At 41.8% G+C, this 72089-nt stretch overlaps 1 protein-coding gene and 1 pseudogene across 4 annotated transcripts; both read left to right on the top strand.

Moving 5' to 3' along the window:
* Positions 1-3007: 3007 nt before the first annotated feature.
* On the top strand, positions 3008-38572 carry SH3GLB1 (SH3 domain containing GRB2 like, endophilin B1). 4 transcript variants are annotated; one of them, XM_032779267.2, is made up of 11 exons: positions 3008-3186; positions 10713-10854; positions 16973-17101; positions 19814-19947; positions 20391-20483; positions 22172-22258; positions 24765-24788; positions 29338-29427; positions 29990-30090; positions 34336-34567; positions 38093-38572. In XM_032779267.2, exons 1-11 carry the CDS (start codon positions 3115-3117, stop codon positions 38198-38200), a joined length of 1212 nt encoding a protein of 403 aa, XP_032635158.1. In that variant the 5' UTR covers positions 3008-3114; the 3' UTR covers positions 38201-38572. The 4 variants fall into 4 exon arrangements, with proteins under 4 accessions (XP_032635158.1, XP_032635159.1, XP_032635160.1 ...); XM_032779268.2 differs by having other exon boundaries at positions 3009-3186; positions 22172-22210; XM_032779270.2 differs by lacking the exon at positions 10713-10854 and having other exon boundaries at positions 3014-3186.
* A 20226-nt stretch (positions 38573-58798) lies between these two features.
* LOC116824179 (U4 spliceosomal RNA) lies at positions 58799-58919 on the top strand (annotated as a pseudogene).
* Positions 58920-72089: the final 13170 nt, after the last annotated feature.

A 72089-nucleotide genomic window follows, 5' to 3' on the forward strand; every position in this document is an offset into this window, starting at 1 on the left:
GAAGGGACCTCAGGATGTCATCTAGTCCAACCCCCTACTCAAAGCAGGTCTAATCTCCAGACAGATTTTTACCCCAGATCCCTAAAAGGCCCCCTTAAGGACTGAACTTACAACTCTGGGTTGAACAGGCCAATGATCAAACCACTGAGCTATCCCTCCCACCAAAGATGCACTGTGGTTAACAGAAGGACTCTGGACACACCGCTGTAGACTTTAATGGATGATGACCTATACACTTAAAAACAACTCTTTATATATCTTTACACCCCTCATGCACCTCCCAAAACTAAAAGGCACCTCTCCTGACCAAAGCCAACAAAACAAATTTTGAGTTTATCAGCCAAGCCATTTTGCATGTGGACAAAAAAGTTTTGAAAAGTGAATGTAAGGGAAATTTTCAAAATACCATAGCTTTAAAACTCTTTGTCTGATTTTGTTTTAATCAAACTTCCCAGAAAAACTCTATTCTGGGATGAGACAAGGAATGCAAAATTTCAGGAAGGTCAATTTCTTTTTGGATAAGATAAGTGCAGGGAGTGAGGAAGAAGTTACTCAGTTACTTTCAACCCCCATTTGTCTGAGCATTTAAAGCCCAGTCTTCCAAATAGGGTTGCCAGGTGTCCGGTTTTCAATCAGAATGTCTGACTGACAAGGGAAACTGGCAGACACTAAAAGTCTGGTTACCTGCAGTAACTGGCCTGCACCAAGGGGTGGGAGTGTGGGAAGAACAGTCCCTGCTGCTGGTGCCTGGAGGAGCAGCCCTGCTTAGCAGCTGCCACTCTTCCCATCCCCCAGCCTGATGGACAGAACTGGCTGGCTCCCAGAGTCAAAGTAGGTACTGGCAGGGATGCTGGAACAATTTGAATAGTGGGAGTGCTGAGAGCCATTGAATCAAACTGTAAACCCTGGATATGATGGAAATCACTTCAAGCCCCCACACCCTTAGTTCCAGCACCTAAGGGTACCAGTGCTATCTGGGGGAGGGGGATGTAACCTGTCTGCCTCCCTCCACCCCACTGTGCCCTGATATCCTCAGCCCCTCACTGAAGGGATGGACCCTCCCCCCCCGCACTCCAGGGACTGACCCCTGCCATGTCCCGATGTGCCATGATGGGGCAGGCTCCTCCCAGCCCAGTTCTGCAGCAGCAGGTGAGTCCCGACACATAGGGGAGCAAGTAACAGGGGAGAGTGGGGATGAAGGACAGGTAGGAAAGTGGTAGGACCTCAGAGGAAGAGGCAGGGCCTTGGGGAAAGGGGTGGGGCAGGGGTGTTCAGATTTCAGGAATTAAGAAAGATGGCAACCCTACTTTTAAACACTGGTTGTTACTTAAAATTAGCTATTAAATCCATATTTAGAGACTTAGGTGGCATGATCTGTGGAGGCAATGAGCAACCACAACTCCCATTTGATCAATGACAGCTATAGGGACTCAACCCCTGAAAGTAGGTCCACTTTTATCTATGTACTCAAGTTTGAGAACTTTAACCTAACTGACTTTCAGAAAGTCTCAAAGGGACAGCACTAGGTACAGAACCCTGCTCCTCTCACTCTCCGTACACTATAGTCTCTGCAGGAACGTGCGGCCTCCTCTGAGGTTTGAAAAACAATGACACATTATATTACATAAAATAGTTTCAGCCAAATGGAGATAAATTAACAGTAGAAAAAGGGTTTGAAAGCAGCGTTCAATCAGCAAAGAGACATATATTTGCTAAAGTGAAAGGTGATGGTAAAATGCTCTCAAGCAGAGCAAGTGCATACATACTCAGCAGCTTTCAGGCTCTGTCTTTATCAAGAACTATTTTGCACAATGGCTACTTTGCTGAAGGTTTTTTTGGTGTTTTTTTTTTGTTTGTTTTGTTTTTGTTTTCTCCACCCCTTCCTAGAATCCCACTGTACAAGAATGTAAGCAAAACTGAGTTGATTGTTTTGGTTACTTCCTTTTCCCGGAATTTACTTCGTATTCTAGTATCCTATAATCTCCCTGTCCATAGACAAAACAGTTTAGCCAGTAATTACTGCTGCTGTGGTGTGGCTTAAGTGAAACATATTTACCAAATTATTCTCCAACTAAGAATAACAATTTGCTGTTTATGCAATATGTCACATCCTATAATGGTTAACAGCAAACTAATCTATATGAGCAAATCTCAGATTTGTTTTCCCAGCATGTATAAATTGTCAGAAAGTCGTGGGGGAAGGGATTTTAATAGGGAAATGATATAAATGAGAGAGTAATTTGAGCTTGTAATTTTTTGGTTTGTTGTTAGTTATATTGCCTGCAATTTAGTTATATTTGGATATTGATGTATTTTAACTTACATTAGTGTATGGAGATTTATATGTATGTAATTAAATAAAATGCATTATGTATACAAATGGAACTGTTCTCTGTAGTCTTTTTCTTGGCCTTTCTCAGTTTACCTTGTCATGAATTATCCTGACACTACTCTCTTGGAAGACAGACAAGAGGATATACAATAATATAAAACAGTAGATTTTGCAAAGTGGGGAGAGTTAATCTCTCCCATTCAGAGAGGATATGCTTTGTGGAGCTCAAAAGCTTGTCTCTTTCATCAACAGAAGTTGGTCCAATAAACAATATTAACTCACCCACTTTGCCTCCCACCTTAGGTATAGCACATTTTAGTGCACCATCTGAACGCGTGAAATCTGGGTGATCTCTGAGAGGTGATGGGGGTGAAACTGAAAGGAAGTCCACCTATGACCCTCCAAACAACCAGATTCTCCAATCAGGATTGCGTATAATCCTTATTCTCCGCGAATGCATCTTCCCGGCCCCAGTCCTGCTGAGTATGATCCCAGGGCGGATCCCCCACCACCCTCTGCCCCGATCGCCTCAGGTGGATCCCAGGACAGATGCCGCAGAGGCGGGGCGGGCTGTGCGGGCCCCTTTAAGGCCCGTGTGTCCCTGCGCCTCCGGGCAGGGGGTGGTAACGCGGATAGCGCCTAAGCCCTGACGCCGCGCGCTCCGCCCAATCGGCTGCCGGGTTCCTCACAGCGGGCCGGGGCAGGCGGCGCCCGACGCCTCCCCCCAGGAAAGGCAGCGGCAGCTGGTGTCGGGGCTGGCTCGGTCCCCCCCCCGCCCGGGGATGAACATCATGGACTTCAATGTGAAGAAGTTCGCTGCCGATGCGGGCACCTTCCTGAGCCGCGCCGTGCAGGTACCGGCGGGAGCTGAGTCCAGCGGCCGCGGCTCGGGCCCGGCCAGCGCCTGTGGCAGCATGACGGCGCTGGACGACTGCGACCTGGGCGCTGGTGGCCGCCGTGCCGTGGCGCCCGGCGGTTGGGGCGTTGGTCCGCGCTCGGTGGGAGCCGCGCCTAGGCCCGTCCTTGCCTGCCGGGGCGGCCGGATGTGTCACAGGCCGGCCTGGGCCACTGTCACCCGGGCTGGGCCCCCGTCCCAGCTGGGGGGTGGGCATGGCCCCGGGGCGGGGCGCTGGCGGCGTGTGAGCCGGGCTGGGAGCTCGGACCGGGGCGTCCAGAGCTGGGGCGGGAGAAGCGGGGTGTGAGGCGACGGCGCCTCTTGTCTCGCTTGCCCGGTCGTACAACAAGCCGCGGCTGATGCCAGTTCTCCAGCAGAGCCGGTGTAGTCTGCTCCGGTTACAGATCGAGGCGCCAGCTCTTTCGCCTCAGGTGTGAGCCCTTTCTTCTCCCCCGTGTTCACACGGCGCCTTTCGGCGCTGCCGGGGCTTGCGAAGGGGCGCTGGGAAACGCAGCCCCCAGGCATAGGAGGGGAGGAGGAGTTCGGATGCTATGGGCATGGGGCGGGGCATCTACAGTAAGTACTCTGCCTGGACAGAGCAGCTGGGGCTTACAGCGTGCAACACACTGTATCGACACAAGATCTGTTAACCCTGTGGGGGTCTGAAATGTGAAGATAGATTCCATCAGTAAGTAAGAAAATAAATAGTCAGTTGAAGCAAATGAACGTGGGTGCTGTACCTTAAGCAGCTGGCCTGGCACATGAACCTGGCTGTACATCTTTTTTAACCATTCAGTCTCTTGCTGAGGAGATGGTGCTGGATTTTGATATTAGGTAAACAATCCAGTCTCTTAGCAGGCTTCTGTCTCCAAACTACTCTTACACAGTGTCCTTAGCATTAAAAAAGTGAAACTAGCTCCTGTTCCTTAGTCTGGGGAAGGTGGGGGTATATGCCTCTGATCTTGACTCCCAAGGAGAATGCAGCAACTCGTTTTGGGGGTGTCAGAATATTTTTGGTGAGTCACAATCAGGTTTTGGACTTGCTTAAAATGTTATAATGCAAAAACGGACACTGTAATATCTGGCCAGAATCTAGCCATGAGCCTGAGAAAATAGTACTGTTCTAAATCTTCACATTATAGAAGGAACCATGTGGATCAGAGGGATGGTTTGTAGAGGTGAGAAAGAAACATAACAGAAGATGCAACTTAGAGAACAATCGGTGTCATTAAAACAATCTTAAAGCTGGTACAGCTGCTTTGTGAGCTGAATCTTTGTGGGCTCTTCTAGCCCATTTTTCTCTTTTTTTTTTTTTTTTTTTTTTTTTTTTTTTTTTTTTTTTTCTCCCTATCCTCTTCCAGGTCTTTGGGGTGTCTCCATACTTCCCAGACTTCTTTTTACATCCCCTTGATTATCTAGTAGTTTACTCTTTCCTTAGTGAATGGGGGAAAAAAGAGGCACAGTTTTCCTTGCATTATAGATCTTGTGATGTAAATCTTATGACCTTTTAGGCCAGGTCTACACGACGCGCGAAAATCGATTTTAGATACGCAATTTCAGCTACGAGAATAGCGTAGCTGAAATCGATTATCTAAAATCGATCTACTTACCCGTCTTCACCGCGCGGGATCGATGTGCGCGGCTCGCCATGTCGATTCCGGAACTCCGCTGGGTTTGGTGGAGTTCGGGAATCGATGTAAGCGCACTCAGGGATCGATATATCGCGTCTAGATGAGACGCGATATATCGATCCCCGAGCAATCGATTGTAACGTGCCGATACGGCGCGTCGTATAGACGTGGCCTTACTATCTCGATTCCTTGTTTGCATGTAAATCAGTTTAACACTTAAGCCTACTGTAGATCTTTTGCCATCTACCCTGGGTTAAAGTAGGGGTAAGCTGCACTGCTGAGAGTCATGGCTTACAACCAGTGCACTGCCATCTACATTGTTGGGTTTTCATCAGTATAAGCTACATCAAAGGTTAAAACATTAATGTAGACAAAGCCTCAGGGGAAATGTGCAAGTGTGTGTTGCTGCATCAACTGCTACCCAAAGAATACAATAAGCTTACTACAAAAAAGCAGGTTCTTGTTGCTTATGTCACACTGCTTGTATGTTGTATACCACTACTTCCCCTCACTCCATCTTTTCTCTCTAGATTTTAAATTCTGTAAGCCACACTCTATGTAGGGATTGCAAATACAGTGCTATACTCCCTCTGTGTGGCAGCAAATAACTAGCACTGATTTGTGTTTAAACTCTTCCTGTGCTCTAACATTCCGATGGCTTGGTAGTATGGAGTATAAGCAGCCATAGAAATTGTCTCTAAATGTAAAACATCTTTATTTCAAAACAAGTTTACAAACACAATGTGAAGCAATATAATATGGTTGTAGGAAAATAACTAAGTGCTTGCTCTAGCTTTGTGTTCCTGAGGAAGTTGCTGGAGGTGCATAACAAGAGGGTGCATAACATTTTCAAGAGTACCCAAGCCCTATTCAGTTGTGTGCTTTTGAAAATTGTACCTTGCATTTATATTCAGTGGAGGCTGTTTCATCTTAAGCAGATGTAGTTGACAGTGCTCATCTTCCCTGTCACTTCCCACTCCACTCCCCAGCTGTTGTTCTGTGGATTGACTTAGAGGTAAACTGTTGCCTCCATAGATGCTTAGAAGGAGGTTGTTTCTCTATGGATGGGGAGGACCCTTAAAGGGACAAATTCATAGAAGTGAAGCTTCCTAATTGTCATCACCCTTGTAAAAACAGGTTCTGCTTGCTGGAAACAAAAGGAAGTTTTTGTGGGGTGTAAGAGTTCTTTCTCATTCTCATCTTGATTGTCATTTATGGAGCAAGAAAGAAGGTGTCTAGCTGTTCCTGGTCTTTGGGGAAAATGGAATCTCAAACTAACCTGAGCAACAACGGTGGGGAAGATTCCAGATATCCTTCTCCCAACCAGCTCCCACAACTAATATGCCCTCTATCAAAAGCCAGCAAGAATGGGTCCGTCTTCCCCTCCTGCTGTGGCCATAGAGCAGAAGCTGTACCTCTTGTTGTGTGGCCTCTGTTGGAGTTGGGGGAGGTAGTAGTGGCTGTGTTTCAGGAGCTCACTAGCATGGCCTTTTGCCTCTGAACAACTCTAACATCAAGATATGCAGAAGGGTAGATTGAGTTGTTCCCATTTGGGAAAAGCCAATTTTTCCCTTAAATAAATTGTCCATATTAAAAACAAGCTGTATTTGTTACTTGGTTTAATAGTAGGCTACTGGACCAGATCCCACACTGATATGATCCAATATGGTAATACCTATGTTACTGTGTCCTAGAAAGCAGTCTAGTTTTCTACTCTGAACAGAGCTCTACAAAAATCTTATCTTTTATTAAAATGTAACAGCATCTGCCTTTTTTGGAGCAGCCATGTGCTAGCTATCTCTTAAAAGTTAAAGGCAAATCTTCAGGGTGCAGGACACTGCCTCCTTTACCTTTTTCAGTTTTGAATATTAAATACATAAAGCATGAAGAGGATATGAAACATAGCCATTTCCAATTTAGAGTTTAAGGTAGTTTTCACCACTTTGGGGAGAACTAGAGTGGCAGCAGTATGGCATTGACTTTGAGGAACATCAGTATGATAATCATTTCTGTCTAAAAATGTTACTACATTGCAAATAACATTCAAAATTAATGTACTTAAGTCTTTTCTCTCAGTTGAAACTGTACTTGATACCACTTTGTGTATATGCAAGGTGAATAGTAAAATTGTCCAATCAGCTTCTCTGTTACTTGGAAGGCTGATACAGACATCATTAGGACAATAGAAAAGCTGTTTGTTTGTTTGTGAGAGGAATGATTTAGAGGATGCTGTATCAAAAATGAAAGGTGTAACTTATTGAAATTAGTTAATCCTAAAAAGTAAACTGTGGTGAATATCACTTAGCACCATAACTCGTGTGATGACTTGTAAATGCACTTTCCCTACCTCAGGAGCTTTCAGTCTAACACAATGGAATTAGAAATGTCTTAATGTCTATAAAACCTCAGTTTCTGTACCCTAAACTTTACACTAACGGTTATGAACTAGAAAGAGAAACTAACCAATCTTATTCCAGTTTGAGTATGATGAAAAAATAAAAACAAATGATGAAAAGAAACTGAGTTTAATTATTTAAAACATGGCAGTATTGCATTTGTTTAAAACACTAATATATCCATATGTTTTATGCACTCTTGACCATAACTAAAAATACAGCAAAATGGGTAGCGAAACATAATTAATGTACAGCACCCACTTTGCAGCAATTAGAAACTCAAAAATCCTTTCTCCAGCAATTCCCCACTTTAAGTTCCCCTCTCTCAGATGCTGCTGTGGTGGTGGCAGGTTGACTTTGCAGGATGCCCTTCAGATATTTGGGTTCTTACAGATCAGAGAGAGGGAACTTCTATGTTGGGAAGTGTCCCTCATGGAGAATGCTTAGCGATCAATGTCTTCTTATGCTAATGGGCACTAAATCTTGAGCGGTTTTGATGCTCTGTGGTATGGCAGTCTCTCCCATTGGTTCTATGCCATTTTGGACTTTATTGGTCAAAACCAATATTGTAAACTGGAAACCCACAGACAGCCGCTGAGAATCATGGCAAGATATCCCAACTACCAAGCAGACAGCTGCATTCTTCACTAGCCTCAATTTCTGGAAACTTTTGAGATGTTGCCCCACAGAGTGCATTGGAGTAGTTTTATCTTGAGGTGACACAGGCATGGATGACAGTTGTGAGGTTGGCATACAAAATGAACGCTTGCAGCCTCCTAGCTTTATGTAAATAATAAAAGCTGAGCAAACCACATCTTCTGGTATCAGCTGGGAGTCTAAACGGACCCCTGTATTGTGAATCTGCCAAACAAATGGTGGAGATGCACACTCCCTTAAACAAGCCGATATTCTTGCAGTCTCTTTGGGTTGCTTCTTCCAGCCAGGTAATTTCACCTCAACCTTACTTGAATTAGTTTTAGCCAGTTAGCCCTGCACCAGTCTCACCCAGATACTAAGGTGAGTATAAACTGTACTTTTGATGGCATAGCTAATCTAGGCTAATAAACTCTATCAGCAGAAGCCTAGTTACCATACTATGGCTGCTTTGCCAGCACAGGTATGTTGGTCGCAAATCACACCCAGATCTTCATAGCTATACTGGCAACAGTTTGTAGTGTAGACTTGGCCTTGGTTATGAACTAAGACCTACATGTTTTATAAGCAAACCTTTAATGTTTTTATAAACTTCCATCTGATTGATAGATGAGGATCTGTGTTTGAACTGATTCAGTAAGGAACTGTCTTGATTGGCAAATTTGGGGTCTCTATCTATATGCCAGTTTTCATCATTAAAAGGAACAGTGCATGCTGTTACTCTTCCTATTAACTCCTTAATTCTTTTGCTATCTGCCTTACGTCATTTCCATTGTGGAAAACATGGTTTAATCAAACATTCACTTTAGCAAATGTAAAGCAACGTAACAGTTTTGAAATTTTGTATAAATATTGGAAAACAGAACAATATTAATATGCCTATAAAATAAGACCACAGACAACGTTTGTGCAGCTCCTTGCATTGATGTGGAGCTCAAGTGAAGCAAAACATGTCCAGTCTTGAAAAGGAGGCACTACCAAGTTACCTTTTTTCACTCTGCATAATGGAAACAGAAATGAGATTGTCCAAGCTGATTCCTTTTCCAGTTAGTTTTGCTTTTGGTTATCAGGTATAATTTACTGCAGAAAATGTTGAGGTTACTACAAATGAAGCTTTGCAGTCAGAATACAGTAATTCCTCGCTTAACGTTGATTGTTATGTTCTTGAAAAGTGTGACTTTAAGCGAAACAATGTTAAGTGAATCCAATTTCCCCATAAGAATGAATGTAAATAGTGGGAGTTAGGTTCCAGGGAAATTTTTTTCACCAGACAAAAAAAATATATATAATGTATATGTTTTAAACAATTTAATACTGTTCACAGCTATGATGATTGTGAAGCCTGGTTGAGGTGGTGAAGTTAGAGGGTGGAAGAGGGAGGGATATTTCCCAAGGAATGCCTTGCTGCTAAATGATGAATTAACACTGGGCTGAGCCCTTGAGGGTTAATACATTGTTGTTAATGTAGCCTCTAATCAAGGCAGCACGAACAGGAGGGAGTGGAGACAGCATAGCAGACAGACAGACACACCTTGTGTGTGGGAGAGAGAGATGCACACTGCCCCTTTAAGTAAGATGACCCACTCTTAAGTGCATTTTCTTTTTAAGTGGATCAGGAAGTTGAGACAGCAGCTGCTGCCCCAAGCTCTCTCTCCTTCCATGTCCTCTCCCTGCTCTATATGGAGAAGGGTTAAGTGGGGGGCAGGGGGGAAGGGGGACACCCTGACATTATCCCTCCCTTCCCCCGTACAGCAAGCAGGAGTCTCTGGGAGCAGGTCCAAGGCAGGGAGCAGGAGCAGCACATGGCAGTGGGGGGAGGAACAGCTGAACTGCCAATTGTTAGCCTGCTGGATGGCTGCAGCATGGGGAATTTAGGAGAACAGGGCGCTGATAGGGGGGCTGCTGGTCCACCTTGTTTCCAGGTTCCCACCAGCTAGCTGCAATGGGCTGCTTTTCCTGAAAGCAGTGGACAAAGCAGGCGGCTGCCAAACCATGACGTTGGAAGGGAGCATTGCACAACTTTAAACAACCATGTTTCCTAATTGATCAGCAACAAAACAATGTTAACCGGGATGACTTTAAGTGAGGAGTTACTGTACTTTTAGTCTGCTTATGTTAAATTGTAAACTTGCTAGGGGTTTAATTGTCTAGCCAGATTTCCTTCCCCAAAAATGCCCAACCTGAACGAGGTTGTCAGATGAGTACATAATCTAACATTGGAGATGGAGGTGACAAACACTAAATTAGTTCAGGGGTTAGAACAACACCCAGACCCACTAGTGTGCAATTTTCTTTAACTGGAAGACTAAAACTCAACTTAAAATGGCTGCTGGGACTTAAATATCTGCTTGTGATGGGGAGGGATCAGGTTTGCAAGTGAGGACAGAGGTGTAATAATAAAGCTGTTTAGGAAAGCATACCTGTCTCTGGATCCAGACAAAGGTGCTGTGTGCTCTTCTATGAGCATGAAATTTCCCCATGTTAATATTAAAATCTTATTATAGTGACTTAAACACCAATTGAAATGAATAGTATGTTTTAATTTATTTCAGTAAGAATTTGAAATCTCAAACTATGAATTTGCAAATTCAAATGCACATTGCTAGCTTTCAAAGGTATCTTCATTTCATTTCAGACTATTTTTCTGTGATATTATTAGGGCTTAGTTGCTGAAGACTGAGTAAAGTCAGTCTTCAAAAAGCTTATACATAAAATAAAACATAATTAGATCAAGGCTAACATTACACACGGCTGTTTGAGCTGACCAGACTAGTAATGCTAATCTAGCTCTCTTTAACCAATAGTTTACCGAAGAAAAACTTGGTCAAGCAGAGAAGACTGAACTGGATGCCCATTTGGAGAACCTCCTCAGCAAAGCAGAATGTACTAAACTGTGGACAGAAAAAATTATGAAACAGACAGAGGTTTTATTGCAGCCAAACCCAAGTAAGAAACATGTTGGGTTTTTCATCAATACTTTAGTGCTAACAATCTTGTCTATTTGCGTGTGTGTATGTGTTTGACAGAGTCACTGCTGCATGTTTATACACACTGCAATTCATTGTTCCTGTTTAAAACTTCTCTTACGTGTACAAGATGTACAATGCTTTTTTGATCTGCAACAAATTAGCTCTTAATTCCAGTTCAAAGACTTGACTACATAAAACGGCAACTGGGATCTATAGCAGAACAATGACTGCGTGTGGGTTGTCTCAAAAACATTTTGAGATCTGACAGGATCAGAGCCTATGAGAGAACTCCTCCTAGCCCAAAGGAAAACAAAATGCTAGGGAAGATATGTTGACTATTTAATAGGTGTCACTCTTCCCTCAGTCTGTATTGTGTTGCTTTTCCACCATTGTATTAGGGGCATGCTGCTGCTTGATATTTGTCTGTGAGAACAGGAACTGGGATTCTGATCACTTGTCATATTACCTTTAGTGACTCTTTACAAGAAAGAGTTTTGATTAGACTTTGGCAAATTATGCCAGCATAATTCTGAGCTTTGTAACAAATCTGATCTGGCCATGCAAATTGCCCTTCCGGTTTGTTTTTCACAAATATGAGTGGTGGTTTACTGGGGAAAGGTTCACAAAATGTCAACGTATTTGTGGAAACCAAAACTGCTTGTATTCTTATTCAGTTGGAAAATAAACAAGATCATGATCCTTAGCTGATAGGTCACACACAAGCAACAGTGCTCAAATGGCACATATTGGCAGTAAATCCTTAAAGTGAATAAATTCAAATAATCTGCTCACAGAATAAGGCTAAATTCATGAACTAAGCTTCTCATTGCAAACTATTGGCTTAACTCCAAGTTGTAAACCTAATATCCTGGCCAATTTCTAGCATGAATTATTTTCTTGAGTTATATTCTATCTCAATTCCGGCTACAGTGTCAGCTGGTTATAATCTTCATTTCCTCTTCTAGGTTTTTCATTAGTGGGTCATATGATTCTCATTTAATATGTATTAAAAATAGTTTATACATTTTAATGTCTTTTGGGTGGATTGATGTAAATCACCAGGGTTTTTTTATTAAATCTTCATTTAATCATCAAGCAGGAAACCTTGATTTAAATACTTTACATTTGTATTCTTAAGTAAGATAAAGATTTAGTTATTTTCCTAAAGACATTTACATTCTCATTGGTTGGTAACCATTAAAAGTTGGATTTTTTTTTAATCGAGTAAATATACCTTTACACTAAATTTGGTGCCCTTTCCTATTTTCTATAGACATTTAAGCAACTATATATCTTTGCATACATTTATTCATAATCTCAACATTTTACATTTTTAAGTTAAAATATTGACTAGTGCCTTAATTTGCTAGACTAATTTTTACTCATTTACGATGGGCTATATTTGGATAGAAATTGTGCATTTTTAATTGAATTCCAAACCAATTTTAAAACTGTTGTTATCTAACAAAAAAAAATCTTAAATGTGCTGGACAAAGTTTATCAAACATGTTTTCATTTGACGCTGTCCTAACAAACTAAGTTTTATCTATAGTTATTGAATTGATTGTGTACGGTCTCTTGTCTTCAAAACTTCAATACTACTAGATCTCATCTGCACACACCTCATTTTTATTTAGAGATTGGAGAGAAAACAAACTTTCCTTCCCCCACCCCCACTACCCCACAATTTTCAGTTGGCTTCTCAACTCTGAATTAACTAGTCATTGAATTGAACTAATTGAATAAATAGAAAAGAAAATATTCTCTATGCACCTACCAAAGTGGCTACTGCCATCAAAAGCTGGCTTAGCACTTTAACAGACTCTGGTTCCAGGTGCTCAGCCAGTGTCTACCACCAGTTCAGTGACTCTAAAAATTTCACAGCAGAAGTGGTATACTGCTTCAATATTTTTACTTACAATTGTTTAATAGATTATACTGAGTTTAGGCCTTAATATATTTGAAATTATGGCAACCTACACGGTTTCTTTCCCTTTTTTTTTTTTTTTAAAGCAAGTGCATTAAATAAACCAAATTTTCTTTTTTATTTAAAAGGTTGATTTTTATCCACCCTGCTCAGAGTTCTATCTTAATGCACAGTACCATGTACAATTATAGCAAGAACCCCGCAACTTTGATTCAGTCTGCAACTGCTGATCTTAAAGTACTAGAAAAGCTGTGTCAAAGTCTCTGTTCATCTGGAAGCTGTTCTACACGCTTGGGTTAACTCTTCAATGTGATAGGCATAACATAGACTTTATTCTCTTTAATTGCATGAGAAATATCCAGATCTGTACAAAAATACAGCTTGAATGCATTTCCCTGCCTTGCCACTCCAGAGCACTCTTCGGGCTAGAGTCAGAGTTCTCTCTGGGTTTCCATGTTCCTCCTGCAGTGCATGGCTTGTTTTCCTAACCATGGAGCACTTTAACCTTGATTGGTCCTGCAGCTGTACCTGCTACAAAAACATCCCAATCTTCTCCCTTTTCCTGCCGAAAACTTCCTGTGTGACTGAGAGTCTTCCCTGACCCCCTCAGCCTCAGAGGTTTCAAAGGTTAGGATCACCACATTGGTTTCTGTTTAGCTGTTCCAAATCCCAGCTCACTTTTGAGGAGTTAGGAGAACCAGTTTTCCCCAACTTCAGCCCACCTCCTTAACATACCAGCTGTGTGGTCAGAGTGCAGTCACTAAGGGTAACTGCTTTCCATTTTCCCTGGCGTGGTGGGTACACAAGCACTGTCAGCCTGTAGGGGATTCCGTTTTTACACAAAGGTATTCAGTGATACAGCAATTTTCACAACTTCATAGTACCTGCTAGAAATCATAAATTGTAGGCTGTTCACATCTTCACAGTATTCCATGGCAAGCTGGACCTAAACTCTATTGCAAGATACTTGGATTCTGTGATATTCTGCTGTGGCAAACTGGAAATCCTGTAAGATTCTCTTCAGTTAGAAGATGGGTGTTTTTGATTAATTCAGCATGAAATTGAGTGTTACAACTGGTACTGTTCAGATAAAAAAAAAAAATCAATTTTATAGTGTTCCACACTTAGTTTGATATGCCAGTTAGGTTCTAGAAAGCAACTATGCTTTAATACAAATCAGAGTTAAAGCTGAGTGTTTTGGCAGCTGTGTAAAGAGATGAGTGGGGCTCATGGTATCCAGGAGGGAGTAAGGCAGTTTAGGATTGTGGAACAAGCACATTAGCTGCATACATCTACTAAAATGAGCAGCAGTGAAATAGTTGACAATATTGATGCAAACTATCCTCTTCGGGTTTCAGTCTTCACTTGTTGAGGTGAGTGTATCAGTTCATGCCGCTCAAAGCTGTTGTTTCAAACTGTTTGTTTTATATACTTAACCTCCAACTTGCTTCACCTCTTCAAAGTTTTCCTGACATCCGAAAAATAGAAACAATTCTCTTAAGTGACTGGTGTTGAAATCATGGAGCACACTTGTTGCAAGAGGTGATTCCAGAGTAAATTCTTCAGCAGCTGGATACACAGGCCTTGAATAAAAATATAACTAAAAGCCAAATTCTATGAAACCTGCCTATTATAGTTCCATTACATGAACAGAATGGCCCATAACAAAAATGCTAGCTCCATTCTCTTCTTTGGGGAAGAGGAGGAGTAGATGCTGCAGAGAGTTAAGTTCTTTGCTTCCTATAGCTAGAGGATGGTTGCAGGGAATTTGACCTCTGTAGATGAACAGCTGATAAACTAATGGTATTGGGAAAAGATGTGACTGCCCAAGCTGATTAACTTTCCCTCCCCTTTTGCCCTCTTCCCCCCTCTCCCCCTTGAAATAGTAGGGATTCAGATATGTAGGGGAGAGTTTGAGTGTATTTGGCAACAAGTCACATTTATCACAGTTGGTAGCTGGAACTAATATTCCCCTACTCTAAAAGTAAGCAGCACTTCCTTACTTTCCCTTCTATTGAGTTGCTGGAGGAGCTGTGCGTTCACAATGCTTGGAAATGATAGGTCTCACATAACTCCTTCACCAGGGGAAGAGACCAGCCTGTGGAGTAAGAGCCTCACTCTAATGCTGACAGACGGAATGTGAGGCTCTTACTCCACAGGCTGGTCTCTTCCCCTTGTCCTTGGTATGGAGCTGCTGCTGCTAGGAGCAGAGAACCAGTAATGCTGGAGGCAACCACTTCAGGTTCCCCTTCTGAGCTCAGTTGGGCCATCTAGTTGGCAGGGGTGCTATGGGAGGCTGAAGCTGAGTGGTCACCCTGGCTTGACTTTAAGTCTAGGATTCAAGTCTAGTTTCCAGTGCAATATCTGATCTCTGTTCATCAGCAAACTTAAGGGCCTGAAACACGTGTCTAACGACTTAAAATCTAAAGTGTCTGTGGTTCACTCAGACTGTAAATAATAAAATTACAGTGTTGTGAGCCTCTGTCCTGAAATAATACAGGAAATAAAGTTAAACACTTACATAATCTGGGTTTCTGGTTTTAAAACAAAGTAAACAGCCTATAAAATGTCTCACTAAAGGTTTAAAGAGAAATCTGAGTCATTAACTACAGGCTGGATGTAAATATGAATGAATGGCAATATCTCAGTTATGCTGGCAAAACCTTATTTTCAGCTCTCTGAATTGTATTCAGTTTTAATCTTATCTGAAAATACTCAGTTCAGACCAGCTATTCCTCTTCAGCGTTGAGTGTCACACCTTAATCTGCCTTTCTGTAAAACAGTAGATTAAGCTCCTTTAATGCTTTCTGCATAAATGCTTTGATACCTTTTAAGACATTTATATCTTCTCTCCACAATCCCAGCACAGCCATTTTTTCCCTATGAGTAATGAAACTAAAAGCTCTGCTATAGAAGAATGCTGGATTCTTAGTAGTAGTAATGGATATGTAAACATGGTGAATGGATTTGTTTATGCTACAGTTAAAAGGTACAAACAGTCACTAATTGGTGCTATACAATAGTCCTTACTCCCAAATGCTAATCTAGCTCACCAGAAACGTGTGGCAAATGTATATGACAAGTGCATGACTGTTTCAGTGGTAAGCATAAGTGCTCTTTTATGAAATTAGGGATGGGCCAAAGTTATAAAACTCAGATCGTGACTCTAGTCAAGACAAAGTTTGAAGTGTATTCACATCCAAAGCTCAGTCTCAAACCGATCTCTAGCACATTAAACAGATTGAAATATTAAAGAAATAAAAGCTGAAGAGACCATAACTTGTGTGGCTTCTAGACTTCGTGTCTTTAAAAAAAAAAAAAAAGGTCCTTCATACTCAACAGACTTACTCCCTACATGTAGTCATATCTACTGCTGACTCTAGAGACAGAATTTTTACTACGTCTTCTTGGAAACAGACATCAGTGTGGCTATAGGGAAGAAGGCTATGTTCTGTTCTTGGCCTCAGTGAGCAGTTCTGAATTCACCATGTCTACCTTAGAGAGCCAACAGTGGCACAGCTGTACTTAGGCAGATGCGCCGCTGTAAGATCTTCCATGTAGCATCTCTATGCAGATGGGAGAGAGCTCTCCCATCGATATAATTGAACCATCCCCCATCGAGCAGCAATAGCTATGTCCGCAGAAGAGCATCTCCCACCAACATAGTGCTGTCCACACCAGTTCTTCTGTTGGTGTAATTTATGTCACTCAGGGGTGCTGAGGTTTTTTTCACACCCCTGAGCAACATAAGTTACACTGACACAAGTGCTAAGCTATGTCTACACTAGCTTACAAATGAAAGCAGTCGAAACTGCAACTGCATTTAATGACCATGGGTGTGGCTCGAGTGTTACTGGGGAATAATGTGGCCCACACAACCTCTAATACTGGTGATGATGTGTAAGAAGGTATGAATTAGCTTTATTACAAGAGCCTATATTCAATTTTCATGGCTAATATTAGAAATACTTGTAAACAGAGCGGAAGAAGATTTAGACTAACATATCACGATTGGTGACGATCACTTTATCCAATTTCCTCAATTACCTAATACTTCAATATTCTGTGACTGAATTAGTAAGTTGCTTTTCTATGAGTGAATGTTTTTTAAATACTGCTTTGATTTACAGTAATTGCACTTCAGATTAGCAAGTAACATGTTTTTTAGATGCTAGAATAGAAGAATTTGTCTATGAGAAGCTGGACCGCAAAGCACCAAGTCGTATGAATAACCCAGAACTACTCGGCCAGTATATGATTGATGCAGGGAATGAGTTTGGCCCAGGAACAGCATACGGTAAGTTTGAGCCAAGGAGATGACTCAAATTTCAAAAAATGACTGTACAAATTTAAGCAGCAGAGAATCCTGTGGCACCTTATAGACTAACAGACGTTTTGGAGCATGAGCTTTCGTGGGTGAATACCCACTTCGTCAGATGCATCTGACGAAGTGGGTATTCACCCACGAAAGCTCATGCCCAAAACGTCTGTTAGTCTATAAGGTGCCACAGGATTCTCTGCTGCTTTACAGATCCAGACTAACACGGCTACCCCTCTGATACTGCACAAATTTTGTATTCAATGTACATCTCTTGAGAATATTAACTCTCTGAAGCCTTAATCCAAAATGAAGATGAGGATAGCTGCTGTTGGAACCCTAATTCTGCCTCCCTAGTGGATGCATAACTTTACTACCTGAACAGATACCCACATTTTGTTTCCCTATGAATGTCTAGTACAAGGGAAAGATGCGGTTCCTTTCTTTTGAATAGTGGTTTATTTGGGGGGAAAAAATGAATGACTTGTGTACTGTGCTGCAGAGTAGCAATTGCTGTTGAAACAACTAAAGTCTTGTTTTAAAATCTCTGTGCAGTTTCATAGTCCTGACTCTTTTAATTTTTTTAAACTACAGTATATATATCTAGTTCATAAGCAACATTTTTTTAGTAAAAAAGGGAAAACCCAGAGAAGGACATTGCTTATGAACAGGTATGCGAGGGAGAGTGGGACACAGCCCCTCCCCCCAACAGAGGTGCAAGGAGGGCAGCACAGCCAGCAGAGACAAGGGAAGAGGTGAGGCCAGAATCTCTCCGCCTCTGGCCAGTTGCTCTCCCCTAGTCTCTGAAACAGCTGCAGCTCTGGGGCTGACAGGCTGCAGCTGTGGTGCCCGGCCTGGCCCGGCCGCGCAGCCGCTACAACTGCCCAGCCCAACCTGCTAGAGCAGCTCCAGCCAGGTCAGAGATCCTCCCCTTAGCTCTCCCCGATAAGTGGGAAGGATGGGATTGGGAGAGTGGGGGTCCCGCTAGGAGTGGCGTCATGTGGCGGGTGGTCACAGGCGTTACTCCCCTGACTCCCAGCTCTCCCCCCCCCCCCCCCCCAAATACCTATTTCCCCACCAGTTGCTGTCCTGGCCCATCAGGGTTAGCAGGTGGCGCACTGGGACACTTTGTTTACTTAGGTCTACCTCCGTGCCTTCGGACGCTTGAGGTAAACAAACCATCTCACCCCACTAGCAGCTTATCCTGATGGCCCAGGAGCCAAAGTTTGCTGACCCCTGATAGGGTCATCTTATGAAGAGGTTATAAAAATTTCCATTTTTTCTTATCAGTCGGGGTGGGGTGGGGCAGCGCAGCTTATAAACGAACTGGCTTATGATTGAGTATATACAGTACTTTCTACAAGTGATTATTAGAGTTAGAGTAGACTTGTTCATGGATACTCTTACTTCCTCAAAAACCTACTCCTGTATAATGGCATCTCTGGCATTTTCCAGGAAAATCTTAGAGACTGGAGTCTTAATGTGAAGTCCAGTTCCTGTATTCGCTTAAACTTACCCATCAGTTTAATATAAGTAACAGTTAATTTTAAACAACTGTTAATGTATAGGTATATTGTTGCCAAAATACACATTACAAAGCCTGATAGTTTTCATTTCAGAACTCAAGGCAGCTCAGCAAGTAATTAAATTCCTCATGGAAATTCATCTCACAAAACAAGGTTTTTTTAATCAAAGATCTTTGCATCTGGAAGTAATGGGATTTTCTGTTAAAGCAGAAGATAACCTACTCTTTGTTGGAAGCATCCAAGTATAGATTTTCAGAGAAAGTGTATGGGTATAACTTCAGTAATGGCAACCTTTACAGTCAGAGAAGCTATAAGACAGTTGGACAGCCAGCCCACTGATGTTTTCAAGTATTAACCAGGCCTGAAGCTTGCTAGTCTTTATTTAAAACAAACTAAATGAAACTCAACTCATTCAGACCAATGTGTATGTAACTTCTTATAAGTATGCAGCCATTGCAACTGCTTTAATTCAGTCTAGGATGCAAAAATAAATAAGTTACACTATCAGCTTGCAATGACACCATTTGAATTATGCTTAATATGTTGAGCAAGAATGAATTTTGGTAGGAAATTGGTATTGATCAGTACTTGCACTGAAGAGAGAGAGAGTGGTAAAATGTGTGACCATTGGAAGCATCCGATCATGGTGTCTATCTGAAGTTGTTTTCATAACACTGTTCTTCAGAATCAAATTGACTAACATTTTGTATTAAAGTACAAATCCTACCTGTTTCTTCAAAAATAGACCTTTTAGAGTTTACATTAAATGCAAAAAGTATTCTCAACAGTTAACATTTTTTTCTATTTAGCAAAAACCTCAGATGGTTGAATCAAACTGTTAAAAGGGGGAAATTGCTTCTAAATTAATACTGATAATTGGAACTTTCATTAGCAAATGCGAAATGGAATTGCCATAGGTAGTACCACTACCACAATGCTGTAACTATTCAGATAGATTAAGATCTAACACTGAATGTTTGTTCCTTCAGAACTTCCAGTTAGTGACTCTCATTAAAACAGCCTTGATTCTAACTTTTTCTTTAAAAGCTATTTGTTTGGCATTTGCTAATTCTTCAAAATGTTGGTCTAAATTCTTGTGCTTGTAGAAATTTGCATAACCACCTACAGGGATCACTGTTTAACAATCATCTCTTATGCTTTGCAGGAAATGCACTAATTAAATGTGGAGAAACACAAAAGCGAATTGGAACAGCAGATAGAGAACTAATTCAAACATCTGCCATAAACTTCCTCGCTCCTCTAAGAAATTTTATAGATGGAGATTATAAAACAATTACTGTAAGTTGACAAATGTATTTTAAACACTTGTAAATAGTTCTAAATATAAACATTTAAGTAAAGGGATAGATAAATCACATGAAGTTTTCTTTAAAACTCCCAATAAGGAAAAAGCAGTTGAGACTTGACTTTTCTCTGAAAACACAGCAGGCATTACTTAGGAGAGGAGAGGAGGGGAAAAAAGTAAAGTCTGGTTCAAGAAAATTTTCTTGAACCAATCTACCACTTTTAACTCCTATCTGAGATAGGACACTTACTAAATAATTATCTGGATCTAATTCTGCATCTAATTACACCTGTGGTTTCAGTTTTAGGAGGCAGTCTGGATGCAGTATGTTACAAATATCACTCATTTATTACTGTAGATTATCTTCAGTAGTAGTACAAGCCCACAACTTATTTCATGATTCTCTTAAACTAACTGATTTTTCCTAAACTTCCAGAAAGAACGCAAACTATTGCAAAATAAAAGACTAGATTTGGATGCAGCAAAAACCAGACTGAAGAAGGCAAAAGCTGCAGAAGCTAGAGCTGCAGTAAGTAGAATAATCTTTTGTTTTTTTAAAAAACAAAAAAAACACACAAGAATTTCACACTAACTCTCCCCATTTGGGTCTCAAATGTAGACAGTTCTGGCCCTGTGCAAATTATAATTACTTATACTAGAACCCAGACATTAATATTATTACTTCAGCAAATATTTCTATGTCAAACTGAATAAGAGATGCCTAGGTAGAACTGAAGAGAAAATGGCACATAGCTGACTTCTTTAAATTAATACTATTTTTTTAAATGTAGGCATAGCAAATTTTTATGCTGCTTCTCTTCCCTCCTACTTGAATCTTTGTCATAATGACTAGTCTTAGGAACGCCAACCATGTGACTTCTTAGTGCCCAACTTCTAATCACTAATACTTCAAAATGTGGGGGAACTTTTTCACGTTAATTTTTAAGATGGGGTTTGTCAGACATTAAGAATTGCTCTTTTTTTGTTTTGTTAGAAGTGTGGGAGCATAAGCAGAACAGTTGGGGTAGTTGGGAGTTTCTGAAGGCTTAACCTTGCCCTGTACTAAATTACATTTGCTTCAATATTCTTGTCTTTTTTTTTTTCCCTTTGGAATGGCTTGTCACACAATTTCAGGGGATTTATCACATCTTTTTACATATCAACAGCTCCAAGTCCTGTTACCTTAGATATTAGCTTGCAAGGTCCAGTATAGCAGATAACTATTTTACCCAACATAAAAATCCCAGGAACAACTATTTCCAAAACATTTAAGCGGCCTTATTAATCTTAGTTTTACCTCAAGTTATGCTGCTGTTTGTTTACATGCGTTATTAGATTTTTGTTAGCTGTGGGAGGGAATTAATCTGCTGACTTTATTCAGAGGAACAAATTACTTGTGAGCTAGCAATCAGAGTACTGGGAGATGCGCTTCAACTGGGGCAGCTAGCCTGCACTGAAGCTCATGCCATCACGTCTAAAGCTAGTAGGGATATGTCTGCCTGTGTTTTATAAAGTACACCTTAATTTCTGACTTAATTAAAAGTACATCTACATTACCATCTTGCTTGCCTATACTTCAATTCTAAACCTCTTTAGTTGTTAAGTCAGACTAACAACATTTTAATGCTTTTCTGCCTCTTGAACACTGGGTTTCAAGCTTCCAGAGGGTATGCACAAAAGGGCCTATAAAGCCTTACCTTGTAGTTAGTAGTGAATGTTGAGAGTAGAAGCCGGAAGATCAAGAAGGGATGAAGAAGTGTGGAGGGATTGGTTCAGGTTGCCATGGATCATTCTTGATTTTTCTAAAGGAGGTTTGCCTGGCTTGCTAGCTGTAGTGAGTGTCTGAGTCAGTAGCGCACACTTTCATTGAGGGTTTTAATGCTCATCTTTATGATAGCCTCAGGTCTTGTTTCAAATGTTTTCTCTGTTCTATAGAAGAAAATGAAACAAATGCAGATGGATTATCATGTAACTTTAATCTCTTCATAAGTCATGCACCGTTATGTTCAATAGCTAAATGAAGTAGCCCAGAGCAATATTTAAAATGGCTGAATAAAACTACTTGAACTAAACCAGCAACTGTTTGGATTTCTAGGTATGCTTCATCACTTGCTCAGTTCAATCTTGCAGTGTTTAACTATTCTGTGTTCTGTAACATATTGTTCACCCGCAGTAATAACAGTGTAACCTGGTTTTGTTTCTATCTATGCACTAAAGCAACTAAACACATCTCAGCCTGAAGAAAATAACATTATGGTAAATGTCTCTTACATGCTCAACTTGCTGCATGTAAAATGGCTAAAGGTTTGTTGGCCTCCTGTGTTCATACATTCTTTTCCAAAGTGTTTCCTCTTGCTATCCAGCTCTAGTGGCCTTAATTGCCATATCAAATATTTGGAATGGAGAACTGAATCAATATTCCAATTTCTTGGAGTCCTTTCTTGAATAATACAAAAAAGTACTAGAGAAATGACTCATGGCTCTATATTTATATTTATTAAATTGTCCCTGTCAGACTGCATGCAATACTATAGCCTTGTTCCACAACTTTATTGATGTCAGAAAGCTTAATGTACCAACTTAATTTTGTTACTGTTGAAAAATTAAGTGCAGTTTTGGGAAAACAACTGAAATTCATTAGTTGACTTTCCCCGTAATATTTTGTACAGGACCATTTCAGGGGAATAGCACCTCACACTGCTTTACAGTGTCCTTGAGGGCACCCCAAACCAGTCAAAAGCATTATAGAGGACATGTCATAAAATAGTGTCATAAACACAAGTTAAATTTATCAGAGATTACCCATCATCCAGTGGGTCTATACATGTTTTGGTTCAGAGTTTCATCTGCAGTCAGTGCAGGTTGACCTTTCAAGCAGTTGTATGGAGGGGTGAGTGATGTTTGCTCACGTCCTTAAATCCAGTCCAAACCAGTATATATAATTGTCTAAATGTCGTATTTCTATGGATTTGCATTAATTACCTCCTAATGATTCCAGATTTCACAGTAAACCTACCCAATGAGCCAGGAAAACACAAACGCACACATTGATATAACAGTTTTTATGAGCAACCTATGTGCCCATAGCATTTGATTAGACTCCAGATGTTTGAATTATTGGATTAAATATTCTCAACATCCTAATCTTTGTAGTTTCCATGCTATCATGGTCTCCTATCTGTCGCAGTTGGAGTAAACTGTGAATCTAAATATTTTAGGGACTCTTTCTTGTCTTTGATATCAAAATAATTGTACGAACAATTGAAACTATGAATATTACAATGAAATTATTGGGCTAATTTAGAAATAACAATTGTAAGATGCTTGTTGCAAAGATTTGCTGATTCTGTCTCAGTCTGGAAAATATTTAAATCCTGTTTTTAGACCAGAGTGTTAGCACACTAGTCAAAACTACTTCTGTAGAACATGCACAATATTTTATGATGGTTCCTCCTTCTGGTGTTGTCCTCAGTTTGTACAGCATCTGGTACAATATGGCATTGATTTTCAGTGTGGCCTGTAATACGAATAAACACTGAAGTGTTAAAGGTTCCATCATTGATGGACAGTGAATTGTTAAACCAAAGAATCTTACCTCTAGTTATAAAACTAATGAAGTCTTGGGTCATAATTGCATATTTTAACCACAACTTTGACAGTGTCAGAATGGCTTTCCAAAAAACTTCTAATTTCAATGTAATAAACTAAGGGAAAGCTGCATTGTGAGGAAGACTCATGTTGTAGCTGTAATCAGTTTAATATTAAACTTATTATTGTGATGCCACAATATCATTTTTAATCAATTGTCCAGTTTCCTGAAATTATCCAGTTTATTGCAAGTCCTTGTAAAGGCAGCAACCAATAATGGAATTAAGATGGCAAAAGAAATCGCTTGTCTCAATTTCACTGTTGTGTATTTAACATAGTTTTTTCTAGTAGGCTCTTGTGAAGGGTGAGCATATCTTTCAGTTGATTAATCTTTCAACCTTAATGAACCTTAAAGTATCCATAACTAAATTAAAAATCATTAATTTATTTATAACTTTAACTTTAGGCTGTCTAGTTTGTATCCATTTTCCAAATAGTTACATATTTTACATCATAAGAGCTTCATGTTTCACAGACAGGTATCCCATTTTACAGAATTTGGATTTCTATCACTTTTGCTCTGCAGAGTATCCACTTAAGTTTTTTTATAATAGCTTCATACTATCACGTAATGCACGTAGTATAGTGCTATAGCAGGGGTAGGCAACCTATGGCACATTTGTCGAAGGCAGCACACGAGCTGATTTTTAGTGGCACTCTCACTGCCCGGGTCCTGGCCACTGGTCCGGGGGGCTCTGCATTTTAATTTAATTTTAAATGAAGCTGCTTAAACATTTTAAAAACATTATTTACTTTACATACAACAATGGTTTAGTTATATATTATAGACTTGTAGAAAGAGACCTTCTAAAAACATTAAAATGTATTACTGGCACGTGAAACCTTAACTTAGAGTGAATAAATGAAGGCTCAGCACACCACTTCTGAAAGGTTGCCGACCCCTGTGCTATAGGTATGCAGTTTAAGCTGGAATTCTTTATTGTGTTTAAAGAATGCATTACATTTTCTTGACTGAACATAGTTCATAGCAAAGGCCTTCATAGGGGTGCAGTGAGTCACAGTTGTCCACTCTTTACATCTTTTTTTTTGAGGGGGTGGGAGGAGGGAAGGAATTATTTAAGAACACACAAGTATTGCTTTACTGTGTTAAAACCACTCTGTGCTGTTCTAAATGTCTGTCTTAACTCTTAATGCTGACAAGGTTTGGGCAGAGGAAGTGACAAAAGTAAGTAAACAGTTCAGAAACTGCAGCATTATAAAACAATTACTTGTTTGATACAGTGTAATAAAGGGTGTTCCATGTTCTTGTAGTTAATACATTGCTGGCAGTCATTCTGCTGTATTGCATCATCTATTTAGCCCCTTACAGAGAATTTCAGATACTAATAGTGAAGTGAGCTACATCATCAGGTTAGCGTTTAGGAATAAACTTGGAATTTTAAAGAAATACTGTTTCTGGGTAACTACTGCCACCATGTGACATTCTTGTGGCAAGATATAATATGAAAAGATTGTAAGCCTGCAAGTAACAAGACAGTAGGGCTTCTCTTACAAAAGTTAGTTTCTTAGGACAGTATCTTACTGCAAACAAATCACGGTAACAAATTTATTTGTAGATTGATTTTATTTTATTTTTCCAGAAGGATTGTGTGGTAGTGCTCTGAGCTGCCAGTTAAGAGACAGACATTGAACTCTTGGCCTCCTAGTACTCAAATGGGGAACTGATACTGTGGAAGTAGCAAGCTCATCTGAAGGAGGGTGGAAAAAGGAGAAGCAGTGCTAGCCTTTGCACTCTTGGGTGGGCCTGCAAAACAACTAATTGGCTGCAAATGTAATGGAATGCAAGACAAAAACCATAGGTTGGCAAGATGATATTTTGAGATTTCACTTGACTGACTAGAGGCTTCTTGTGCCTTCTATTGGATTTTTAGCGCACATACAATGCTTTCATAAACACTGTCAAACTGGTTCCCTTTTCTTTCCATATGGCAAAACTAGGGATATGCCGATCCAATGGGGATTGATTTATTGTGTCTAGTCTAGATGCCCTCTCCCGTCAACTTCTGTACTCCAGTGCCCCAAGAGGTGCAGGCAGAGTCAACAGGGGAGTGGCAGCAGTTGATTCACCATGGTGAAGACACCATAGTAAGTTGATCTGAGTACATTGACTTCAGCTACATTATTGACATAGCTGAAGTTGTGTAACTTAGATTGATTCTTTCTCTCCCCCTTCCCCCCCCCTCCCCCCCAGCGTAGAGTAGGGCTGAGAAGAAAAGTCTTAAGGCATCTGAGAGCTGGGAGCAGAACATCAGAGCTCATTGCCAAATCATGCTGTTCTATACTATTGAGCTACCATTCTGTAACAAGGTTATACAGATTGCTACAAGCGGCTCTCTGGGCAAGTCTGGAGACTACTCATGGTACAGTTGGTGGCAGCAGCCTGAATGGCGTTCCATCACCCAACTAGCAGAGAAGTGGTCTAGAAAGCTGTGTTAGGTGTATCTAAGGAAAAATCCAGTGCCAGCTTTTCAAGCTATTGTCTTATTTGATTTCAACGCTTAACAAAGAGAGGCTAGACACTCTCTGAATGTATTACTTTTATAAAGTACCTATCTGTTGCCACAAGTGCTGTAGAGTTTAAAAAATGAAAATGTAATAAAACCAGAGACCACCCAGTCAAATCCTCCAACCTAAAGCTCACGCCTCCTTCCGAAGGCCCAGTAACTGATCTAAATGCTTTTAAATTGATCTAGCTTCCCCTTTATTGAAAGCCTGGAGAAGGAGGGGAGTCTGATTCATAAACTAATCTCTGAATCAAACCATAACTTCTGTTTGAAATGGCTTATCACTAGAAATATATCTCCAGTGTTGCTTTTAAGACTCTAGGTGATGAAGAATCACTTAACCAGTAGAACAACTAATCTTACGGATGTAATTGCCTTCACTGTTGAAATAAAGCACAGATTTTTTTTTAGTTTGAATTGGTCTAGCTTCAGTTTCTAACCATTGGATCTCGTTATGCCTGCTTCTGCTAGCTTAGTCTATCAAATCTTTCCCATATAGCTAGGCACGCGTAGATGATCATCACCCCTTAACTTTCTCTTGAGTGAACTTAAATAAACGGAACTTCTTTAGTCTCTTACTGTAAAGCATGATTTCCAGACCTTGAATTAGTCTTGTCACTCTTCTGCACCCTTTCCAATTAACTTTCTTTTTTGAAGTGTTGCCTGCACTGAATGCACTATACTGTGGAAGAAACAAACGCCACTCTCAGGTTGGAATCAACAAAATCAGAGACCGCTTTATTCAGGACATGCAATATTGAGGAAGAAACTGAGGCAGAGATGCTCTGTCAGCTGTGTTCTTCCCTGGGTCAACTGGTTATCTATCAATAAACTTCTCAGCCCGGAAGGCTTACAAATCCATAGTCTGAACTGAGGTGGAGAGCAGGTATCATGTCAAGGGCCCTTCATGGCAAGACAGTGAGTCATCTGCTACTTCCTGTTCAACTGGGAGTTTTCACTGACTGTGACTGCAAAAGGTGGCAGTGAAATTCTGATAAATTTGGTCAGTGGTTCTCAACCAGGAGTACATATACCCTGAGGGGTATACAGAGGTCTTTCAAGGCTTTTTCCTTATCTCTGGGAAGGGTTACGGTGAAAAGTTGCATGAGCTCAGAATGTCTGTTGTGCGTGTGTACCAGTTTTACCCCGGTGATATAAATCGGTATGCCATAATGCTACACTTCAATCAGTGACCGTGAAAAAGGAGATGAGGCAATGCATGGGAACGTGAAGAAACTAGAGATCTTGGAGCAAGCCATCGCAACCTCCAGTTCAAGTAACGCTCTACATATAGCAAGTAAGCTTGACTTAAAAAGCAGTGATGCTTCCAAAGGCCCTTCTGTCTGCTGAACTAATTCAGTGTGCACCTATTTAATACACAGTTGTATAACTTCTTATTTTGTCACTATGAAATTGATAAGGAATCTGCTTTATTTTCTCTTATCATTAACGAAACAGCGCAGAGGGCAAATTATCCACTGTAAAGTTTCAGCCTTGTTACAACTTCATATCTGCATGTGTTTAAAAACAATCCCGTGAAATTTACTGCAAGTTGAAGTACCAAAAAAATTTACTTTTGTAAAACGAAACAGTTAACTAGGTTTCCCATCCGTTGGGAAGCTGTGTGGAGTGCAAAAGCAGGAAATTCAACTCTTCTTTTTTTAAAAAAAAAAAAAATTTCCCCCAACCTTACCACTCTCCCCTGCAAAACAACAAACACCAAAACAAAACGCACACAAACCCTCCTATTTTCCTTGCTGTTCTTACACAGCTCTTTCCGAATGGCCAGCCATGAGTTCATTGTGCTGGTGAAGTCCTGACTTCTGAAGCAATAATGCAGCAACACTTCAGGCATAGGAATTTATAGTAAATGTCTCTACTATTTTCTCTAAAAGTAAGACTCCTTTTCTGGAGGGGAGAGGGAAGAGCTAGCTTGTCCTGAAAGACTTCTGACAGAACAATTTCTAATGGACCCATGCTGTCCATTTGGGACACGTTTGGAAAGTTGATAGGAATTAGTTTGTTTGCTAAATTACAGGTCATCTCATTACTAAATACCAACTGTATACTTAGCTCTCCACAGCTGCTTCACTGTCTTTTAAGCAATTTCAAAAGTGGCTGTAAAAACTTAACCCAAAAATATTTTAGTTCCATAATTCTTCTGTGCATATTCCTTCGAATGAGTCACTTCTGGTGTTCCCATGGAACTATTCATAGTAGGATAAGCAGAAATATAGTTTCAGGTAAAATGACATGCAAGAAAAAAAATTGCCACTTCAATAGATCTTGTAAATTCATGTCCCTTATTGTAAGAGTAGTTAACTGCTGCATCTCAGGCAAAGACAGACTTCTGCCACTGAATTATCCCATACAGAAACCAAACACTAAATGGTCAAATTTAAAAGCACTGAGAAAAGAATCTAGATACTAGGACTGCATACTTCCCACCAGACACCTCAGAACAATTAATTTTGGATACTACAACTCTGATTATATAGACATGTGCAATTTGGGTGGCATTGGTTGCTCAGAACAGTGTGGAATTCAGAATGACTTGCTTTTGTGTTTAAATGAGACCTCTAATGTTACTAGATTACTTTAGACTTGTTCTAAAATTGCTAATAACTGTAGGCTAACTAGTAGCATTAGAGTAATCCATGAATTTGAAAGAGTTGTAAAAATATTAGTGTTTTATATGAAGTCTTGAAGTTCTGCTGTTGGTGGCACTAATCCATTTTCTAGTGTAGCAGAGAAGTTAAAACCTCAGACTGGGATTAAATTTAAATTTCATTTGCTCCTTAGAGATCTTAATTTTGGGGCACCCATAGATCTGCATAGGCAGATCAATCGGACATAAAGCTTGGTGACTAAACCATTCTGTTAAAATTTTGGCAAAAAGGCTCATATATGGCTATTTGAAACTGCCTGAAAACACTAAGTAGCTATAATCTATTCAGTATTGTAGCACTTGAAAACAAAATTGGGCCCTAATCCTGCAAACACCTAAACATATGCTTTACTGCATGCACGTGAATGATCCCATTGAAGTCCATGGAACCATTTAGATGCATAAAGTTAAGCACCTGTGTGTGTTTGTAGGATCAAGGCCTTCACATAGAAATTGTAATGGTGTTAGTAAGCAGTGTTAAGCTTTTTTTTTTTTTTTTTTTTTTTCTTCCCCCAACCTTCTAATAAGTTTATACTCTTCAGTCTGAACAGGAAGTACGAATAACTCAGAGTGAATTTGACCGTCAAGCAGAGATTACCAGACTTCTGCTGGAAGGCATCAACAGTACACATGTGAGTATCTAAATGGTAGAAAATGAAAAAAAATAACTACAGAAAGTTGCTTGGAAATACTTTTAAAATGCTAGTTTTTCCATAACACCTTAAAATGTGTTACACAATACATACCCATTTGAATCTCAACTTCTAAGCTGTAGTTACTGTCTAGCTACCTTAACTCTGGTCTCCCCAGGGCCCTAGCAAGAAGACCTTTTGGGCACCTTTGTTCTAAGCTTCTGAGATCCCCACCAGACCCACCCTGTGTTGAGGCTACAAATTACAAAATTACTGTGTACTACAGTAACTCTTCAGTTGGGCAGAGAATTAAAAATGGTGGGCATCATGCAAGCATCATATCTCTGAGGCCTGAAAATATTGTTTCTATAGTACTAACATCCCAATTACCTTGTGAGTCTGGGTCATGAATTTGTTGTTCCCTAGCCATCCCCTCTTCTCTCTCCCTACCACCCCCAAATTCAGGGTTGCTACTGATGCTAAGCTACCAAGCCAGCCCTTTTAATGCAGGTATAGTATTCTTCTTATGCACAAAAAACTTGAACTCTTCACTATATTATAGGCACATCATCTTCGCTGTCTGACTGATTTTGTTGAAGCTCAAATGACCTATTATGCACAATGTTACCAATATATGGTGGACCTCCAGAAACAACTTGGAAGGTAATAAAACTGCAAAAGCTTTTTTTATAGTTTCAGCTTTCTGTAAGGGCTTGTTTAGAGGAAGGAAAACTTGCACTGTTGTAACTACATTGGTATAGAGTAAGTTCTGCAAACCTCTAATGCACATGTGGAGCAGAAATCCCAAACATGTAGATAGAGCCAATGCTGTGAAGCATAAAATGAGACGGAGACTTTGCGGAGTCTATAATGAGGCGTGGGGAGCACATGTGACCACTTCTGGTAGAGATCTAGAGGATTCCTAGCAGAATCCTTCTAATTATTCTACTGCGTTGGTGTTGTTCCATGCTAGCATACAGCTGTCAAATGTAGTGGAGGCCGTTGTACTATTTGTAGATCCATTAGCAAGTTAAAAGTCAAATTGATTTGCGAACCAAGTGTGTTCTCCAGAGTTAGAGCAGGTTATCAGTAAAGCAAATTACTATGGGGAGAAATACATTTCGTAATACAAGAAGCTTGGTGGGGAAATTAATGGTAGCAACTGAGTAGGTAAACTACTTGCTACTATCTGGATAGCTTAAGCTTTTTTAAAAAAAGCAAGTGAGAGAAACCATCTATTGCCTAAATTCTAAAATGCTTTAAAGAATTGTATGGTTATAGATTCTATACATTTCATACAGCTCCCTATTTCAAACCCTTTGTCCCAATCAGAATTTTTCTGAAACTATAGTGTATGCCAGACCACTTTATTCAACGGAGAGCAAGCTTTCTGGATTCAGTGTCCACATGGGGTTTATTCCAAAATAGCTATTCCCAAATAATTAGCTGGGAATAGCTATTTTGGTATCTTTCAAGGTGTAGACAAGCTTTAATTGAATAATTTCTGTTAACCTTTTCTTTACGAGAAGAAAAGAGTCTCTTTTGCAGCCACTTGTAAATGGAAAGCTGCTTTAACTAAAACTCTTAATGGACCTGTTGAAATACATTCTAACACATACTCAGTGAGTGGAATCTATTATTTTATTTTATTTTTTGTGATGATGGTAACTGAAATTTACCATTAACTTCCCTTCTCAAAACAAGCTTAAAAATAACTGGCATTTGAAACTAGTATCTTTTAAAATTTGATGCAGTATTATAATTTGCACTAACTCATTTACAAGTTTTGTTATGTTGTATGTGGGCTGCTAAAACAACAAGCCCAACACATACGTACATTAGAATCTCGGTTAAAAACTGACTGGTCAACCACACATCTCATTTGGAACTGGAAGTATGCAATCAGGCAGCGGCAGCAGCAGAGACACAAAAAAGCAAATACATTTAACACAGTACTGTACTGTGTGTAAAAAAAAAAAAAAAAAAAAAAAAAAAAAAAAAAAAAAAAAATTTTGTTTAAAAAAACAGAAGTTAAAGATTTGACAAGGTAAAGAAACTTTCTTTACTTGTTTCATTTAAATTAAGATCGTTAAAAGCAGCATTTCTTTTCTGCATAGTAAAGTTTCAAAACTGTATTAAGTCAATGTATAGTTGTAAACTTTTGAAAGAACCATAGTGTTCTGTTCAGAATTATGAACAGCCTACATTCCCAAGGTATTCATAACTCGAGGTTCTACTACATGAGGCTTTGTATTTCTCTATATAGATAAAGAATGCATAAACTTTACCTTCGTGAGAGGGAGAGTGTGGTAGCTATAGCAGGGAAAAAGCTAATACTCCTGAGTCTCTTTTTGTCACTTAAGCCCTGTGCCTCATTTCTTCCTCTTACAAAGCGCTTCTGTTAGCTATATGAACAAGTTAAGAGGTTTAATATCTGTAAAGCCCATTGAGAGCCTCCATGAAAGATGGTACACTCATATAAATTAAGTAACTTGTATACCACAGAATCAAAAGTTGAAGAGAAGCTACATGAGAGAGGCACAGATTTTTGGATAGCTTACATTTTTATGATGAGTCGAAGTGTTTTTGAAAGACTGTTCTGAGTAACAACAAATGGCGAGAGTACAGACTTCAAGAACTAGGTTGATAATCTATAGCAGGGGTCAGCAACCTTTCAGAAGTGGTGTGCTGAGTCTTCATTCATTCACTCTAATTTAAGGTTTTGCGTGCCAGTAATACATTTTAATGTTCTTAGAAGGTCTCTTTCTACAAATCTGTAATATAGAACTAAACTATTATATGTAAAGTAAATAAAGGTTTTTAAAATGTTTAAGAAGCTTCATTTAAAATTAAATAAAATGCAGAGCTGCCAGGACCCAGGCAGTTTGAGTGCCACTGAAACTCAGCTCGCGTGCCACCTTTGGCACCCATGCCATAGGTTGCCTACCCCTGATCTGTGGAAAGCAAATAGGACTTACTTGAAACATAAGTTTTAACCTAAAGGAGATAGTTCCTCTTAACTAATTCCTTTGCCTAGGCATGTACAGTGCTTTTATTTTAACATGCTTTTACAAACTGCCAGTGGTTATGGAAATATGTCAATGTGGTCTTGAAACTTGGCTTTACCCTATCTCCATAATCCTGTGATGCTCAGTCTATGGGCTGGAAAGTCTCTCAAACTGCCATATGAAACTTGAATCTACTACTCCTAGGGGGTGATTCTGCGAGACTGCACAACCACAGAAAACAGCCCCCCCTGCAGAATTCCTGTGCTTCCCTGCAGAAAATGGCCCTCCACACTCAGACCCCCCTGCTGATCCCTGATCACCTTCACCTGGATCCCCTGCAGAGTCCCCTTGCTCCTTCACCCAGAACCCCTCCCCGCACCTAAGCCCTGGTACATCCAGATCTCCCTCTGAGCCCAGATTGCCCCACACAGAAACTTCTCACCCCACACCTGGATCCCTCTGCACTTGGATCCTGTTGGGCTAAACCTGCCCACCTATGCCTGGTGCAGTGGGGCAGGGCCCTGGAGTGTTTCTGAAGCAGGCCTGGCCCTTCCACTGTCAGGGTCGGGTGCAGCCTCGCTGCCAAATTCCAGTACCGGGGTGGGGTGGTGGTTTCAGGGTGATCTCTCACCTCAATGCAGCCAGTGGCCTGTGCTCCTCACTACCATACTGGAGCCACATTTATTTATTGACAAATAAAATTTGCAGAATTTTAAATTTTTTGGCACCGAATTCCCTCGGGAGTAATCTACTTAGCTTAAAACTATAGTGGTGGTTAAACCAATTCCTGTCCTTCCTGCCATATATCTTGAATAAGGAAGTCTGCACTGTACTAGTCCTGGAGTGTGAGCGGACAGTTTCTTGAGTTCCACTTTTCACACTGGATAGGGCCCTAAATTTGTAAATAAATGGGGCATAGTTGCTGATTGCTCAGAGTAGGAGAGGATGAAGAGGATATGTAGACCACTTGGCTTGTGTACTAGCTGACTGACCACTGGTGCTGTCAGATATAGGCAACAGCCAGACTTTCTGCAGAAGCAGGCTGCCAGGCAAGGAGGGCAGATGTCCTTGCTTAGTTTTCTGTCTTGATTTGAGGACATGAAATTTATGTTCTTGTTCGGGTATGTAGTTACTCTGGGATTTGTAGCCAGTATATGCAAGTTCCGGCTTGGATTGTGAGATGCTCAGGGTACGACTCTAGCTCTTAATTTTATTTGAAATAGCATGAATGCTATTCTGTGGTGAAATAAAGTAGGCAGGGTAAGGATGAAGTCTCTTCCCCACATCAAGAGTGTGAAAGAGGTAGCACTAGTGGGGTTTCCAGCCTGTGTAGGACTGATGGGAGAAAGTGGAGATTTGCAGCAAGATGATATCTGAGCTAGAGTGGCCAGAACACTTTGTATATAGACTGTAGAGGATGGTGGTTAGATGGAGGGTATGGGGCAGAGTGACATGGAGTTTGCACAACAATAGCTTCCGTGGGTGGGGTGGGGGCGGTGTTTTAATGGCTATATATTCCCTTGTCAGGGGAATTGTCTGAGTTGTAAGTATCATATTCCTATTCATGTCCAATAGCTGGTTTTATTTGTGATACTGATAAAACCTATCATTCATGAATAATGCTTAGTAGCTATCAGCTATAATGGTTCTGCTTGTGAAATCCATGAATCAAAGATGATTTCCCATTTGGGGTGTTGACAGATGCAACTGGCGTGAAGAGAACTACACTTCAGACGTCAAGGAAGGTAATAAGCTTTGCTGTCACAACGTGTAGTGCCTGTTACACAGTTGGTAGGAAAGGTCACAGGGTCATATAATTGAAACTCTTACGATAGTGATGAAGGCTTGCTTCCATGTGTGTTGAAATAATTCAGTCCGTGGTCGTCTTGTTTTTCCACAGCTTTCCATCTGCCTTCCGCTCTAACAATAATCAGTCTTCCTCGACCACAGTGCCAAGTGTTTCTGCTTCCTCAGTCTTGGCTTCTGCCTCTGCTTCATTGCCTTCAGTAAGCAATTCAGTAGTTACTTCAGGCTTCAGTGAACTCAAAGCATCAAGTGGCAGCAGGAAAGCCAGAGTTCTCTATGATTATGATGCTGCAAACAGCAGTGAACTATCACTTCTTGCTGATGAGGTAAGAGGCTTTTTCTAAATAGCATCATAATTTAAAACCAGTATACTCATGACTAATAAGTTTAAATGCCTTAAATACTATTTTAGGAAACTTGTGTGTTCAACATAGAAATAGTGACTTAAGTATTCTGGAGTGGAGGCTAGAAACCTCTCTGTGTAACCTAATGCAGTAGCTCTCAACCTTTCTAGACTACTGTACTCTTTCAGGATTCTCATTTGTCTTGCATACCCCAGGTTTCACCTCACTTAAAATCTACTTGTTCGCAAAATCAGACACACAAATACAAGTGTCACAGTACACTTTTACTGAAAAAATGGCTTACTATCTCATTTTTACCATATAATTATAAAATAAATCAGTTGAGATGAAAGTACGATATTTATATTCCAGTGTTACAGTATATAAAGCGGTATAAACAAGTCGTCGTGTGTTTGAAATTTTAGTTTGTACTGACTTCACTACTGCTTTTTCTGTAGCCTGTTGTAAAACTAGGCAAATATCTAGATGAGCTGATGTACCCCGAGGGGTGCATAGAGGTCTTCCAGGGCGTACATGCACCCCTGGTTGAGAACCACTGACCTAATGTATCAGAATTTCACTGCCACCTTTTGCAAGTCACTGAAGTTCCTGGTACTTGCTTATCCTAATATCATAAAATGGGGTAACTTCTGTGAGGCAGGCACAGTAAGTGTTATCCTATGGGTTAAGCAGTTGAGGTTCAATTCTGCCACCCCTTTTCATGTTATGTAGTCTTTCTTTTTTCCCACCAAAAAAGTTAACACTCCTCTGACAAACATAAGGAGGATGCAAGTGGGATAGGATCTCAGTTAAATAGGAAATGAACAAGTTAAGAATTACTTCGGTCTGGTCTACGGTATGGACCTATATCACTATAACTAAATCACTCGTATAACTGGATCACTAAATCAGCACCCCTGAGCAATGTTGTTATACTGATGTAACCTCTCATGTAGACAGCACTATGTTGGCACGAGAGCTTCTCTCAGGGAAGTGGACTAACTATGCTAATGGGAGACCTCTCTCCCATTGGCTTATGACTTCATTAAAGTGCTAGAGCTGGGTTGATGCAGCTGCACTGATGGAGCATTTTAAGTATAGATGTGCCATTAGACAAGTTAGAAGTCTTCAAGTCAACAGGGCCTGATGAAATACATCCTAGAATACTTAAGGAGCTAGCTGAAGAGATCTTTGAGCCATTAGCTATTATCTTTGAGAACTTGTGAAGGATGGGAGAGATCCAGAGGACTTTATAAGGGCAAATATACTACCTATGTATTAAAAGGGGAATAAGGACAACCCAGGGAATTACAGACCAGTCAGTTTAACTTCAGTACACAGAAAGATAATGGAGCAAATCAAACAATTTGCAAGCACCTATAATAAACTAAGGTAATAAGTAACAGTCAACATGGATTTGTCAAGAACAAATCATGTCAAATCAACCTAATAGCCTCCTTTGACAGCTTAATAAGCCTTGTGGATGGGAGATGGTAGATGTCATATCTACTTGAGTAAAGCTTTTGATGCTGTCTCACATAATCATCTCATAAGCTAGAGAAATATAGCCTATATGAAACTGCTGTAACAGGGGTGGGCAAACTTTTTGGCCTGAGAGTCACAGCTGGGTGAGGTAATTGTATGCAGGGCCATGAATATAGGGCAGGAGGTTGGGGTGTTGGAGGTGGTGTGGTATGCAGGAAGGGGCTCAGGGCAAAGGGTTGGGGTACAGGAGGGGGCTCAGGTCACTGCCTTCCCTGCCCCTGCGCTGCTCCTGGAAGTGGCCAGCATCTCTAGCAGTGGTTCCTGGGGGTGGGGTGGGGCAGGCGGCTCCACTGTGCACTGCCCTCACCTGTGGGCACCACCCCCGAAGCTCCCATTGACCGTGGTTTCCAGGCACAAAGCTCTGTGTGCCCCCCACCACCACCACCACCAGGGGCCACAAGGACATGGAGCTGGCTGCTTCTGGGAGCGGGGTCAGGGTAGGTAGGGAGCCTGCCTTATCCCCCCTGTGCCATGGGGCTGGCAATCCTGCGGGCCAGATTGAAAACCCTGACGGGCCAGATCCAAACCACAGGCCGTAGTTTGCCCTCCCCTATGCTATAAGTAGGTGCACAACTGGCTGGAAAACCGTACTCAGAGTAGTTATCAATGGCTCATGGTCAAGCTAGAAAGGCATATCTAGGGGGGTCCCTCAGGGATCTGTTTTGGGTCCAGTTCTGTTGAAAATCTTCATAAATTATTTGTCTAATGACATAGAGAGTACACTTATACATTTGAAGCTGAGAGGGGTTGCAAGCACCTTGGATGACTGGATTAGAATTCAAAACGCTCTGGACAAATTGGAGGAATGGTCTAAAGTAAATAAGATGAAATTCAGTAAGGACTAATTCAGGGTACTACACTTAGGAAGGAATAAGCAGTTGCACAAATATAAAATGGAAAATAACTGCCTGGAAAGAAGGAATGCAGAAGGTTCTACCGTTTTTCATTGGTCAACAACATAACACTGTTGCAAAAAAAGCAAACATTGTTCTGGTGTGTATTAGCAGAATTATTGTAAGCATGCATGATAAATAATTCTACCACTCTACTTAGCACTGATAAAGCCTCAACTGGAGTATTGTCCAGTTCTGGGTGCCACATTTAAGGAAGAATATGGACAGATTGTAGAGAGTCCTGAAAATAACAAAAATGATTAAAGGTTTAAAAGAAACATTACCTGAGGAAAGATTGGAGGCAAAAAATTGGGTTGGTTTAGTCTGGAAAAGAGAAGACTGAGATGGAACATACCTTTTCAAGTGTATAAAAGGTTACAAGGAGGAGGCGAAGAGATCCTTAACCTCTGAGGATAGGACAAGAAGCAATAGTCTTAAATTGCAGCAAGGAAGATTTAAGCTAGACATTAGGAAAGCTTTTTAACTGTAAAGGTAGTTAAACACTGGAACAAATTACTAGGGGGGTTGTGGCATCTCTGTCATTAGAGGGTTTTAAGAACAGGTTTTAAGATCACCTGTCAGGGATGGTCTAAGTAATCCTTAGTCCTACCTCAGTGCAGGGGACTGGACTAGATAACCTATCGAGGACCCTTTCAGTCCTACCTTTCTGTGATTGAAGGAACTTTAAATTGCAGAGGAACTTAAAGTTGCCGAGGAACTATCCGTATTAAGAGAACTGCTGTATAGAGGATTTATATATAAAGTCAACATGTATAAAAGCAATAACAAGACAAAGGTTTCATCTAAATATCAAAAGGGACTCTTTCTAACTCAGGCCTTTTAAAATACTTTCTACTTTGTCAAACTCTCTCCTACTGATCATGAGTAATAGTTTCTGCAAACGTTTGCTTACTGCTCTGTGGAAGCTCATGTGAAATATACCCTTTTAAAAATATGCATGTAGCTAATATCAGAAATCCGAGCCTTTGGAAATATTTGTTCTTTATTGCCAAGAATATTTATTCTAGGTCAAATTTTAATGGTGTTTTTTTTTTTTTTTTGTTTTTAGGTGATCACAGTGTACAGTGTCCCTGGTATGGATTCAGACTGGCTGATGGGTGAAAGGGGAAATCAAAAGGGCAAAGTGCCTATTACTTACTTAGAACTGCTAAACTAAATGGCTGGCCTGACTAAAGACTGCCAGTTACGGTGACACCATATTTATATACAATTAACTTTATATAAAGCAGATTTGAGTGTCTTCCATGTTATTGTCTTAAGGGAGAAGAATACCAGTCATCCAAAACTGGCTCTTCTGCCAGTATTGTTGCATGGTAAATACTCTGTTGAGATTTCATTTGTGTTTAAAGCTTTTATTTCATGTGCCAAGAATGTTTCCTACAGAATTGTTTCTACTGAAGTTTCCACTAATACCAAGATTCTACTTTTGAGTAATCTAGACCGAAAGCAGGAGGGCACTGTTTTCTACTGAATTTTTCATTAATGGCAAGCTTCTTTCCTCACATAAAATAAATTTATTGTGAATTGATATCAGTCGGACTCCAGTTATTTGCTCAGCATAGTGAATTGCCAAAAAACTGGTGTTAACACTTTAAAAATTAAACTATATTTGTCTCTGGCTCTCCAGCATGATATATTGATATGAACTTGTTGACATTTTGTGGTTAACAGTTGAATGATACATACATTTTAATCCTTTTAAAGTAAATTGAGTTCCTAGTTGAAAACCCATTTTTGATTATTTTTTTTTATGTATATTTGTGTTTGGGTTTTGTGGGGTTTTGTTTTTTTTGTTTGGTTTTTTTTTTTTTTTTTTTTAAGGTAACATTTCCAGAGAACCCTGCTTGATGATTTTTCTGCCTCATGCCAAAGCTTTAATAAAGCAAAAACACATGAACCAACCCAAAATTTCAAACTGACGTACTGCAGTCTACTCAAAGAAACATCCAGAAAAATTCTAGATATTCATTCCATTCAATATAAATGTCACAGGAAGCATCATAAATGTTTGCTTTCACTATACGTAAGAAAAGATAGTGCTAAAGTCTTGGGAGCAGAAAATGACCCAATGACTTAACCAGAACTTCCACTGACACACGTCAGTGTCAATTTATGCTATTTTTAATTGTCTTTCATGTAACAAACACATTTTGCATCAGATATGCTTTTAAGTTCAAGGTCACATGTAGGTGAAGGTGGGCAGTTCACTAATTTACTCTTACACTTAGTGTTTATTAATACTAACTTCAAACTAATCAAAGAGCTTAATTGAATTTTCAGTAAGTTGTCAATTACATCTTTATTGAGATGCACCAATCTATTGCTGCCACAGAGCAGCCTGGCTCTTTAAAAGGATAATGGGGATCTAATGCAATGTCATTTATTAAACAGTGACAGTAGAAAAATGTCTGGAGATGATTAAAACTAACTCTTAGGCGTGGTCTACACTGTGCGTTTAAACCAATTTTAGCAGAGTTAAACTGATTTAATGCTGTACCCGTCCACATTACGAGGCCCTTTATATCGATATAAAGGGCTCTTTAAATCGGTTTCTGTACTTCTCCCCGATGAGAGGAGTAGCGCTAAAATCAGTATTGCCATGTTGGATTAGGCTTAGTGTGGCCACAAATCGACGGTATTGGCCTCGGGGTGGTATCCCACAGTGCACCACTGTGACCGCTCTGGACAGCAATCTGAACTCAGATGCACTGGCCAAGTATACAGGAAAAGCCCCATGAACCTTTAAATTTCATTTCCTGTTGGGCTAGCGTGGAGCTCTGATCAGCACAGGTAGCAATGCAGTCTCCTGAGAATCGAAAAAGAGCTCCAGCATGGACTGCACGGGAGGTACTGGATCTGATCACTATATGGGGAGAGGATTCAGTGCTAACAGAACTCCGTTCCAAAAGATGAAATGAAAAAATATTTAAAAAAAATTCCAAGGCTATGATGGAGAGAGGTCACACCAGGGACTCAGTGCAATGCAGAGTGAAAGTTCTGGTAGGCTTGTCTGAGCTCCTTAAAACCAAAGCAGCAAACGGAAGGTCCGGGTCAGGGCTGAAAACATGCCGCTTCTACGCTGAGCTGCATGCAGTTTTAGGAGGCTGCACCACCACTACCCCACCCTGTCCGTGGACTCCGAGATGGGGGTTGTAATTTCAACCATGGCTGAGGATTCTGCGGAAGGGGAAGATGAGGAAGAGGAGGACGACCTTGCAGCGAGCGCACACACTCCGTTAGCCCCAACAGCCAGGAGCTTTTTGTGACCCAGACGGAATTACCCTCCCAAGCCACTAGCCCAGACAGTGAAGCCATGGAAGCGACCTCTGCTTTGCTTGCAATGGATTCCCTAACTGTAGTGGGGCGAAGATGGAACCTTGTCATGGTATTCTTTCTTCAATTCTGAACCTTTAGAGTCAAAAATTGGTACCAGCATGAATTTCTCTAAAGCTTAATTACTGCTTAGATCTGATAAAGCTGCCACCACCCAAAAATAATAGTGTTGTGGGCACTCTGGTCCCTTCAAACAACCTTCCCTTGCGGGACCCCAAGCACCGAAAATTCCTTAGTCTCACAATACAAAGGGAATAAACCATTTCCTTCTCCCTCCCTTTCTTCCTCCCAGTCTTTCCCACCTGCATACACCAGGAGATACCATGCTTCAACTCCTGAATCACAACACCAGAGAAGTCAGGTTCTCCTCCCCTCCCCTCCCTCCAGGCTTTCCCTCCTGGATATCCTGGAGAGATTAGACAGTTATTCAAACTCCTGAATCTTAAAACAGAGGATTTCACCTCCACCCCTGCCCTTCGCCCTCCCAGAGGGATACGATTCTAAGGCCTCCTGAATCAAACCAACAAAGTGAAAATTTACGAATTTCGCCCCCCCCCGATCTCTTCTGCTCCCACCAAGTCCGCTTGGTGAGTACAGACTCAATACCTTAGCATTTAACAAGGGGTAAAAAAAAATCACATTATGTCTTGCCTTCAAAAGAAAGTTTTTATAAAAGAAAGGAGAGAAAAGTAAGAAATCTTGTATAATACCATACTGTAATATTACAGGGTCTTTCAGCTTATAGAAAATGAGGAAAAAAGCCTCTCTTCCAGCAGGATAGTACAATTTTAAAATACTTTCAGCCAAATACACATTAAAACAATTCTACCAGCCAGAACACATTTTTCGCAAAAAAGAAATGAGACCTAATTAAAAGGACTAGAAACTGCCTTTATCCTAGTACTTCTAAATTAGAAACAGAAGAGATGTTTAGAAAGATTGGAGGAATCTGCTTACATCTGGTCCCTCTTTGAGGACCCCAGAGAGAAAACACACACAGAACATAAAGATAAGCACACAACTCAAAGCTTCCCTTGGCCACCCAGATTTGAAAGATCTGTCTCTGACTTGATTGCTCTTCTTGGTCAGGTGTGTCCGGTTCACTCCAGTGTTTGTTAAACCTTTTACAGGTGAAAGATGACATTTAACCCTTGAGCTATCTGTTTATTGGAACAAGACCCACCCACTATCCCTTCAATTTGGCACCGGAGCAGAGAACGCACTCCATTACATAAAACCGCAAGGGCAGGGTACGTGTTTCCAGGATGGCTGACTGCATGCCACTGGTTGGATCACAAGAACGTTTCATCCGAGACCAATGCCCACTACGTGGATAGGGCCGAAGGTTCATGTATGCTCGCTGTCTGTTCTCTCAGCACCCAGTAGCCATTAGCCTCGCTCTGGTTTTAAATCGGCATTGGCAAGCAATATGGTGTGAATTACTTGCGACAGACCAGAAAATAACAGTTGGGGATTGTTGAAAATGCCCTAGTTATCCTGTTGGTGACCCAGCCCTTACCCCTTGATCCATGCTCAGAAGCCATACACAGGCAGGCGGCTGGAACATGGTCAGGAGCTGTTCAAAACTCACATGGCTGGAGGCTAGTTGCCAGATATGGTAATGCGGAACATCCCAGTAATAGAATTTGTGGCTCATTGCCGGTTAGAAGGCATGCGCTGGTGCACCATATTATCTGACTCACTCATGAACCGCAGCCCAAACAATTCCCATTGTATTCGTCGTGCTGTGCTGTGAGTGCTCCACTAATCTCTGTGAGAGTTAAGAGGGGAAATACCCTGCTATGAACAGAGGACTGGGCGCCCTGAGGCAGAATCACCTGCGTCGCCTGATCTACTGCTGGCTAGCCCAGACACTAACAAAGGGATTAGAAAGCACACCAGGAAGAGGTGCAACATCAGAGAATAGACTTTGAAAATGAGTTTCATCACTGCCCAGTGTACGGAGTGTGGGGAATACGCTGTGTTTGTTCTCCTTCATGAACCCCTCGCCTTTATTACTCTTCTCTGTAATATCAAGACCCACCATCCTCTCTCGACTATATTGAGCCTTTGCTTATATGGAAAGTAAAGCACTATCGTTAACCATTATATCCTGATTGTTCTATCCTTGTGAATAAATGTATTATAAAATGAGGCAGAGAACTGTGTAAAGAGAAATCAACGTGAAGTGTGTGTTGGATGAGCAGGAGGATACGCCGAGGGAAGGGAAAAGGCCATTAAACACATTCAGAAAGCCAGGTAATGAATCAGCCTCTTTTGTTGACTTGTCACGGGTGTGGATCCGTGGTGCCCTCCTGTGCGAGGAATGCCATTGAAGAGCCCCTTCCCCCACGACGTTCCATGCTACAGCGTCATGGCTGTGAGTGAAAGAATATGGCAACCCATTGGTGGGACGTAGAGTGAGGTGAGTGGTTACACAGGGGCGTTGCTCCGCTAATGAGCCATCTGGTGAAACTCCGCTGCTCTTGTCCTGACCCGTCCGAGACACGACTCGGTATGGGAATAATAGTTCAGTTTGATTTCAGTTCGCAGCAGCTGTCCTGACGCGTTAGCATCCGCACCGCTGCTGATCTTCCTGGCCAATACGACCAATCTGATCTTTCCTGTCTGCCACCTCTATCTCACGTCATCCATCTTCCCATAAATCCTCTACCCGTTGTCCCATCCTATCCTTCACGTGTCTCCTTTTCTATCCAATCCATAACGTGTCCACTGGCTCAAGTTGTGCTGTACTTGCTTACCATTCCTTTCCACTCATGTCAGATTGAGCTCTTTCATTGCGTTACTCATGATTGTAACTCGCCAGAACATTTCTGGTCTGTCTCGCGTCTTCTTTTCCTTCCGCCTTATCTGAGATAGCCTTCAGATGGAGTAGGGAGGACTTCAAGAAATCCCAACCATGCGACCACGTGGCCGCTGCATGAAGGGAGGGAAAAAAGAGAGAGACCAGTAGATAAGAGTATACATTTTACAAGAAACATGTGTAATATACCGTCTTTCACAGTGTAACAACACTACTTCACGCGTACATTAGCACATGGTGATGATAATCACTACTAGATAACAGCTCTTTTGTTGATAGATATAATTATCGGTTACGTGCCTGACATAGCCCTGGTGTGAGGTAAATCTTCTACAGACGCAGTCTGCAGGGCATCAGAATGTGCAGCTTGCCTATTGGCAGCCATGGTATCCTCATAGAATTGCTTTATCACTCTTCCAGAACCATTGTCATATGACACTAGTGCACCTCTGAGCTTTTCTTCCTGGTTAACATTGCGCAGCAGAAGCCAACCCCCCACGTCCCAATTCTCTAGGATGATTGCTTTACCCCTCCCCCACCGCACTGGCTGGTATGATGGAAAGGCAACCCTCAGATGATGTGCCCCGCTTACCCCACCACCACAGTAGTCGTCGTAGGTAGCGTTCGAGTAACGCCACTTCCCTGCTACGCCAAAAACGCAACTCAAAAAAGCTCAGCGCATATTCTTCTCCCGTTCCCCCACTTGGCTACGTTCAGATTGAAGGATGGTTTTAAGCCAAAGCAGCCCAGTAGCAATAATTCCAATCTCTTGTCTTAAAATTAAAATTCCTGGAATGTTTCACTCCCAGTGGTATAACCTATGATCACACGCATATCCCACTTCTGGTGAGGGTAATGAGCAAGATAAAGAACGTGTGTGCATTGTTCTCCTTCGTTATTGCCTCGAGCAATCACCGGGACCTTGTACGCAGCTTATCGCTTTTGTCCATGCATGTGCATCCACCTCCGTTATGTACTTGCTACAGTGTCCCGCAATGTCGGATGTAAAGTGTCCTACACATGGTGGATCGGGAACTAAAGGGCTGCCTGCCCAAAACCTTCTAGCAAAGAGCTTGGAGTTGACCTCCAGGAGCGCTTCATGAGATGTCCCTGGGAGGTTTTCCGGCTCGATCCCCAGCGTGTAAACTTTTCCAGTGACTTATGGCCGTGCGAACCTGGGAATAGCCATCCAGCCCCTCATTGGCAAATCAATAGTTAAACGCTCTGTTAAACCAGTTTATATTACAAAGGTACACTCACCAGAGTCGCTCCAGCTTGCTGTCGCCTGGCTATCTGGGAGTGCTGGGAGGGTAATTCCGTCTGGTCACAAAAAGCTCCTGGCTGTATGGGGCTCAACGGCGTGCTGTTGTGCTCGTCTGCTTTTCCAGGTCGATCCGTCCCCTCTTCTCTTGCTTCCTCCTCATCCTATCTCCCCCTCTCGCCTAGCCTCCTCAGCCATCGGTTGGTATAACAGAACCCACCTCGCGAAATATCCACGCACAAGGGTGTGTTGTCTTTGGTGGTTAAAGCTGAAAGCGTGGTTGCGCCTAAGCCCGCAGTCCCCATTAAGAAACTCCGAGTTGTTGCAGCCATGGTGAAGCGGCATGTTTTCGGGCCCTGACCGGTCCTTTCTCAGTGTTTGCGTGCTTTGGATTTCCTCATGGTAAGGCTTTCTGAACGCGACGAGCTCTTAGCTATTGACGTCTAGCGCAGTGAATCCCTCGTGTGTGCGCACTGGTTCCTCACACTCATAGGAACTCTGGGAAATTTTCAAATATTTTTTTCTTTTTTCGTCTTTTGACGGTGTTTCTTGTTAGCACTTTCCTTCCACCCATGCCCTTTACCGTCAGATCTAGTTACTCAGCCCGGAGCAGAAGAATCGGTCCATGCTGGAAGCTCTTTTTGCGATTTCTGCAGGAGGATCTGCTTTGCCTACTGCTGTGCTGTTGATGAGCTCTGTGTGGTCACCTGTGTGATCAGAAGCTCCACGCTGGAAACCAAACAAGAAATGAAATTCATGAAAACACAGCAGTTTCGCAGGGTATGTTGTCTCTGATACTATTACCTCCGCCCATACTGCATCCGGAGTGTCTGCGACCCAATATGCTCGTCCAGTAACAAATGCCCCTGCTCGACAGCCCGCTCAGCTGAGTGAACTGCGCACGCACACTTAGGAGGTGTGGGATACGTAACGGGGGGCAGGCCTTGCGTTCAGGGAAGTGCTGCTGGTACGGAGCGCGAAGTGCTTTTCTTGGACCGATTGCCGCATAGTTTGCCTCTATGCCTTACAGCTTCTGGTCAATTCCCTAGATTCTATATCCACTGGTAAATATCCGAGATCTTTAGCGCTATACTATCCCTGTCGGCGGGGGAAGGAGCACCTACCCAGATACCGATTTAAAGAGCCCTGTTTGCCTTATATCGATCTAAATGGACCTCGGTCAGTTGTGTGTCACTCGTGGGGTTTGTGACCCAGCGTAAAGTGTCAGTTTATACGTGTCTGAATGATGTCTTGGTTAAAGTGACGTCAACCATGGATGAGTGTGCTAGAGCCATGAGCTTAGTCGCGTACCGACGGTCAGGCTCTGTGCAGCAACAAGCCCAGACGTCTAGCTCCAGTGCGACTGTAACCGTTAATGTATAATCTACAGCTATTTAGAGTCTATAAATGGTGAGCACTCTGTATGCAAGCCCACCTAGGCCGGAGCTCTTCTCTAGCCCCGCGACGGAAGGTGTGCTCCCAATAGAATGCCTCCGTGTAGGCTTACGCTAATTAGGAAAGCAAGGGTAGAGCAGGATACTTTTTGAACGCTTTTACAGCAGACGCAGATGAGTCATTCTAGTGTCTAAATCCTAGCATGCTGCAAACACCTAAGCACCGCTAGGGGGACTCATCTCGTTGGCCCAAATGAGCATATAGGGGAAAGGAACAGAACAAGAGATTGCTAAAGAAATATAAACTTAGATGATACAGTGGCCTCGTAGACGCTTAAGTTCTCGGCTTCGATCGCTGGAACCTAGACAGATGTATAACATAAAAAGAAAGAAAAAATAAAAATAAAAATACATTGTGGGAGGACTGGACAATCCTCCTGTGTAAATTAGCCCTAATGCCAAGTCTTTTGATTTAATAGGAAGAAGCATCGTCGAAACTTGAGGTCGCTACCATATGTCATCTCTCCCTGCGATGTGTCGATGGAGATTTAATAATCTCTATGTATCAGAGGAAGATATAGGCACACAGTTTGCTGGTGTGTGGTGCTTTTTCAGTGCACATTAAGTGTAAAAATCTTCAATTGGCGTGATTAACACAAACACTATTACATGTAGAACTTGGCTGAGAATGGAATTTCCATCCCATGCAAGACATTCTGAAAATTTTGAAATACGGTTTTTCAATCCCAAATCTCAATGAAAAGTTGAAATCTCTGAACTTCGTAAAGAAAATATTCCAAGATATTTCACTTTGAATATGGCAAGATGTTTTGTTTTGATTTTATTGTTTTTGACTATTATATTATAACAAAATATAATATAAAAGTTGAAACAATAAAGTTGCAAGCAAAGTATCTTGAACATTATCAAAATTTAACCATTTGACCTATTGTAGAGTAAATGTTGTTGATAATTTCCCACAAAAATTTTTTCAAGAAATCAGTACATTCCTACAAAACATTTTGATTTAATTCAAATCAGCATACTTTCATGGATACTGTTCCATATGGAGAATTCCTGACGAGCTCTAATTACAAGTAAAAAGATAAAATAGGGGGCACCAGGTTGTTTGGATGGAATGAGTCCAGAGAGCCTTTATCTGAGGTCCTGTCCTTTCCTTTGGTTAGAACCATATCCAGCAATTTTCCTTGATAATCATTTCAAAACTGCTTCTTTCATGGTGTTTCACTCTCACTGCGAATTTCGTCATAGGTTATAAGGGGCCTTCTCTTATCTAGAGCATGATATCTTTATGTCTCATAGACATTTACTTCATGTGCTTGTCTTCTTAGCCTGCCACTCCAGTTCAATGTTCTTTGTTCCTGGCATTGGCATTAATGCTGCTCAACTTGTGAGTTTCGCATCTTAGATGGCCTGAATCATCCAGAACGTGATAGAGATTTAATATAACCATACCACTATTTAGTAACACACACAGTAAGGATCTTCCGTCCAGTGCTACAGATAGGGATATAGTACTGCGAGACTCAAATCTTCATACTAATAAACAAATTCAAACAAACACCATAGCTCACACTCCCTAAGAGAAGTTCATATTAGCATTATTAAGTAAAATAGAGTGCTCATTTTGGTGGAGGCCTAATATGACGTAGACTTATTCATTAGGCAAGAACGAATTATGAATAACTTACTGTTGTTTGTCACCTATGCTTATTACCTTTCATCCACATAGCACTATGAGTTGTCTAGCAGGTACAGAACCTGCAGGTATATAGCTTCTAACAGAGTCTCCAGGACTCAGAGAACAGTGGATCTGAGAGGAACGAAATCTCACAGAGAACTCCAAAAGAGATAAAGATTAAAGAGACAAAAAAAACAAAGAAAGACTCAACAGGTAATCCAACATAACACGCTTTCCAGTATCTCTAGATGATGGGACTGCTTTTGCGGAGCGATCTTTATAAACATTTTTGAAGTGCACCACTCCTTCCACATTAGTGTGTGGCTGGAAGGTGTTTGTCTCTGGATCCTTTTCCAGGAGCCAACAGTAGCTGCAGAATTTTTACCCCCAGAATGTGATCCTTATTAGTTCAGTTGATGGCTTAGCAAACCTGTGTTTCCCAGAAAGGCTGTTTTATATGACTTATTTTCCTTCCTACTTGCTTTGTTAGGAAGATATGGGCAGGAGAATATAAGCCTCTCTTCCCCATTGAACAAAACATTTCCTCTTTCCTTAACTCACTCCCCAGTTCTCTCTGAGAGGTGATTGTAAACAATGGTTGCCTTCTTAAACTTCAACTGATCTACTCCTCAATTAGAGCTGACATTGTGTGTATTCAGTCATATCTGAACCTGACCTTAGTGGAAAAATTAACTTATTACTTCAGTTAGTTGTTCTATTGACCCTGCTGTGCCTGAGAGGTGGAAAGAGACTTGGATTCTATTTCCTTCTTATAGATAAAGAGAATGTTTGAGTAAGTTTCTCTCATAATTAAATCTGTATGCAGACCCTTGGAGCAGTGGGGTTCACAGGATTCCACTGGATAGGTCGCCTAGAGTGTGGCCGCAGATCACTTGCCCCCATGTGATGTGCTAGCTTGAAAGTGTATGGCTTCATGAGCCATGGCATAAAGGGTAGGCTGGGTCATCCAGGATAACGACAGGCATTTCAACATCCCCAAACTGTTATCTTCTGGTCTGGGAAGTAATTCCCTTGCTGCAGCCATTTAAACAGTAGTGCTTCTGAAGACATGAGCATCATGAACCCTTCCTGGCCATCCCACGTGGATGTTGGTGAAACGTCCCTTGTGATCCACCAGTGCTTGCAGCACCATTAAAAGTACCCCTTGCAGTTTATGTACTGGGTGCCCTGGTGATCCCCCGTGCCAAGATAGGGATATGGGTTCCATCTATCGCCCCCCCAGAGTTAGGGAATCCCATTAGCAAAGCCATCCACTATGACCTGCACGTTTCCCAGAGTCACAACCTTTCGTAGCAGCAGCTTAATGATTGCTTTGGCTATTTGCATCACAGCAGCCCCCACAGTAGATTTTTCCACTCCAAATTGATTCCCGACTGACCGGTAGCTGTCTGGCATTGCAGGCTTCCAGAGGGCTATTGCCACTCGCTTCTCCACTGTGAGGGCTGCTCTCATCTTGGTATTATGGTGTTTCAGGGCAGGGGAAAGCAAGTCACAAAGTCCCATGAAAGTGCCCTTACGCATGCAAAAGTTCCGCAGCCGCTGGGAATCATCCCACACCCACGACTATGCGGTCCCATCAGTCTGTGCTTGTTTCCCGGGCCCAAAATCGGCGTTCAATAGCTAGAACCTGCCCCATTACCAGCAGGATCTCCAAAGCGCAGGGGCCCACGGTTTGAGATAATTCTGTGTCCATATCCCCATCACTCTCGTCGCCGCGCTGCTGTAGCCGCCGCCTCGCCTGGCTTTGCAGGTCCCGGTTCAGCATAGACTACACGAGAATGCATGAGGTGTTTACAACGTCCACGATTGCGGTATTGATCTGAGCAGGGTCCATGCTTGCTGTGCTATGGCGTTTGCACAGTTCCCCCAGGAAAAAAGGCGCGAAATGGTTGTCTGCTGCTTTCACGAAGGGAGGGGTGAGGCTGTACCCAGAACCACCCGCGACAATGATTTTTGCCCCATCGGGCACTGGGCTCTCAACCCAGAATTCCAAGGGGCGGGGGAGACTGCAGGAACTATGGGATAGCTACAGGTTAGCTACCCAGGGTGCAAAGCTCTAGAAATCGATGCTAGCCTCGGACCGTGGACGCACACCATCGAATTAATGTGCTTAGTGTGTCCGTGTGCACTCGACTTTATACAGTCTGTTTTACAAAACCGGTTTATGTAAAATTGTAATAATCCCATAGTGTAGACGTACCCTTAATGTCTATGTCATGAAAACCCAGAACTTGTGTCAGAACATGCAAGAGATCTTTGGAGAACCTAACATGATTGTGATGGACAAGAATAAATAGATAGCCAAACAGTTTAAAAAAAAAAAATGGAGTTCAAGAGCAGAGGTAAAAAGGGAGATGCATCTGTTAGGTTTTTTTTCTAAGTAATACTCTTCCTTACTACTACTCTACCAACCTATTACCATTGTGGTGACCTAGTGTATTACTAAAGGTGACTTGGTGCACTCAGAGCAGGAGGTTGGGAGGAATACACAGACATTAACACTTGTTCAGAAGCAGAACACAACTTCATTGCAATTAAACTAAGAAGTCACTTGGAGAAACAGCCCCTGGTGCCCCCTTAATTTTCTTGAGCAGTGATCTCCTTTCTGTGCAGAGTTCTTAAAACCTGGATTTTTATGCTGAACTGCTTGGGAGTGGGCTGGTGACTGACAGTTGACCAACAAAGGTGAAAAGTGCCTCAGTCATGTTAAAGGGCTCAACCTTCTTGCATCTCACCACCCCCATGTCTTATACATACACCTCCTGGTGGCGTCAGCTTTTCCTTCTCCCGCCCACCCTTACTTTCTAGAATGTTATTACTGTGTCAGAGGGGAGCCACGATGAACAGTTCTAGCAGTGTTACGCTTTGGAACTAGAGTTACCATTTAGACCAGGGGTCGGTGACCTTTCAGAAGTAGTGGGCAGAGTCTTCATTTATTCATTCTGATTGAAGGTTTCGTGTGCCAGTAATACATTCTAATGTTTTAGAAGGTCTCTTTCTATAAGTCTATAATATATAACTAAACTATTGTTATGTAAAGAAAATAAGGTTTTTAAAATGTTCAGTGTTCAAGAAGCTTCGTTTAAAATGTAATTAAAATGCAGGCACTCCCACCCCCACCTCCCGGACCAGTGGCCAGGACCCGGGCCGTATGAGTGCCACTGAAAATCAGATCCTGTGATGCCTTTGGCATACAGGCCTACCCCTGATTTAGACCTTCCTTTAAATAAAATACTCAATGTGGTATTGAGTGTTTCTTGGACATAACTATAATTATGTCTATACTGGCTTCTGGACACATGTCCACTCATGTTTGTGCTAGATTCCCCCTTCCATCTGCATATAAACCCCAGAAACGCGGGCTTCCAGGCATGTACAAGATGTCAAAGTTAGACTCAGGACTCACAGTTTGTCAGACCACTCTGTTTTATTAGCACAGCGCTCTGCTAATACACGCAGATAATGTGAGCAGCCATGCAAGGCCTAAACAGTCTTATTTATACAGATAAAAGAGCGGGAATTAGACAAAGGGACAAAGAAAGCAAAAACAGTAAAAATCACCTGGGGTACAGCATGCATATCCCACTTCCTTACTAACTGTTATCGATCTAAGGCTAATGCTTCACCAATTGCCCTTAAACGGTGCAATTGTTCTATGTTAATGTCTGTATTCCTGACACCTGGATTCCAACATTCCAACAATTTTGCTTAAAGGTACAGACAACATTTCTTTAATCCTTTCTATTCTTACTATGTAATTCATTCTACTTCCACAAAGACAAGAACTCTACCAGTCCCGAGGAGTGTGGGTATGATCACACCTTGGGCTGTGGTGTGGCATAGCCCCCTACCCATGCCACTCTGTAGGGTGGATGAGTGTAAGGTGCATGTACTGAATTAATTAGTCGTCTAGCCCCTTTCCCCCACTGCATTGCACTTTCTTGCCTGACTCTTTAACCAAATCTACAAAGGTTCCTCTCTGTCTTTCACACACCCACACATGGACATGGAACATGCTGAAGAGCAGCTGCCTAGTAGATAAAATGTCTGGAGATGATGAAAGCATGTTCAAGTCCTGCTAAATCTGATTGGAGTTCACTATCCTACATGGCCTCTCCCCCAACACCAGGTACAAGTGTAAGTTTTGGAGAGTTGGTGCAGTCGGGCATTCACTGCACGCTGGCCCAGGGCCAGGAATGGATAAAGCACTTGAGGCTCCAGTAACAGAGGTTAAAAGACTCTGTTAGTTGCTCTGGGAGGGATCCTGCAACATATCCCTTCTTCAAAGAGCGGAACCAGGTGTTCTCCAGTGCTGAGCTGGAGATGACGCATGACCCCCTCCTCAAGCCTGCTGGCTTTGTCATCTGGTAGGATGCTAATGGAGGCAAGGTTGTGGAGGCAGCAGCGACCATGGAGAAGGAGAGGAGCACATCATTCTGCACCTGTACTTGGAGGAGCCAGTTCAGCAAGCCCCTCCTGAGGAGTCAGAGGAGGATCTTGAGACTCAGTAAGATCCATGCATGATTGGAAGCTCCCCCATCCCGTACATGCCTTGAAATCTGTGTTTTCTGGGGTTTAGATGCAGACGGTAGGAGAGCTCTGGCATAAACATGTGAGTGGACCTGTGTATAGAAGCCAGTGTTGACGTATATATTATGTCCAAGAGGTATGTTCCTCCTCCCCACCCCACAAATCCCAGTGGTCGCCAACCAAGACCCAACTGCTGTTCTCTGGACGAACAGGATGCATTTCCTGATATTGCAGGGGCTGGTTTGGGGACAGGTAAGCACTTGAAGTAGTTCACTCGCCTCTATACAAATTCTGCCTGCTAGCTTAGATTATAGTCTTTTTCCATTGGAATTCTCTCCCAGTCCTATGAGCATATGTTGGCAAATGTTTGGTGCAGCCGAAATCCCAGCTAGTTCTTAAGATTCAACAGCAGTGTAATTCTGCTTGGTCCATTTTCATGGCTCCCCAAGCCTCTCAGTTCAGCAATTATGTAAAGAGTTGACAAGTTATACAAACTTTTCTCTTTTGCATAGATTGCTGGATCTCCATCACAGGACAATAAAGCCGCCACCTTCCCCCCACAACTCCAAACCCTCCAGTCTGGTACTTCCAAAACTATATTCTGCAACAGATGGCCAGTCTGAAGAGAAAAAATTGAGAACTCTTAATACTGCCCCTGAACTAAATGCCCCCATCAGCCCAATCACACAATTTCAAGGCATTACAATTTTTAAAACTGTTAGTTCATGCTACCTACCATTTTCAGAAGGTGCTCTTTTCTCCATCTGTAAAAGGTATCTGAATGAAACAGTGGCATTCTTCAGATGCTGTAAAGTGCCTACATCTTGGCCTTCCACAGCAAAGTTGTGAGAGGGTTTCTTACCTGCTTTCAAAGGATAGATAAAACATAGCGCTGCTCTTGAGATTGTAGTTGCAGGGCATCTGGCTGGGGATACTGCACCCATTCTGCATGGGGAAGTAGGGCCAGATAGAGAAGGTTACCTGCGGACCAGCTTACTGGGCTCGACAGGAGAAGCTAAGAGCAGTTTGACTTTCTGAGGGAATGGGAGCAAAGAGCTGTGGAGTGGAAACAACAGACCGTTGTGGGGAGAGGGGGAATGTTTTCTCAAAGGCAGGAGGGATTAATGGTCCAATTCCTAGAGCAGGATTCATGGTTCAGGGAATGAGAGCTTGCTCCAAAGGACCCAGGAGTGTGTCCCTTTGTAGTCTCTGTTACAAATTGTGGTGGAACAGATTTGGGTCCCACCTGCTACAATAGCTGCTGCCAATATCTGAGAGCTGGCACCTTCTCCTGCATCCTCAGCCCACTTTGCTGCTAAGGTGGAGGACCCCCCCCCCCCCCCCCCACTCCATGATGAAGGGGAGACCTCAGGACTCCAGGCCTAACACCCTGCATAAGTACCCAAAACTCCTCCTGGGGGAGATCTGTGACATTGCAGCAGCAGGATAAGCCTGAGACTGTGCCTGACACATGTCTGCCCCCCCCAATGCCATGCTGGAGATGCCCCTCTTTGTGTCACCCCCCCAAAATGTTTTCCGCAGCTGTTCCCACCCCCTCCTTGTCCAGGGGAGAGGAAGGCCAAGGCCAAGGAGACTGGGTCATAGGCAATGAAGTTTTAATATACTTCAGGGAGTCTGATTTGTTTGTTTCTTTTTAATGTTCAGAGTTCCATTATATGCACTAGTTTCAACAAAGGTTCATTTCCTTTACTTGTGTGCACATCCACCGTTTGGGCTATGATGAGACGTTACTTTTTTTTGTCTCCCCCTATCTTTGGTTTTGGGCCCCACCAGTTTGTGCCTTGAGTTGTGTAATTGCCCAGGACAGAGAACTGCAAGGTCCTATCTGTCCCTCCCAGAACTTCCAGCCAGTCCAACCACACCCCTGTCCAGGTATGTGAATATAAATAAGCTGGAAACGTGTTGACAGTACAATGTGCATGGAAATAAATTAACTTTGTTAACAGGAGTCTGGGAGAAGAAAGGGTGGATAAACTTCCCTATGCATTTGACAAGACAGAACAGGAAAAACAATGATGTAACTGTGCCATCATACACGTCTTGTTCTGTGCCCACTCTGTCCCAAAGTATTCACCTTCAGTCTCACATGTTATGAAATGTACAGCATGCCACAATAATGGGGATGGCATTGGCCACACTGGCATCCAACCAGGTGTGTAGGGATCGCCAATGAGCCTTTAGCCATCCTAAGATGTGTTCCATTCCTGTCCTGAAGCTGCTTAGTGTGGAGTTGAATTCCCATTTTTGCCAGGTTGTTGATGTTGGGGTAGGGTTTTGTTATCCAGGGTAGGAGTGGTTAGACGGAGTCCCCCAGAATGATCCTGGGCACAGAGACACTACACAGAAACAATCATTTCTGGGGAAATAAAGTCCTTTCCTTCCACGTCAAGTACAGTCCCAATCTCCTCAGCACTCTGGTGTCATGAACCCTTTCTGTGTGTCTGTCATTAGTGTTCATGAGCCTGCCTTTGTGGTCTACTAGACCTTGCATGAGGATCCTTTCTGATTGACATACTCACTTTTGATGGACAAAGTATAGGGGGATGAGTGCCATTGATGGCCTCCATCTAGCCCAATATCCTGTCTTCTGACAGTGGCCAATGCCAGGTGTCCCAAAGGGAATGAACAGAACAGGTAATCATCAAGTGATCCATCCCCTGTCGCCCATTTCCAGCTTCTGGCAAACAGAGGTTAGGGGCACCATCCCTGCCCATCCTGGCTAATGGCCATTGATGGACCTATCTTCCATGAATTTATCTAGTAGTTCTTTTTTGAATCGTGTTATAGTCTTGGCCTTCACAACATCCTCTGGCAAAGAGTTCCACAGGTTGACTGTGCGTTGTGTGATGAAGTAATTCCTTTTGTTTGTTTTAAAGCTGCTGCTTATTAATTTCATTGGGTGATCCCTGCTTCTTGTGTTGTCTGAAGGAGTAAATAATGCGTCCTGATTCGCATTCTTCACACCATTCATAATTTTATAGACCTCTATCATATCCCCCCTTAGTCATCTCTTTTCCATGCTGAAAAGTTCCAGTCTTATTAATCTCTCCTCATATGGAAGCCATTCCATATTCCTAATCATTTTTGTTGCCCTTTTCTCAACCTTTTCCAATTCTAATATATCTTTTTTGAGATGGGGCAACCATATCTGCATGCAGTATTCAAAATGTGGGTGTACCATGGATTTATATAGAGGCAATATATATTTTCTCTTATCTATTCTCTTTCTTAATGATTCCCAATACTGTTAGCTTTTTTGAGTGCTGCTTTACATTGAGTGGATGTTTAGGGAGAAACACCGTTGTCTGGAAACCAGCAATAATTTCTATAACTTTGGCAGCCACCCATGGGTAGATGAGTGTTGATAGTTTTGCAAGCCTAACAGTGGACTTCCCCATCTCAAAGTGGTTTGTCACTGACTGGTAGCTGTCTGGCATTGCCAGCTTCCAGAGGGCAATAATCACTTGCTGCTGCACCAGTATGCATCTCTGGAACCATGTGTTTTACTGCTCTATGGTTGGAACTGGCTCCTCACAAAGGTTCAGGAACATCTGCTTCATTCTGAAGTTCTGGAGTTTTGAAGACTATGTTGCCCCACCATACTCCATTGGTTTTTGTGGTCCAGAAGCAGCAGCCCACCATGGACATACAGTCACAACACTGGCACTCTCATGCATCTCTGTGTCATAGGATGTTGGTGGATCAGTCACTGTCCCAGTCACCTGTCTCTGGCTTGTGAGAGAAATTTGAGTCCATTCACTCAAGATTCTCAATTGTCGCATACTGCAATATACATACATTTGTCCAGCAAGAAGGAGCAGCAGCAGAACCACATCATCAATTACTTGCTCCATGTCTTCCACCAAGTTGGACAGGAGAGAGGGCTGAGCAGGAGTTACCATTGCCAGATTTGTGAAGGTGCTTGCAATACACAGCAAGGCAGATCCTAGGACGTCTCCTGTGACTCACTGAACCCTGGGATACTGCCTGTTATAGTATACTTCCTCAATCTGAACCTTAGAGTTCAAAAAATGAGGTACTAGCATGAAATCCTCTAAGCTTAATTACCAGTTTAGATCTGATACGCTGCCACCAATCAGGACTCTGAGTGCCCGATAAACTCTGGTCTCCCCAAAACCTTCCTTGGGGACCCCCAAGATCCAGACCCCCTGGATCTTAACACAAGGAAAGTAAACTTTTTCCCTCACCAGTGCCTCTCCTAGGCTTTCCCTCCCTGGGTTACCCTGGAAGATACTGTGATCCAAATTCCTTGAATCTTAAACCAGAGGCTTTTCACCTCACCCAGAAGCAATACAGATTTAAGCTCCGTGAATCTTGACAAAGGGATTCCCTCTTTCCCCCTCCCTTCTCCTGGAGAGAGAGACAGAGATAAACAGAGAGAGCAGGTTTTCCCTCCTCCCTTTCTCCTTCCTCCCACCAATCTCCTTCCTCCCACCAATTCCCTGGTGAGTACAGACTCAATTCCCTTGAGCCTCAACTGGGGAAAAAATCAAAACAGATCTTTAAAAGGAAGTTTTTTAACTAAAAGAAAGACAAAAATAAGAAATCTCTGTAATTCCAAGATGTAATATTACAGGGTTTTTTCAGCTTATAGAAACTGAGGAAAAAGCTTTCTCCAACAGAAATACAATTTAACACACTTCCAGCAAATACACATGCAAATAAAGAAAAACCAATTAAAAAGACTATACCCGCCTTTCTACCTTTGTACTTACAATATTGGAATAGAAGATTAGAGAGCCTGTAGGTACGTGTGGTCACTCTCAGAAACCATAGAGAACAAAGCAAAACCCAAAAACCACAAACAAAGGCTTCCCTCCCTTGAGATGTGAAAGTATCTTGTTTCCTGATTGGTCCTCTGGTCAGGTGTTGTTTGTTAACCCTTTCCAGGTGAAAGAGACATTAACCCTTAGCTATCTGTTTATGACACCGCCCCTGAAATGCTAACGCTAACCTTGTGTACCAAAGAAGTGTGTACCAGAATGGATGTGGATCTACCCAGCTAGAAAGTGTATAGCCGTGGCTAGCACAGCATATTTGGACACTTGTCAGAGGAGAGCACATAGATGTGTGGACATGTATCCAGATGCCGTGTATCCAGTGTAGACATAGCCTATATGCTGCATAAACACTAGTTCTGAAAAGATTGCTACCTTGTTCTCTAGAAGTCTTGCTGAATTCTATAGCTTCATTTCACAATGGGCCATTTTCTTTGACCTTCTGACTGTTTGATCATCCTGAGAAAAATGGATAATTTGTTCAATGAAAAGTAGCCTCAGTATGAACATTCCCATGGAATACAGGGGTGGGGTGTCCGAAAGTAAAGCCTGGTTGGTTGAGGTTAGTAGAGGGAGAACCAGAGATCTATCAGCTTTCTAAATTTAGTTGTGTGTTTCCATCTTCCTTCACGTTCTTGGTTTGATGCGTTTGATAAGATAAAGGCATAATAAATGAATTGTCAAACTAAGGTATGATTAGCAATGACCCAAATGAATAATGCAAAACAGAAATGAACCATGAGGACCATATATATTTCTATAGTTATGTATAAGCAGTATTTAACACTTATGTGATGTGTGGAAGCTGAACTCGTTTTGTAGTTCTTGCAGTTTATTTTCACATGAATTATAGAACACGCATAAACTTGTACTACTGAGGTATTTTATGAAGCATTATTCATCTCTCACCCAATTATATTAGTTTTTTATGCTATGCATTCTAATGAGGATGCAGATACAATAGCACTGTGTGCGTGCTGCAGGAAACCACTGTCTAAACACTTCAGCTGTACATTCATCCTAAGTAAATGCACCCTGCCAGGCATTCTGAGCAGAAGCTGTATGTGGGATGTGCTTCTGAGATGCTTCAGTAAATTGAGGCCATATACTGGGCCATAACCAGGCAAAAATCAAACTCACTGAAAATTTCCAAACATTTGGGACCAGTATTGTAACGTGGAAACACATCACCTATTTTTAAATAAACTGGCATCTTCTTTTGGAAGCCTGTCACTAAACAGTGGCTTGCCCGATCTCTGGTTAGAGAGACAAGCTGGTCCTTAAACAAAAGTTATCTTAGACTATGTACCTATGGGTACAAAACCTTGTTTTCCATTGCAGCTTCCATTTTGTTTCCCTGACACTTCTACGCGGCTCTCATTGTTCACTTTTCCTCCTTCTGAAGTACACCTTGTTCGCGGTATCCTTTACATTAGAAATCTGTTGGTCCTCCATTAATGTTCTACTTCATAGAACAGTGATTTTCAACCTTTTTTCATTTGCAGATCCTTAAAAAATTTAAAATGGAGGTGTGGACTCCTTGGAAAATCAACCTGTGGTCTGCAGACTCCTACCACAGAAGTCTTAAACTGAAAACTGTCTATACAGAATTCAGCTATAAATGTTGAACAAGCTCAGCATGGCATTTGACACAGCATGAGACAGGGTGCTAAACAGTGGGATTCTATGGTAATGACAACACTTCTGGGTTTTGACCAGTAGTTGAGGGTAGTCACATACTTTTTAATGCACTTTCTGGAATCTGGAACTATTTTCATAGTCACCTTTCTCAGACCCCTTAGATATAGTCTGCGGATTCCAGATTGCAAACCACCACCACAGAACAAAGGATACTACTTTACTGGTAGGATCCGGTAGTAGGCAGTATCATAGCTAATGAGGTTAATCCGAGGCGTGATTATTGCTAGTTGAAAACTTTTCCCATTACCACTGCCTTGTACCGCTCTATCTTGAAACACTAATAACTTGGTATTTCAGATTCTAATTAAGTTCTAGTAACCAAACTTGAGAACACTATTGGGAAGGGGGAGGGAGAAACTCTAACTGAAGCTGTGTTTCTGACTTGATAGAGCAATTTTGTTTTATTACTTTTTTTAATTCTCTCTGATTGGTGGTGTTTAATTTTGGTGGTAATGCAGAATGCATTCTGAGTTTACTCTGTAAAAGGAGTGCAGGTATTTAGGGATCAGTACTTGGTGTGCTGGCCTGTGTGGGTATACATACTTCCACCACTGAATAATCCTTCCTTTTGGCCTGTTCAATAGTTGCATTTGGATTAATACTATCAGGTGGCTTGTATCATATCAAACAACATAGTCATAGTGCTGTGTGCTCTGCAGCAAGCCAAACCCAAATTCTGGAGCAGGGTTATCAAATTCTGGAGCAGACTGGAAAATATGAAGTTTCATTTATATTTGGGAAAACAAAGGTTAAATAAAACGCCAATTTGAATGTCTGCTAAAATATCGCTAAAGTAATAACTATTTTTAATGCTTCATTTGTTGCATTTAGGTTTCAACCCCCTCATTTGATTCTGACCTGAGGTATTGTTTCAGGCTCTCTGCAGACTCAGGAACATGACACTGTGTTCATTTGCATTCAATTAGTGTCTTTAGATTTTTATAACCAGTCAGCTGAACTCCTCCTCCACCCCCTCCCTTGTTTTTCTTTTTAATTTAAGTGTTTTGATTCTGGAACTCAAATATTTGGCAAATTCTTCACAGCCATAGATTCATGGAATATATAGATCCCTGACTACAGTCACGCAGCGGGAGAGAAAAGAGGATGTAGAGTTGGGATCATATGTCCTGGTTATCATCCTGGCTCATATGATGATATACCGCATCTTTCAGAGTAAGAGGATCAGAATGGGCATTTCATTTCTTATGGTACATAGGCTGTAGACACATGCTGTGTCTGTCACAATATTCAGCTACTGCCTACACTGCAATAAACCAGGATTTTTGAAGAGGGTTGCATGACATTTCAGAGGGGAAAAATTCCCTTCTTCCCCAAGCTATTGTTCTTCCATGATGTTTTTGGCCGGAATCTATCTTTCAAACTGTTAAAATAACTAATTTAAAAACCTGATCCTAAAATTTTAATATACGTGATATCCTGCCTTGGAGGAAATGTACAATCCTATTGAAGTGATCAGGCCCAACCTTGCCTTCTCCAAGAAACACATAAATAGCTAAAAGAATAGTTGATGCATCAGTATGTTTGCCAAACCTACACTTCTTTGGAGTGGGTCACTGAAGCAGACTTCTCCATTGTGAGAGGGATGTGGTTTCCATAATGATGCTTCTGGCAAACATGGCCATTGTTTAAGCTGGGTTAGTGCTTAAGTAGTTTTCTATACTGTTCTTTTCTAGCTGTCCAGTTCAGAAGACTATTTAACTGTTTCTCTGCTGAATGCAAGACTAACAGAGCAATTATGATCACACTTCTGATTTCCCCAACACAGGTATGACCAAGAAATAAAAAATATTGGTTAATTTGCTCATCCTTCTGCTCTTACAGAAAAAATAGCTCCCTCTGCCTCATCAATGTGCTGCACTGGCCTGTAGGGAACCTAGGAGGGTTGTAGCTTTTGGTGGCCTTGCAGCCCCAAGTCACAATTTGTATTTAGTCTAATTTTTGTTCTTATTCGTGAGGCCTTCTGAAACAGTTAATACAAATGAATGCTATCGAATTGTATGATGGATTAATTAAAAAAGAATATCATTTAAATCTCTCACATATTAAAATTCTATGTATAGGGTTGAGTGCATCCATGTACTGGTTTAGGGATATAACATTTCAGGGTGAGTCTTGTATCCACATGATGTCTCCACACTGGGTTTTGTAGTGGGAGTTTTGAGTTAGTTGACCTAAGAAGTTTGTGTGCATTATAGCTTAAGAAAGCTCTGAAATTGCATGTAAGGAATTTGTTTTTGAGGGGCCTTATTCTGGCTAGGCTGTGTATGAACAATTGGTGCATACTGCTATCTGCTGGTATCTCAGGAGGTGGGACGATTCCAGAGTTTAGGCTACAGCACGAACACAAACATCTACATTGCAATTAAACAGCCCCTTAGGCTGAGCCCCACAAGCCCAAGTCAGCTGGCACAGGCAGGCCCTGAGTGTTTAATTGCAGTATAGACATTTCCTTAATTAATTAACAGCAGATTTAAAATAAAAGAAAGTATTTCTTCACACAACACACAGTCAACCGGTGGAACTCTGCCAAAGGATGTTGTGAAGGCCAAGATTATAATAGGGTTCAAAAAAGAATTAGGTTCATGGAGGATAGGTCCATCAATGACTATTAGCCAAGATGGGCAGGGATGCAAAACCATGTTCTGAAGTGTCTCTAGCCTTTGTTTGCCAGAAGCTGGGAATGGATGACAGGGGATGGGTAACTTGATGATATCTGTGCTGTTCATTCCCTCTGAAGCACCTGGCATTAACCACTGGTGACTGAGCTAGATGAACTGTTGGTCTGACCCAGTATGGCTGTTCTTATGTGCTTGAGGACTGCTACTGTAATGCAGGTACAGCAACCAGAATCACCTACCACCTGGTGGGGCAGGTATAGAAGAAGCCTGCTCTACTAGACCCCCTTAAAATAACCTTGTGACATCCCTTTTTGTCAGGACCCCCAATTTGATAAACACTCGTCTCCCCCATGAAATCGTATAGGGTAAAAAAGATTTCATGGAGGGAGACCACATTTCACAGTCTGTGATGCATTTTTGTGGTGTGATAGGACCCTACTTATGATTAACTGCTCATCTGCTCTCCAGGCTCTCATTGGGTTAACTCAATTCTGTCTTGTCACCTGTCCCGTTCAGTGGTGCATTGAGTTGCTGCAGACAGATTGTGAGCTGCAGAGTCATTAGGTTGCTGATACTTAGCTCTTCCCCAGCTTTTCAGAGAATTCAGATTCTGTGGCGATGTCTGTTTCTCATTGCCTAGCTGAGATAAGGTGTGTGGTGGGACTCATTCCAGATCAGGCTGAAGTGATGCCTGTACAGGAAAACGTTTGGAGACGTGGGGAATGGCTGTGTTAGCTCCCTTTTGGGGCAGGAGTTGTCCTCCATTTGCAGAGAGGTCTTTGCATCAGGGTTATATTGGATCCATTGCTGCTTTTGGTTTCTCAGTCACAAGGGACATTTTCAAAAAAGCCCCTAAGGATTTAGGATCACAAGTCCCACTGAGAGTCAGTTGGTACTTGTGCTCCTAAATCTATTAAGGAAATTTTCAAAAGAAGCTAAGTGCCTTTTCATCTACAGCTTCTTGTTAGGCTTTGAGCTTTCCACTTCATTGGAGCTTTTCTGGAAGCTGCAGAGTTCAGCTCCCCTTCTCCTAAATGTGCGGAGACACTGAGTTCTCCACCTAACACTAGTGCTCTGTGTTCAGCAGTGGTTAGCAGTTCAGGGAGTAAATCCATCCTCTGGTTATAGAAAGGCCTAGATCATGTGTGTCACGGAGTCCCCTGGCGATGCTCTGGAATTGCTCCCCACAAAGCCAGGCAGGATTTTGGGGAGCCTCTTCTCCCTTGGAGCAGAGTGTCTTCAGGGCAAGAAGCTCACACAGCTTCACCTCCTGGGTCTCTCCTAGGAGCATTCAGCATCCTCTGCCCTTCCGTGCACTTCCCACAGTGAGCCCACTTCGGTGGGGTCCTGGGGAAGCCAGAGGATCCTGCACCTCCACTTCGCCGTCAGACATGACTCTTAGCCAGCCAGTAAAACAGAGGTTTATTAGATGACAGGAACACCATCTAAAACAGAGCTTGTAGGTACAGACAACAGACCCCCTTTAGTTGGGTCCATCTGGGACCCTCAGGGAGGCCACAGCCCCATTGGGAAGCCCAAGCCCCATCGGGGTGCCCCTCTCCATTTCCCAGCCAGCTTCAAACTGAAAACACCCCCAGCCTCTCATTCAGCCTTGCCCTGGCTCCTCCCCCAGCCTTTGTGTCCTTTGGTTAATTTTACTTCCTGCTTTTCCAGTACACTCCTCCGTTCCCTCCTCATGAAACTAAGTCCAAGGCGTTCTCGAATGTACTCATGTCTTTTGCTTCAGTTGTCTTTCCCTTGTTAGCTTATTCGATCCGTTTGGCTCTTTGCATGAAATAGACCAATAATGCTGTAAAAAAGAATCTGGGAGTAAATAAGGAATTCGAGCAGAACAAATTTGCTAATTCCTTGAGGTTTGCCGTAGTTGGAAGAAAGCCCAACCAACTTCTGTCATGAATGTAACAGACAGAGCCGCAAGGAACAAGACCATGCATCATTCATGCCAATACACAAATCATAGATTTCCTTCCAGAAGTTAGGGCCCACTGAGGCAAACTTTCCATTGAAGACAGAAATTTGGCTGAGTCAGAAATGCAGAGTGTAAAGTTATGACTGCGGCTGGGAGTGTGCAACAGACATGCTGTATCTCTTCTCAAGTTAACAGGCTAAAAATAGCAGTGTAGCTGTAGCGGCCTGGGCAGTAGGACACATCAGCCACCCAATTACAAGCCCACCCAGTCCCCTGCGTCCAAGCTTGGATGGCTAGCCTGTGCCACCACAATGCCCACACGATTTTTAGTACGCTAGCTCAAGTGGAGCTAGTGTCTGTCTGACTATGTAGGCTGGGAGGCATGCTCCCAGTTCAGTGTCGCCACATGCTAAGGCATTAGATGTAGTAACTAGAGCCACGGGAGGAGGAGGGGCAGACATAGAGCTTGATCCAGCTCTCAGTAAGATAAAGGGGAAAACTCCCATTGACCTCACTGGGAATTGGATTGGGGCTCTTAGTTCATTGACAAACTGATGACAGTGGGCCTTATCCTGTGAACCTTTACCCATGCAAGTAATGGTCCTTTCTCACATAAATGGCCTTGTTGACCTGTTTAGGACTACTCATGAAAGTAAGTGTTGCAAGATGTGGGGCCATTCTGCATACATTGCGGGAGACCTATCTATTCTGCTAAGCAACTGAAAGTGGAATTTCTGAAAGCCTGAACTTATTGAGAACTTATTAAAGCTGACAAAACAGAAGAACCAGAAATAAATCATGATAGACTTCATGGTTAGTGTGTCCATGTTATGGCCAAGCAGACTGTTTAGAATTTACGCTGTGAAACCGTTATCCAGTATAGCGCATGTTGGGACAGTTGACCTCTTAATATATATTAGAACTGATCAAACAGCAGAATTGTTTCATATTTCAAACAACCCAGCTCTTGGGGATGTTCCAAGCTAGGGCTGTGGTTTAGCTCATCATGTAGAAACCCTATGAGAACAATAGATCGGTGCCTGAGTTCTAAATGGCCATGTGCATCAACACTTTGAGGTTGTTTGTATATGGGGTCTAGGTATCTGGTCTATCTCTCTAGTATTTGTCTGAAAAACAAAGGAAGAAACCATGATCATAAGGCCAAGGCATAGTAAAGAACTCATGGTTTACCTGCCAGGAAGAAAGAAATGTTTATGAGGCAAATTAAACTTTGTAGTCACTCATTCAAAAGATGCCAGGGTATCTCCTTGAATCAAATTGCTAGCAAAAATCTGGTCAGTTACATCATTTCCTTTCACCTGAAAAGAGAGCAAGGACTTTAAGGTTTATTAAAGGTGACCTGCCAGGGATTTTTAAAAACTGGGCTGTTTCAGCTTTGTCTTCATTATCATGATAAGCATACAAATTATCCCGGTAGCCTTTTAATAACAGTAGGGATGATTAGTGAGATGACTTGTAAAGCTGCAGTGTGACTGACTACATCATCCAATGATCTTTTCTGGCTCTACTGTCTATGATCCTGTGACTCCTATTATGTATAGAGAGTACATTCCTGAGAGTAAACCAGCTGACTATGTTTAATCAGATACAGGAACAGCGTCTTTAGTTTAGTAGTTAACATTTTTGCCAGTATCATGAGGTTGCTGGAGGTGCAGTTCTCTAAAATTCTATTTTTGGGGGACCCCTGAAATCTGCCATTTTCCCTGCCATTAAATAAACAGAGCACTTAGTCACGAGTCAGTCCAAAGGAAAACTGAATATTTCCAGAATTTTCATTTCAGTCACCCGGACCCAAACTTTCCTGTTTTCAGGGCAATGTGGGATTTTAAATGAAAGGACCAATATCCTAACTGCTAAATCATTTGGATAGTGGTGTTCTTCACTGTTGCACAATCCTGCATCCCTGAGAGTGGTCCCAAAAATGAAGGAGGACTTCAGAATTGTGCTCCTTAGTGTCCAATTGCTGATTAGCAATGAGGAATTTTATTACCTTCACTGGGGAGTGGTGCTCAAAGTTGCTAGGCCCCCAGTGCAGTGAAGTGTTAAAAAATATGCTGAACTTTGAACATGAGGGTATTCTCATCCCTGTTCAAGGTACAACATTTAGGCCCATGTGTAACTTTAAGTCCATGCTTAAGTGCTTTTCTGAAAAGGGGTTCAAAATAGAATAGCAGTAGAAAATTTGAAATTGTACAGTGCAACTAGATGACCCTTTAATCCACATTTCAGTGTGCCTAGAATGTCTCCATCTGTCAGGGAATTAAACCAATATTAAATATTGAACAGAAAGGAATTCATTTGTGACTGAAGCATTTTAATTAAAAAGAAACGCTGGTGCAGATCATTTGGTTTGTGGCTTCTCTTGCCTCGGTCAGCTGGAGACTTTTGGAGGAGGAAGAGATCATTCAGTTTGGAAGAAGCCTTAATGGGGGAGAGAAACGGGAGCACCTAAACCAAAGGCCCTGCAGTCCCAAATTAAACCAAGCTCAATTCTTTAGACCTTCTTCAAAAGATCCATCCACTAGAGATAAAAGAGGTGAAATCTTGTCCCCATTGAAGCCAAAGGGAGTTTTACCATTAACTTCAGTGGGATCCGCATTTCACCTGAGGAGTTTTGTCCAGAGAGAGACTGCAGGATTAGATCACTTGATCTCTGTGAAGTGGCAAGAGTATCTATGAATTTGGAGCTAGGATGTCTGTTGTAGCCAGTGAGACTATAGTGGATCTTCCTGGCTCAGCCTCACTGGGAATACATCCTTTTCACATACAAATCCTCTTTTAGTTGGTGCTTCATCTTTTTTACCCTAGGAAGTAGCAGAGAGCCAGAATCCTTTACTAAACCAGATTTACAACCTAGTCTAGATCCACTTCCTACTTTAAATTGAATCAACAAAGAGGATGTTCTAATACAATGGTTGTAACCTAATTTATTACTCTGGGCACATGGAACTGTACATCACAAGCTTGTTAGTTTCTCTTAACTGTGAATATTTGTGCCAGCTGAAACTGCAAATACATTGGTCCTCGTGACCCTCTACAACGTGTCCTGTTCTGTATTACCAACAAAACAGCTGTTCAATGATGTGCAGCAATGAGTAAGGCATCTGGCAGGAGGAAAACCTCCAAACAAATAAGACAGTTTGATGCATAGTACAATTCAGCTGTGGACAGAGTGAGAAAATTTCTAGTAAGTGAAAATACAGAATTACTTTATGAATATTAAATCTTTTACAAATAGTTTCCTGACACCAGTGGTTGATGGAAAAACAAATTAGCATGGGGAACATGCATCTAGTTATTAATCTGAATGTTAAAGAGCGTTTTTTTCTGACAGCTCAGAATTGTTTTATACATTTTTAAAAAATGTGAAATAGGAATCTGACATGAACAATTAAGGGAAGCTATTTAGAATCGCAAAATGAATTAAAGCTTTAAAATGTCTTTACACAGTTATGGACAGAAGCAAAACTACTGATATTGGTATAATGAGCTAGGAAATTGCTGTTTCGAAAGGAGAATCAGCTGAAAACTACCTTTCCAGAAATAAACCCCTTCCAGTACTGGCCCTATGAGTGCAATTGATTTTAATTCTTGAGACTCAATAGCAGTGTGGAAATGGAGCAGGAGTCTAGAAACATGCCAAATGTTTTCTGTACATTTAGAAGTTAAAAGTATTTTGGTTAGAAATCTGGAAAATATCCCTATGGATATTTGATGGACTGGTCTGTGTACATACATGCAGGAAAAGGAGAGAGATCACTCCATTGTGTGTTTAATCTAATTTCTCCTCAAATTTCTACCGTTTACACACTATGGGATTGGGAGTGGGATTTGTGCCACTTCACTGAAAATGTGAAAACCCAGATTCAGCAAAGTACTTTAAGCATGTGAGTAATTCCCTTGAAGTAAAGATTAGTTAGGTACATGTTTAAAGAGTACTGCCAAACCTTTGCCTCAGCATTTTCAAATGAGTGGCATCAATTCCATTTCCAAGAGTATAATGTGTAAAAGGTGGTAATTTGAGGAAAAAGTAAGATCTTGTCCTAACTTGTTAGCTCACTAATATCATTAAATGCTTTCATTTTATGATGAATAATGGGATCTTTTTTTTTTTTAACCCAAAGAATGTTGTGATCCCAGACTATTATTATGGAGAGGTACTAGCGTCTTCATGGTTAAGTTTGCCTTCAATGTCCATTATAATGGTTTATTTTAGCCCCTATGTAATTTTAGCTTGGAAAATTCATTTGTATAGAAAATTGTCAGATTTACTGTGTGGGGAAAGAAAAGGTTTCTGCAAAATTTGAAGAAAATTAATCAAAATGTGTTTTGAATTACAGCTTAATAAAAATGTCATCCTAATTGAAAGGTTGAATTTTTTCTAATGTTTCTTTGTCTTATTTAGCTCAAAAATGCCTCACAACTATCCCTTCAAACTTTCCATAATCTTCCATATCATTGAAAGCTCATGCACTGGCTATGTTTGAAGAAAAGAGACTGTAATTAAGCAAAGTTATTCACAATATGTGTGGAGTCTTTAGGCCCCGTGTTGCTCCTATGGAAGTCAATGGAAGAAGTTTTTTGTCATTGACTTAACTGGAAGCAGGATGTGTGTTGTGAGCAAGTTCGCTTTTCATTGGTTGCTGAACAATGTGTTTTTTCTACAGTTAACAGAGATGTTTCTCTAGCTCAGGGGTTAGAGACTTATCGTTTGAAACCCTAGAGCAGTAGTTGGCAACCTTTGGCATGTGGCTCACCGGGGTAAGCACCCTGGTGGGCCGGGCCAGTTTGTTTACCTGCTGCGTCTGCAGGTTCAGCGAATCACAGCTCCCACTGGCCGCGGTTTGCCGCTCCAGGCCAATGGAGGCTGCAGGAAGCAGTGGTGAGCACATCCCTCAGCCCGCACTGCTTCCCACAACCCCCATTGGGGAAGCTGCAATCAGCTGAACCTGCAGACGCGGCAGGTAAACAAACTGGCCCGACCCGCCAGGGTGCCTACCCTGGTGAGCTGCATGCCAAAGGTTGCCGACCCCTTCCTTAGAGGCAGGGTTCTAGTTCCCATTCATCAAATATGTATATTGTATTATGGAGAGGTAACAAACACTCCAAAGTTATAGTTGCAATGAAAGTCCCCATTTGAAGATTGCTTTTTGTAATTTTTGCAATGTCCCATAATGCTGTGTGTCTCTGGCCAGTGCAATCACATTATACAATTACTTTCTTTAAACATAGTAGGTGTGTGCAGGAGACACATCTAAAGGAATGAACTAGACATATGTTTAAGAAAATTAATTTATTGTAAAATCTAGACCAACAGAGAATAAAAACATGGCAGTGGAAAAAGTTATCTTCAGACACAGGCTTCTCCAACGTGAAAGGAAATGCCTCTAGGGGCTTTCCTCACCAAAACGGACCCTGGGCTAGGAGAATTATTTCCCATCTAGCCTTTGAAAGTTACAACTCCCGCTTCCTCAATTGCTCCCTCTGGAAAATGAACCTCTTTACATTCTCGTAGGCCATGTTCCAGAGTGGGTAATTAAGAAAGAGAGAGCAATTTTCAAAGGCTACATAGGAAATTGGTGGCGGAGCTGGTACCAAAAGCCACTCTCTGAAATGGCAAGCTTATATCTTATCCATTAAATGCCAGTGGCTCTCATACAGATTTTTCAAATCTCTGTTTTCATGACACTATAAAATTAGGCAATTAATATTTACCTTTGTCATATTCTTCTAGAGCTACAGATCTAAATGCAAAGGATTGTTGCTAACTCAATTTTTCAGATGGTATAAGTAAGATTAAAAAAACCCAACAACTTGGTCCAATTCAGCAAATCATTTAAACGCATGTCCAGATCTATCCCTATTCAGCAAAACTCTCACAATGGCACTTAAGCACTTGCCTAAATTAAGCAAGCATGCGCTGAATTAGGGCTGTAGCTGGAAGGCACTGTGGCCTAGTGGTTTGGGTATTGCTCATAGAATCCAGCAATGTGGAAATCTGCCTTTACAGTGAAGGCAGGCTGGGCACTAAATGCCTGTATAGCTAACTTGGCAATGCAATGAGAATGAGTATATCAGGACCACACTGAGCCTAGGCTCTAAAAGAGCTGTCATTAGCTCTACCCTTGCTACTTATTCCCTTAATTTCATAATCTGATGGCCAATCCATGCCTCAATTTTTTTCATATATTTACACAACAGAAAAAAGTACAGATTTATAAAAATAAAAACAAAAAACACCCTCATACCCTACCTGGAACATGCCAATAATGTAAAACGTTGTTTCAGCAGTCAGTTAAAGTTGCTATATTGGCCTTCCTGACACATCATTTATAAAACCCAAGTGAGGACATTTAAAAGTGAGGAAATTACTAGGTAAAGACATCATAAGTCTTTTACTGGTCACAATGGTCCTGATTCCAGTCTCTTCTGAGGCTCAGCTGCTGTAAAAGACTAGAAAGCCCTCTCACTGTCTCTGGTAGTTTGGATGCTAACACAAAGAACACACCAAATAAGGAATTATGGACACAGATGCATAGGAAGGTTTATTGGGAATTTCATCAGGTTGGTATAGACTTCTACTTCACGCTTATATTTCCCACAAAGACACTGTAGGTGCTTTCCAGTCTGTTAACTGCATCCAGAGTTAAAATAATAATAGTTATTAGCATTATGCAGCCAAAAATCTCCAAGCACTTCACAAAGGTGGGTAAGTGTCATTATCCCTATTTACCAATGGGGAAAGAGAGGCCTAGAGTGATGCGGTGCCTTGTCCAAGGTAACTGGCAGTAGAGTTGGGATAGAGCTAAGGCCTCCTGACTCCTAATGCAGTGCTCCTATCCACGAGACCTCATTAGCTCCCCTAAAAAGTGCAGTTTTGGAAATGAGAGTTAAAGGGGAAACTTTGGAGGCCTTTTGCCTCAATATCAAAGGAAAAGGGGGCCTGAGATTGGAATGCCACTGTTTTGGTGCCCTAAGTATGGAAACTCCAATGGATAGGAAGGGTGATACTTCCAGTTCTTTACTCCTCTCCCCACACCCTCCCTGTTGCTTTCTCTGGTTGCAATTCTTGGAGAGCCCATTAGTACCCCTCCTGCACTGACTAACCAAGTGTGGGTTTAAAAAGCACTTAATCATGATTTAAGCTTGATTCTGACCCAACAAGGTTCTAACATGGCCTGGCCAGCCAGTCCAGATGCCCAAATGAATCGATGATACAGACACAAAACCCAAACTGTATAAGACCAGCCACATTTTAGCCTAACATATGTAGGGACATAGGCTAGAAAACAGCTTTTAAACAAACATTTGTTTTATCCCAGCCAAGTCTCAGGTATGAGCATGGTTTTTAAGTCCTGTGCAGACAGACCCATAATTGGCAAGGGCTGTGGGGAAGTGGTGACACAGGAACCATACCTGGTGCCAATGTAGCCTGAACGGTTTTTCTTATTATGGCTGTAATAAATACCATCTTGCACCTATAGCTTTACATCTACAGGCTGATTGTTCTTGGTTCTTTCTGAAGTCATGTAGATAATAATTCTAGCAGATCAAATCAAGATCTCATGGCTCCCTCAGCAATCATGGCACTATTCCCAATGGTGTGTGGCTCAGCTGACATCACTTGAATTTGATATTATGAGAGACAGGAAACTAATGGGAGAGTTCAGCCCCTCTAGAGACTTGTTGCTTTCCTATTCTGCCTTTCTCCACAATGGTTTCTTCTGCCTTCAGGTTTGCTGCAGTCTAGTGGGAAACTGCTTCAGGGAAGGCTTAGTCCTTTTCCACCTTCTAGTCTCTTCTTCAAGTCTGGAAGCCAGCCTGGAGACAAGGTAAGAGTTTGGAAGATAGAAAAAGGAGAAGTTATGAAAAAATCTGTGAGGAGAGCAAGGGGAAATTCTCCCAGTAGGGACCTGGGAAGAATGGGAGTGCTTTGCCTTGCTGTGTTTATCAATAACCAGTCTCTCCTGGGGCTCTAATTCCTATTCAGGTCTGGGTCTGCTGTTTGTCACAGGATTGCTAATGCTCTGAAAGGCTTGGGGGCAATTATATGGGGTAGTATCCTGGGTGGAGACGCATTCAGCTTTCCATCAACTGATTGATTGTTCTGTATCCTGAAGAAAAAAAGGGGGGGGGGGGAATCTAACTTATTTTCAATAATTGAGACAAGGTTGTCTTGTGTGTGTGTGTCTCACCAACAGAAGTTGGTCCAGTAAAAGAGACTTAGCTCATCCCTCTTAGCTCTCTAAAGTTGGTTGCTGCATTTCTAGGTGCAAAATATCTGCCTGTAGAGCTATGTCAGGCTTGAAACAGCTGTGGTGGCTGAGAAGTATTTAAGCTTTCTGGTGCAGCCTGAGTGTCCCTGGAAACTAACACTGTGGACTAAGACAGGCTGAACAGACACTAATACTAAGGGAAAGTCTCAGAGAAAAGCTGGAGTTTGCTTAGTGGTGTGTTGGCATTTAGGCCTTGAGGGGATGGTAGTTTTTCCTAGTTTGGGAATTTCTGGAATATTTTCTCCTTTCAAACAAAATCTCCCTCTGACTAGAGCCTTTCTTGAGACAAGTAGACAAAATTTAGCATGGTTGATTGTTCCATTCCGTTGAACTGGTGTTGAACTCATCACTAGGGACTATCTTTCTTATAACAGTCATAGGCACCAAACAAGGCCAATGATGGGAGAACAAACTACCTGTGACAGATGTGTAGTCACATTGATTAATGCATTATTGGAAGGTGTTCAGATACTACAGTGATGTGTGCTATAAAAACCTGTATAGAAGAGATTCTGAATCCACCTAGTCCCTAGTTTTAAAACCTAAGTTGACATCACCTAAGTGGGGTGATGCAGACTCTTGGAATTAGGGGT

Source organism: Chelonoidis abingdonii, chromosome 7 (assembly GCF_003597395.2).
Source record: "Chelonoidis abingdonii isolate Lonesome George chromosome 7, CheloAbing_2.0, whole genome shotgun sequence".
In the NCBI taxonomy this organism is placed as follows: domain Eukaryota; kingdom Metazoa; phylum Chordata; order Testudines; family Testudinidae; genus Chelonoidis; species Chelonoidis abingdonii.

Excerpts from the sequence above, each read along its gene's own strand:
- SH3GLB1 (XM_032779267.2), top strand. The coding sequence starts at position 3,115 with ATGAACATCATGGACTTCAATGTGAAGAAGTTCGCTGCCGATGCGGGC. Across the intron at positions 10,855-16,972 it reads TTTATTGCAGCCAAACCCAA|ATGCTAGAATAGAAGAATTT; the intron begins GTAAGAAACATG and ends CATGTTTTTTAG. Across the intron at positions 20,484-22,171 it reads CTGCAGAAGCTAGAGCTGCA|CAACTAAACACATCTCAGCC; the intron begins GTAAGTAGAATA and ends TATGCACTAAAG.